Source organism: Helianthus annuus, chromosome 10, assembly GCF_002127325.2.
Source record: "Helianthus annuus cultivar XRQ/B chromosome 10, HanXRQr2.0-SUNRISE, whole genome shotgun sequence".
Classification (NCBI taxonomy): domain Eukaryota; kingdom Viridiplantae; phylum Streptophyta; class Magnoliopsida; order Asterales; family Asteraceae; genus Helianthus; species Helianthus annuus.
The window spans coordinates 29,624,219-29,696,307 of NC_035442.2; the positions used below are offsets into that span (position 1 = coordinate 29,624,219).

A 72,089-nucleotide genomic window follows, 5' to 3' on the forward strand; every position below is an offset into this window, starting at 1 on the left:
TTCAGCTCGATGATCAGGAAGGTAAAGATTCTTTCCCTAAAAACGAGTTAAAAATTGACTTCATTGAGAGAGGGTATGGAGACACAATGATGAAGAGGGATACCTTACAAAAAGGTTTCTTCCCTCCTGCAACAAGATTTTTATTCCATACCCTCCTCATGTGTGTTTCAAATAAAACCACCTCTTTTAACGAAATACCATTGAAGATTCAAAACCTGGGGTATGCTATTCTTCAAGAAGAAAACTTTAATTATTCTCAGGTAATCTTTAATGATTTGGTTAAAAATGTTGAAACAAAATCATTCTTACTGTTTCCAAGATTTCTAAGTTATTATTTTGAGAAAAAATTCAGTAAGGATGATATTGCTGTAATAAACCAAGGTGAATCTCTACAAATGCACAGCTTAACTGCTAAAACTTTTATAAGAATGTCAACACCTTGCAAAACGCAAGCAGAGGTGCCTGAGCAGAATTTAGCAGCAAACACTGCTCCTCAGGTATCTGCTGCTGAGCCCACTGCTCAAGGTGATCAAGGTAGCAAAACAACTGCCTTGAAACCTACACCTAAAATCACCAAAAAGCCACAGAAAAAGAAAACTCAAAAACCCCCCAAACCTACCAAAAAGGCAACTCTGGAGGATGAGATACCAGAGCAACTGCCTGTGACAACACAAAAGTCACAACAAACCACTGCTGCTTCTTCCTCACAGCAGTTGGTAAAAATATCTCACACCATAATTGAAACTCCTCCTGTCTCTTCACAAAAAGAACAGGTTGTACAACAAGGGTCACCACATCATGATGCTCTGGAAGCACTTGTTTCCATCATCCACAGCCCAATGCCGGGGCAAATCCTCTTTCTACACCCAAACTTACATCCCCAATTCCCCCAAACACCAAAATTTTGTTGGATGCAATTGATTTGAACCTTGCACAAACCAGTCCTTCTCAATCACCTGTTCATGAGAATATACCTCAACAAGAGACTGGGCTTGATGTATCAATCTTTGCTAACTCACCAACACAACCTGAGGAGGTTACACCCCTTGAGTTACAAGTAACTCTTGGTGGTAATCCAAGTGAAGCAGCCACTACAAGTGTTGAACCTACATGTTTACACTTGGACAGTGGTTACATTAATAAGACTTCCTTGGAGGCAATTCCTTCCATAACACCTCTGTTATCTGCTAGTGAGTTTGTTTTAACCAATGGTTCCATCAAAATATTATCAAGTGTTGAAGGAAGAAGACCCCAGTACCAAGAAAAAGGGGCATCAGTTGTTGATGTTTGGAGTACACTCCCTACCTCAACCTCTGATAAAACCACTGCTAGTAGGAAATCAGATGATCCCATTAAGTTGGGTGATGGTTTAAAGTACCAGGAATTGACGGACAGAGTTGAAAAACTAGATACCTCTGTTGCAGAAATCAAAGAAATGTTGCATTAGTTGTTGACAGTTCAAATGGTACAATCAACTGCTGTTCCACCTCAAGCACCTGCTCCACCACCAGCAGATGTTACAAATGAAAGCTCTGGAACCTTTTTCAACCTTTTCTCCAACAACAACAACAAGTGGTTGATCAGCAACATGAAAAACATGTCCAAGAGCTGAGAAACACAATGGAGTCTAGGTTCAAGAACACACAAGATGACATCAAGGCTATCAAGGCCCATCTGCTGACAACCACTGGCACTGCTCCTCCAACAGTTCTTTTTATTGATGAACTCCCCCCAGATAATGCCAAAAAGGGGGAGAAAATTCAGGAGTGGAGGAAGAAAGGGATTGATAATGGTCTGTATCTTGAGCCTGAAAAGGATGTTATGCTCAGAAACATTCCCTTACCAGATGGAAGCAAGAAGGTTGAAGTTACCCAGAATGCACTTGATGAAGACAAGGTGGAATGAGGAGAAGAGAGCTTTCATGGAGCTGAATGCGCAGGGTTGTTCTGGTGTAAAGGATGTTCAAAATCCTGTTCCAAAAAGAAATCTTACTAGAAAAGTAAGGAAACCCAAGTCCACACCATCCAATCTTCCAAAGCATACTTCAAAACCACCATCCAAAAGCCACCAACATCAAACCTCCACCCAAACAGTTGCTGAAACTCTTGCTGTATCAACATCTGCTGGTACTTCAGTTGTTACAACATCTGCTCTCACTTCAACACACACCACTTCAACACACGCCACTACCACAGCCTTATCACCACCAAAAACAACATCTCCACCATCATCTCCTGCCAAAAAGCAGAAGACAGCAGATGTCACAACATCTGCTGTAGTGACAACAGTGGTTGAAACACCAGTTGTTTCAACAATTGTTAGTCAGTCACAAACCACTGCCACTCAAACCACCTCCACTGTTCCACTCAAAACATCATCTGCCTCTCCTAAAATAAAAAGGAGAAGGATTATCATATCAGATGATGATTCTCCATCACCACCACCAACAGCTTCAAAATCCCAAGCACTTGTCACAATTCCAAAACCCATTCCTCTCTCTTCAGCTCAAATCCAAAAGCCATTACCTCCTGCAGGTGTTGTATTTCCTTTGGAACTCATAGCAGTTAGGGAAGAAATCAAATCTTTCTATTATGAGGATGATCCTACCAAAAGGAGTTTGCCATCGATTGAAGGATATCCCAGGCCAAATAATATTGAAGAATATTTGAAAATCAAGGCCAAGCAAGAAGAGGATATCTCAATCAAAAATAAACAAGGGAAATCTGATAGAGAATTTCAGCAAAACTATCAGTTTCTACTCACACAGGTCAGATCTATGGAGCAATTTGCCAAAAATGTATGTCAGCAAATCTCTGAAAGGGCAGATGAGTCCTTGAGAAAAGACTAAATTGAAAACATCATGACTTACAAGAAATACAAGGGGGAGAAACACATGTACAAAAACTGGACCATTCCTGAGCTTGAAAAAGAAGTAGCCAGGATTCATGAAATGATCAAAAATAAGGTCAAGCAGACTCCTCCTGAAAAATTCAAACAATTTGAAGCTGACAAAGCCTTAGAGTTGAAGAGAATGAAAGAGGAGCTGGTAGCAGCTAATTATGGGTCAAAGAATTATGTGTCAAAGTGGAGAGAAGCTAGGGTCAGGGCCACCTATAAAAGGTTGGAGGAACTTAGGAAGAAAGATCCAACAGCTCCACAAAAGCCTGACTACTCCAAAGCAGAGGTCTCAAAAAGACCACCAAAGCTGCAAGCCAAAAGAACCACTGCTCCTGCTGGTGCTGCCATCTACAAAAGAAGCAGACAAAACCAGTTGGGTGCTGAAACAGTTCAAGATCTAATTGCTGGTAATGGCCTTGTAAAAGAGGGCATTAGGTTAATGATGAACGAAGATCCTGAATTGGAACAATCTGCAAGTACTGCTCAGCCAGTCATGAATAGGCCAGCATCACCAAATACCTCATCTAAAAAAAATCTCCCAAGAAACCCACCAGGCTCAAAAGTACTAAAGTGGAAAACTGATAAACAGACCCACGTACTGACTGTGTTCAAGTCTAGTGGAGAAGTGAAGAAATTAACAAGGGAACAAGCTCTTGGCCAGAGTATTGAAGATTTGCAGGATCTCCTTGATCTTCCACTTAGCAGGGATGAAGATGATACAGATGCCTTAACCTTTGAATTGCAACTCAAAGGGCAAATAAGGGAACTGCTGTGGGGCAATAAAGATCTTCTAATAATGGAGAGTTTTGGCATTATCTGTTCCAGGGGGAGATTGTTGGGATTGAACCCTGCCAAAGGAACAGATAATAAAAGCCAAAACTGGATCAGAGCAGTGGATCCAGAATAAGCAGATGTTATGCATGCAATTCTCTCCCCTTGAAAGTGGTTTCAACATCTGCTGACCTCCTATCTGCTGATCATGCAAACTGCTGATCTACAACTGCTGATCAAGTCAAAGACTGTTGAAGAACTAAAGCGCTGCTGCTCAATCTACTGCCTTGTTTCAAGCACTGCTGATCATGACAAGTAATGCTGGGTTCACAGCAGTGGAAGGATGCAGCAGCAGTTTTGTTTACTTTATGTAATGAATTGTAACATCAGTAGTTAGCATAGCAGTGTTTGTATAGGTCAGCTGTTAAGAGTTTGTTAGGAGGTTAGATGTCACTTTCATGGTGACGTCAGCTTAGATGCTCAGTGGTTTGCTAGTGCCTATAAATAGAACAGTGCTGTGTACTGTACTGTTCTGTTTAGCTCTTTCATCATCTTCTTCCTGCACGAACAAATACTGAGCTCGGGCTGAGGGGGAGTTTGCAAAGCATACATGCAATTGTAATCAAAGTTTGAAATAAAATTAAGCATTTGATTCTTTGTTGAAAATGTATGTTTGAAAGCATTTCTTCTGTTTGATTGTGAAAAGTTTGCTTCCATTTAATTTCCGCTGCACTACTCTTTCATTGTTCATCTTAATTCAAACACAAATCACAATCAATCCAAACTCAGATCCTAACATCCTCGTTGCTCAAACGATTGAAGAACTTTTCAAACATAATTTCAGTAGCTGCACCAGTGTCTATGTATGCTCGGCTTGTCTTTAGTGTAACTGCAGTTGCTTCCACAACAAGAGGGTTTGAGAGTGGGTCCCTTTTCTATTGGAGGGAAGCAGACACACTGAAACTCCCAAGCTTCCAACCGCTGCCGTTTATGGGGAACCTTTCCATCAAAATCCACCATTTTAACTTCCTTTCTTTTCCCTTTGGCTATCTTGTCCCTTACCCCCTTCACTAAGTGGGCAAGCTCCCCGGACTTGACGGCCTCCTCAATCCTCTTTTTGAGTTGAAAGCAATCGTTAGTATGGTGACCCTTCTCTTCATGAAATTCATAAAACTGGGTGGAATTTTCATTCCGTTTGCTTTTAGGGAGAGGTCTAGGAGGTCGGAAGCTTTGTTTCACTTTCTCTGTAGCAAAAATCTCTTGGGGGGTTTTGGTAAGGGGTGTAAAGTTCATGGCCTTCTCCCTGCTTGGAGGGTTCCGGCCTTCAGACCTTCGTTACTCTGAGCCCCTTTGACGTCTGTCATAGGAATGGAAATTTCCCTTTTTTCTAGCTGGACTGTTGCCTCGCCAGCTAGATCCCCTTTTTCTTTGCTCCTTTATGTCTACAGCCTCCGCTCCTCTGATGTGGGCTTCGGCCCTTTCGAGAGCTTCGTCTAAGGTCTTTGGCAGGGACTTGTTGAAATCCCTTGTAAGGTATTTGGAGGTGATTGCATTCATGAAACCGGCTACTCTCATCTTTTCATCCGCCCCCACATACGTTAGACCTTCCTTTTTATACCTTTCTATGAACTCTCGAAGGCTTTCATCGTTTCTTTGTTTTATCTAGAAAATCACCGTGGCCTCTTTAACGTACCGCCTTTGCTGGGAGAAGTTGGTCAGGAACCCTTTGCTAAGGTCATCGAAGCTTCGAACTAAGGCTGTGCAACGGTTCAGAACCGGACTGAACCGAACCGGAACCATTAATTGCTAAATTTAAGAACCAGAACCGAACCGTATTATAACGGTTCCGGTTCGGTTCCGAACTGGTTAAACGGTTCTCACGGGAACCGGTTGACAATTAAATCCTAAAATTAACAATTCAATAAAAATGAATCAAACCATTTAAAACATTAACTAAGAGTTGCAACATTCAAAGTTTAAACCAGCCAAAATAAAAGTAGCAAAGCAACAGTAAAAAATTTCAAGCCATAAAACAAACTCTAAATAAAACCCAACAGGTGGTTGAAGGTGGTGGTTTCAGATCTAGTTTCCAGCAAGATGGTGGCGATCGTAGGTCGTAGTGGTGGTGGTGGTGGTGGTGGTGGAGGTGGTGGTGGTGTTGGTTGTGATGTGGTAGTTTATAGTTTTGAAAATGGTGGATTTGAGTATACGGGTAAGAGAAATGAATTGTAGATGCTGGGTTTTTTTTTAAGATGGTGAGTTTTGACCAAAATGCCCCTCCTTATGTTTTTCATCTTTGCCACATGTCATCCTCTTATTGCTTCCTATCCTTCCTAGCGGAATTAATCTTCCTATTTGATCTTTTCCCTACGTTGCATATGATTTCGAAAGAAATCAATTAATTTAAATTTTGACATATGTGTTCTAGAAAGGAATCCACGTATGTTACTATGCGTGTCCACTTTTCTTAACCTACAAGACTTTGAAACTCCTATAAATAGAAAAGGGAATTCACTCTTTCAAAATTTGCTAGCCCTCTTTCTGTCGCCTCAAATCTATACTTTTCATTTTTATTTTCATAATAATAATAATAATAATAATAATAATAATAATAATAATAATAATAATAAATCCCTACCCCATTTGAAGTATTGTAGCCCTGATCACTGATACCCTGTCCGACTGACGTAGGGCCCCGTAACGTGTGTCAAGGCTCTGCCTAAATTCGTTGGGGTTCTGTCTCGTGATGTAGGGATAAAGTGGAATTGGATTACTATACTTAATGTGAGTGCACTATATATTTCATTAAATAATCTAGGAGTCATACCAAGATATATCAACCCTCCTAAAATAGTTCCGACACCAATAAAATATTTAGAGTGGCCCTATATGTCCAAAATATACCCCATACGCGAAACCGGGCCTCATATATAATAAATACTATTAAAAATTATTAATTAAAAATTGAAATTTAAGTTGAGGCGGGCCGCGTAGAACCCATCCCAACCTTTACGCGGGCGGTATCAAGGTTAAAACATGATTTCGTTGATTTTTAAGTTTAGGCGGGCCTCGTAAGACCCCCCGATAGTTAACGCGGGCCGCGAGAGGTTCAGAATGGTGGCGCAGCCCGGTGATGACACGTGTCATCATCGTGGCGGGACTAGGCGATGATCCGGACAAGCTACGCATTGACCGGAGGTCAACGCGGGCCGCGTAGGCCCTTCTTTTGTGTTACGCGGGCCGCGAGAAAGACAGGATTCAGCACTATATATAGAATGCATCGGAGTTCATTCGGAATTCGCTCACAATCATTTCTCAATCTCAAATTCTGAATATTAGGCATAATACGCGGGTATTATACCCCCCCCCCTAATTAGCGAAGCTCTGCCTCATTGTAATGCGAGTAAGACCCCCCCGGAAGGAGGCCTTCTTCGCCTTCCACCTAAGCTGCGCAGGAAAGGCCCAAAGCCAATCCCAGGGAACAGTGAAGCTTCATAGGGTCTTTCTGTCCAGGTGCAGGTAGTCCGCATCTTCACAGACATGTCTATTTCACCGAGTCTCTCTCCGAGACAGTGCCCAGATCGTTACGCCTTTCGTGCGGGTCGGAACTTACCCGACAAGGAATTTCGCTACCTTAGGACCGTTATAGTTACGGCCGCCGTTCACCGGGGCTTCGGTCGCCGGCTCCCCTGTCATCAGGTCACCAACTTCCTTGACCTTCCGGCACTGGGCAGGCGTCAGCCCCCATACATGGCCTTACGACTTTGCGGAGACCTGTGTTTTTGGTAAACAGTCGCCCGGGCCTGGTCACTGCGACCCCCTTTGTGATAGGCATAATACGCGGGTATTACTAATGTTAAAATGGGTTATTATACAAACACGTGTGCATTGTTTATTTAATTAGATTATAACCAGGAAGTCACAAAAGAAAGCCCTATAATAGCAATGCAAGTAATCCTCTTTTTGTTAACTGTTTTTACAAAAGCTTAAATACCTTTCCATGTGAATAACAGTTATTGAGTATTTGTAAGAATAGAATTATCATGGGTATGTTGAGGTTTTGTATACAAAATTTTGTTACCACCTGGTCAAGGAGTAACATTTCCACAAGTTGAGTCTGACAGTACCCCGGGTGATAATTGGTATAACTTGGAAGCAAATGTAATTGCGGAGATCGCTCTCAATACTGTACACTGTGACTTTTTACTTAAACTTGATTAAACTAGGATTCACTCACCAGTATTTCCTGCTGATAAAATGTTTTAAACACGTGTTTCAGGTAACTTAGTGTGAAGCCAATAAAAGTCAGCTGGAGAGCACTGAAGGCTTGGAAAAGTGGCTATAAAGTTACCTAAAATAAAATAGATGTTTTTATTAAATAAAATAGGATTTATTCCTATGAAAATGTGTGTACTGCAAACTTGGATTTTATCCCATATGTTTAATATTATGAAAATATGGTAGTTTTACTCTGATAAAATATTTCCTAACTACGGTCATGATGAAAAATTCCGTTGCCAAATTAGACAATACGCGATACCACCGAAACTAGCTCACGGCCGCCCGTTCCTGTGTTTGTATAAGGGATTGGGGGTTGTGACAGAAGGTGGTATGAGAGCTATGCGACTGGTTCAAGCCAAAGAAGTGTTCTGTTGACACTTAAGTTTTAAATTCTGTGTTAGGAAATAACTTATGTGATTATGTGTTTTATATTATTTGCATGTTTGTTAGTTTACAGTATGGGTAAGCAAAAGATTTCAGATATCAATCGTCAATTAGATAGTTCACCAAAAGATAAAGGAACATCATTTCAACCAAATCCCTCAGGATACTCAGCAGATACTGAGGAAGGAATTTTTATTCATAAGGCATAGTCTAAAAAACCATTTACCACTAAGAAGAGAAGTAGAATTATTAGAAAAAGTCAAGTGAAAATAAAGAAGTCACAACCAAAGGAAGTGATAATTAGTAAGGAAATAAATACGTAAACTCAGGAAATAGGCAATAATCTACCATGGGAAGATGAATTAGATTAACAATGGGTAAATCTTCATATGTTAGCCACTACAGCAGTAAATACTAACTTATATTAAGTAGTTGAATCGTCAAACCAGTACCAGCACCCATGCCACCTATGAGCCAGAAACTTTAAAGGAACTTTGCCCATTACATAACAACTTAGTAGAGACGGAAGATAGAATAAACCTTACATAAAAGCATGTTCAGCATAATACTTCTATAACCTAGATAGACTAAAATAAGTTATGGATGCATAATCACTAGTATATTTTGAACCCCAGTTGTAGTTGTAATAAATACATATATATATAAGTCGCAATGTTCATCGTTTTTAAAAAATCTATTTTTATGATTGTACTCAAATGTTTATACTAGAAATTTGTCTGTGATAATTAATACCACCTACTCAAATAATATTATAATATACATCAAACTAAGTAAGTTATTAATAAAGCAATCATGTTTATGATTATCTTTTGGAACCAATCATTTACTTTGTTTTAAAATACATATTGAAATATATGGTATAAAACTTTAAACCTTCGTGATTTTAATAATATTGTTTCAAAATAATTTATATTTAAATAAATAAAACCAAAGCTATTAAATTAACCAAAAGGATTCTAAGAATTAATAAAAATTTAAAAGATTGCTTTAGTAGATCTAGCCAAAGCAAGTTTTGAAACCCAGGTGTACTAATTTACCATTCCATTTTATCCCATATGGTTTGTAACCAGTTGACCATAAGACATCATACTTTCATAATTTTACGAAATAACTGATGTTGGGATTACTTGTAAAGATTTCTATTAAAATACTTAGCGATAAAATAAATGGTTAAATAAATATGATGGATATTAATGATTAAACAAAATTATTTAAATTTTTGTGAGATTTGGGTTGGTTAGACTACATAGAAAGGCCTAACTAAACGTTGAAAGTATTTCTACAAATCTTTAATATTAAGGTATGTCCAGAATAGGTCTTATGCATAAAAATAGTTAATATAAGATTATAAGATTAACTACAAGATTAACCAGTCATATCAGTTATAGGATTGTGTATCCTAAATTATAAAGAAAAGTATTCAAATCAGCTGGCTAATGTATAATAGTTAAATAAAACAATATTAGTAAATGAGTTGAGTTGATAAATTGAATGTTAAACTTATAGTCTCGAAGTTCTCAAACTTTAAAAAGATTATAATAAAGATAAAAGAGATGAGATTGAATTGTAATTTGGTTAAACTTAATACTAAAAGAATAATAATAAAGACGGAGGTTCTCATAAAATAACTGTAGTAATAAAATATCAGTGATGTACCCGTGACAAAAATAAATTTTTATAAAGTCGATTACGTGAATCGATAAAAGATCTATTTAGTTAAATACTTGAAAAATAGATCTCGAATGTATACGAAGTAAAGAATTAATCTTAACATATTTTATAAAATAGACATACTTTGATAGTATGGGATGAAGTACGCTACATAAGGTTTAAAAAAAATGTTATGTGTTTTAAGCTTATACTATATATTGATATTTAATCTTATATATATCCGCTATACTGTTATAACTAAAGTTTTCAATTACAGAAAGTAATTTATATATAGTATATATATCTCTGGGTAACCCATAAATACAATGTCGTGGGTCACATATGCACATATTCTTCTAAATAATGCCTCCCAATCTTAAATGTATATTATAATTGATTTTTATAAAGGAAAAGGTACGAATGTGATAATTGGAATAGATATATAGATGGTTACTTGCAGAGAAATTATTAAGGTAATATAAATAATGAGTCTTGTATAGTTTAATCCATTAAAAATGAAATTGTTCTTATCAGTTCAGAAAATTTATATTTTGAGTAATTTATTTCCCTAAACTTTTAATTCCAAAATATTATATTCGACAGAAATTTATACTACTTTTATAAAAGGATAAAATAAAGTCATGGAAATAAGCTTGATGATTGGTGTCGTCGGATGTATAGTTATTATTTTATATATGTGTGTATATATTCCGTAAGTTTAATATTAACTAGAGATTTGAAATTTTATATACATATATGCATATACCCAATATAATATCTTCTGTAAGATAAACATAAGAAAAAAAATATCATTGGTGATTCATATGAAAACATGAAGTCATTAAAAACCATGAAACCTACTATGTTTTAAAATGCCATCTGTCTCAATAAAATATTCCTTGTGACGGAATCTAATAAAGTTAGCTGTAAGCATACTCTTCACATTTAACCGAACCATAGAGTCAATGGAGACAATAATATTTTGTTAAAACTCCATTTTTAAACAAAAGAAAGCCACAACCATAATAATATCTATGCTTAAATGAAAGAGTTAGGATATTGATATTCACTGGTAACAACCAGGACAGTATTTAGACTTGAATCTAAGAAAAATGCCTTAGTATAAAGCTTTGAGATAAGCCAATTACTTGCATAGATAAAGTGTGATGGTTATTGGGATCCCGAAAGGATGATAACTAGAACAGTGCCTGTATGATAAATAAGCAATAACACTTGGCCACTATTATTTCTTGTTTATTAGTACTACTCGGTTCTAGAATATGATCCATCATGAGAATACTAATTTCCTTATTTCTTGATATAAGTCAAAATAAATGATGCACTTTTAAAATCATGATTGGAGAGAAATTCTATTTATGGGAAATACAATGATAATTACCTCTCCGGCAAGACTGGGTATGGTGTAGTAGACTCTCCAGCTTGTCCGGGTAAGATGGGGGTACCTCTCCGGCAAGACCGGGTGAGATGAGGTATATGTTATGCTAATGAAATTCCCTAAATAGTACCATGACTTGATGTTTGACCTGTTTTTTGGAAATATGAATCTATTAAATACATTGACCTTATGAATGGTGTGTATATTACAGTATGTGAAATATATGATTATATAGATATGTATATCTATAAGGAAATCCAAAGACTATAATGATTGACAATTAGGGATAAATCACGAACTGGTGTGTCAATAATAATTTTAGAAATCTCTTGTATACGTCTATAATTCCGATATCAAACATTATTTCGTTTGATCATCCATCTCGTAGCTCGTGTGACAAAACGAACGATGGGTACCCTATAAGTTGGGACGCCATCGAAAATATAAGAATTTCCCTTGCGATTATTGACGCATTGGGAAACCTGTACTAAAAGTGGTGCTAAGACACAAACATCTAAAAACTTACGCTAATAATTTTACCCTCATTAAAAACTCTTGAAAAGATAAAAATCTCATAAAGAACAGTTATGTGGAATCCCAAAACAAGGACCAGAATATACCTACGAATTAGACTAACTAAAAGTATTCATCCATATTTCAGGGAATCTCGAGGACGAGATTTAAAACAAGGTGGTGAGGATGTAACATTCCCAAAATTTTTATTTATATAAATTATATAAAAACTTTGAAAGGATGCATCATGGGTAAATTGACCAATAAAAATATAAGGTGTTTTGGCAAACGTAGAAACCGTTTAATAACTAAATTATAAAAATACTTTATATTTGAACCTACTCCGTTTTAATGAAACTTAGACCCAAATGTAGACAAAAAATATTCTCATTCTAATGGCATATTCATTATTTTATAAAACGTCATATTTTAGAAGTTATACGCGCCAAATAAGTGAAGCAGTTAAATTAATTATAATAATAATATAATCTAAAACTAAAAATAATTAATATATTATAAATAAAATATTAAAACCAAATCTAATATATTTGTTGTCTACGTATGAATCAAAGATAAGAAAGAAATAAACTAATAAAATATTAATAAAACCTAAACTGTATTGCATATGTTGCATATGATTTCGAAAGAAATCAATTAATTTAAATTTTGACATAAAACTCCTATAAATAGAAAAGAGAATTCACTCTTTCAAAATTTGCTAGCCCTCTTTCTGTCACCTCAAATCTATACTTTTCATTTTTATTTTCATAATAATAATAACAATAATAATAATAATAATAATAATAATAATAATAATAATAATAATAATAAAGCCCTACCCCATTTTAAGTATTGTAGCCCTGATCACATATACCCTGTCCGACTGACGTAGGGCCCTGTAACGTGTGTCAAGGCTCTGCTTAAATTCGTTGGGGTTCTGTCTCGTGATGTAGGGATAAAGTGGAATTGGGTTACTATACTTAATGTGAGTGCACCATATATTTCATTAAATAATCTAGGAGTCATACCAAGATATATCAACCCTCCTAAAATAGTTCCGACACCAATAAAATATTTAGAGTGGCCCTATATGTCCAAAATATACCCCATACGCGAAACCGGGCCTCATATATATTAAATAGTGTTAAAAAATTATTGAAAATTGAAATTTAAGTTGAGGCGGGCCACGTAGAACCCATCCCAACCTTTACGCGGGCGGTATCAAGGTTAAAACATGATTTCGTTGATTTTTAAGTTTAGGCGGGCCGCGTAAGACCCCCTGATAGTTAACGCGGGCCGCGAGAGGTTCAGAATGGTGGCGCAGCCCGGTGATGACACGTGTCATCATCGTGGCGGGTCTAGGCGATGATCCGGACAAGCTACGCAATGACCGGAGGTCAACGCGGGCCGCGTAGGCCTTCTTTTGTGTTACGCGGGCCGCGAGAAAGACAGGATTCAGCACTATATATAGAATGCATCAGAGTTCTTTCGGAATTCGCTCACAATCATTTCTCAATCTCAAATTCTGAATATTAGGCATAATATGCGGGTATTATACCCCCCCCTAATTAGCGAAGCTCTGCCTCGTTGTAAGTATCGTAACCCCTGGATACGTATTAGATACTCTGCCCGATTGATCTAGGGTTCCGTAACGGCTGTCGTGGTTCTGCCCGACGTAGTCGCTGGAATGTCGTCTCGAGGAGGGTATTACTAATGTTAAAATGGGTTATTATACTAACACGTGTGCATTGTTTATTTAATTAGATTATAACCAGGAAGTCACAAAAGAAAGCCCTATAATAGCAATGTGAGTAATCCTCTTTTTGTTAACTGTTTTTACAAAAGCTTAAGTACCTTTCCATGCGAATAACAGTTATTGAGTATTTGTAAGAATACAATTATCATGGGTATGTTGAGGTTTTGTATACAAAATTTTGTAACCACCTGGTCAAGGAGTAACATTTCCACAAGTTGAGTCTGACAGTATCCCGGGTGATAATTGGTATAACTTGGAAACAAATGTAACTGCGAGATCGCCCTCAATACTGTACACTGTGACTTTTTACTTAAACTTGATTAAACTGGGATTCACTCACCAGTATTTCTTGCTGATAAAATGTTTTAAACACGTGTTTCAGGTAACTTAGTGTGAAGCCAATAAAAGCCAGATGGAGAGCACTGAAGGCTTGGAAAAGTGGCTATAAAGTTACCTAAAATAAAATAGATGTTTTTATTAAATAAAATAAGATTTATTCCTATGAAAATGTGTGTACTGCAAACTTGGGTTTTATCCCATATGTTTAATATTATGAAAATATGGTGGTTTTACTCTGATAAAATATTTCCTAACTACGGTCCTAATGACAAATTACGCTGCCAAATTAGACAATACGCGATACCACCGAAACTGGCTCACGGCCGCCCGTTCCTGTGTTTGTATAAGGGATTGGGGGTTTTGACAGAAGGTGGTATCAGAGCAATACCACTGGTTCAAGCCAAAGAAGTGTTCTGTTGACACTTAAGTTTTAAATTATGTGTTAGGAAATAACTTATCTGATTATGTGTTTTATATTATTTGCCTATTTGTTAGTTTACAGTATGGGTAAGCAAAAGATTTCAGAAAAACCATTTACCACTAAGAAGAGAAGTAGAATTATTAGAAAAAGTCAAGTGAAAATAAAGAAGTCACAACCAAAGGAAGTGATAATTAATAAGGATATAAATACATAAACTCAGGAAACAGACAATAATCTACCATGGGAAGATGAATTAGATGAACAATGGGTAAATCTTCATATGTTAGCCACTACAGCAGAAAATACTAACTTATATTAAATAGTTGAATCGTCAAACTAGTACCAGCACCCATGCCACCTATGAGCCAGAAACTTTAAAGGAACTTTGCCCATTAGATAACAACTTAGTAGAGACGAGAGATAGAATAAACCTTACATAAAAGCATGTTCAGCATAATACTCCTATAACCTAGATAGACTAAAATAAGGTATGGATGCATAATCACTAGTATATTTTGAAACCCAGTTGTAGTTGTAATAAATATATATATATATATATATATATATATAAGTTGCAATGTTCGTCGTTTTTAATCAATCTATTTTATGATTGTACTCAAATGTTAATACTAGAAATTTGTCTCTGATAATTAATACCACCTACTCAAATAATATTATAATATACATCAAACTTAGTTATTAATAAAGTAATCATGTTTATGATTATCTTTTGGAACCAATCATTTACTTTGGTTTAAAATACATATTGAAATATATGGTATAAAATTTTAAACCTTCGTGATTTTAATAATATTGTTTCAAAATATTTTATATTTAAATAAATAAAACCAAAGCTATTAAATTAACCAAAAGGATTCTAAGAATTAATAAAAATTTAAAAGATTGCTTTAGTAGATCTAGCCAAAGCAAGTTTTGAAACCCAGGTGTACCAATTTACCATTCCATTTTATCCCTTATGGTTTGTAACCAGTTGACCATAAGACATTATACTTTCATAATTTTACGAAATAACTGATGTTGGGATTACTTGTAAAGATTTCTGTTAAAATACTTAGCGATAAAATAAATGGTTAAATGAATATGATGGATATTCATGATTAAACAAAATTATTTAAATTTTTTTGAGATTTGGGTTGGTTAGACTACGTAGAAAGGCCTAACTAAACGTTGAAAGTATTTCTACAAATCTTTAATGTTAAGGTATGTCCAGAATAGGTCTTATGCATAAAAATAGTTAATATAAGATTATAAGATTAACTACAAGATTAACCAGTCATATCAGTATATGATTGTGTATCCTAAATTATAAAGAAAAGTATTCAAATCAGTTGGCTAATGTTTAATAGTTAAATAATACAATATTAGTAAATGACTTGAGTTGATAAATTGAATGTTAAACTTATAGTCTCGAAGTTTAAAAGATTATAATAAAGATAAAAGAGATGAGATTGAATTGTGATTTGGTTAAACTTAATACTAAAAGAATAACAATAAAGACGGAGGTTCTCATAAAATAACTGTAGTAATAAAATATCAGTGATGTACCCGTGACACAAATAAATTTTTATAAAGTCGATTACGTGAATCTATAAAAGATCTATTTAGTTAAATACTTTTAAAATAGATCTCGAATATATACGAAGTAAAGAATTAATCTTAACATATTTTATAAAATAGACATACTTTGATAGTATGTGATGAAGTACGCTACATAAGGTTTAAAAAAATGTTATGTGTTTTAAGCTTATACTATATATTGATATTTAATCTTATATATATCCGCTATATTGTTATAACTAAAGTTTTCAATTACAGAAAGTAATTTATATATAGTATATATATCTCTGGGTAACCCATAAATACAATATCGTGGGTCACATATGCACATATTCTTCTAAATAATGCCTCTCAATCTTAAATGTATATTATAATTGATTTTTATAAAGGAAAAGGTACGAATGTGATAATTGGAATAGATATATAGATGGTTACTTGCGGAGAAATTATTAAGGTGATATAAATAATGAGTCTTGTATAGTTTAACCCATTAAAAATGAAATTGTTCTTATAAGTTCAGAATATTTATATTTTGAGTAATTTATTTCCCTAAACTTTTAATTCCAAAATATTATATTCGACAGAAATTTATACTACTTTTATAAAAGGATAAAATAAAGTCATGGAAATAAGCTTGATGATTGGTACCGTCGGATATATAGTTATTATTTTATATATGTGTGTATATATTCCGTAAGTTTAATATTAACTAGAGATTTGAAATTTTATATACATATATGCGTATACCCAATATAATATCTTCTGTAAGATAAACATAAGAAAAAAAATATCATTGGTGATTCATATGAAAACATGAAGTCATTAAAAACCATGAAACCTACTATGTTTTTAAATGCCATCTGTCTCAATAAAATATTCCTTGTGACGGAATCTAATAAAGTTAGCTGTAAGCATAGTCTTCACATTTAACCGAACCACAGAGTCAATGGAGACAATAATATTTTGTTAAAACTCCATTTTTAAACAAAAGAAAGCCACAACCATAATAATATCTATGCTTAAATGAAAGAGTTAGGATATTGATATTCACTGGTAACAACCAGGATAGTATTTAGACTTGAATCTAAGAAAAATGCCTTAGTATAAAGCTTTGAGATAAGCCAATTACTTGTATAGATAAAGTGTGATGGTTATTGGGATCCCTTGTGGATGATAACTAGAACAGTGCTGTATGATAAATAAGCAATAACACTTGGCCACTATTATTTCTTGTTTATTAGTACTACTCGGTTCTAGAATATGATCCATCATGAGAATACTAATTTCCTTATTTCTTGATATAAGTCAAAATAAATGATGCACTTTTAAAATCATGATTGGAGAGAAATTCTATTTATGGGAAATACAATGATAATTACCTCTCCGGCAAGACTGGGTATGGTGTAGTAGATTCTCCAGCTTGTCCGGGTAAGATGGGGGTACCTCTCCGGCAAGACCGGGTGAGATGAGGTATATGTTATGCTAATGAAATTCCCTAAATAGTACCATGACTTGATGTTTGACCTGTTTTTTGGAAATATGAATCTATTAAATACATTGACCTTATGAATGGTGTGTATATTACAGTATGTGAAATATATGATTATATAGATATGTATATCTATGAGGAAATCCAAAGACTATAATGATTGAAAATTAGGGATAAATCACAAACCGATGTGTCAATAATAATTTTAGAAATCTCTCGTATACGTCTATAATTCCGATATCAAACATTATTTCGTTTGATCATCCATCTCGTAGCTCGTGTGACAAAACGAACGACGGTACCCTATAAGTTGGGACGCCATCGAAAATATAAGAATTCCCCTTGCGATTATTGACGCATTGGGAAACCTGTACCAAAAGTGGTGCTAAGACACAAACATCTAAAAACTTACGCTAATAATTTTACCCTCATTAAAAACTCTTGAAAAGATAAAAATCTCATAAAGAATAGTTATGTGGAATCCCAAAACAAGGACCAGAATATACCTACGAATTAGACTAACTAAAAGTATTCATCCATATTTCAGGGAATCTCGAAGACGAGATTTAAAACAAGGTGGTGAGGATGTAACATTCCCAAAATTTTTATTTATATAAATTATATAAAAACTTTAAAAGGATGCATCATGGGTAAATTGACCAATAAAAATATAAGGTGTTTTGGCAAACGTAGAAACTGTTTAATAATTAAATTATAAAAATACTTTATATTTGAACCTACTCCGTTTTAATGAAACTTAGACCCAAATGTAGACAAAAAATATTCTCATTCTAATGGCATATTCATTATTTTATAAAACGTCATATTTTAGAAGTTATACGCGCCAAATAAGTGAAGCAGTTTAATTAATTATAATAATAATATAATCTAAAAATAAAAATAATTAATATATTATAAATAAAATATTAAAACCAAATCTAATATATTTGTTGTCTACGTATGAATCAAAGATAAGAAAGAAATAAACTAATAAAATATTAATAAAACCTAAACTTTATTGCATACGTTGCATGGGTGGAGATACAATAGGAAGTTTATTTTGCTAGGAAGGTAGGACGTAATCTTGACCATCAATTTGTTTAATCAATGGTTGAGATTAAATGGGTGAAATTGAACAAGAAAAAAGAGGCGCGTGAGTTAGTTTGAGGCTATTCTAGTCCATTCAAGTCAATAATTTATCTCACCTCCAATTCCCCCATCGTTTTTAAAACGTTAATAACTTTTTCATACGACAATATTTTTTTATAAAAATTACACCATAAAAACGATCGTTTTTTATCTTTAAAACGAGCACACTATTGCTATACTTTTGAAAAAAAAATTCGAAAACCCAGATGCGTAAAACGCAATGGATAGAACAACACACTATAACCCAGGTTATAAAACGCAATCGAGTTTCATATGGTCGTGATTATGTTTTAACATGGTCATGCCTCTATTCTAACATGATCATGTTTATGTTTTAGCATGATTATGTTCTATGCACTCAAATTATGAAGAAAACGTACCTAAAACGCAATGGGTTTCACATGGTCATGTTTCTCTTTTAACATGGCCATGCCTTTGCTTTACCATGGTCATGTTTTTGTTTTAACATGGCCATGCCTTTGTTTTAACATGGTCATGCCTCTGTTCCAACATCCAAAATCAAGGTTCTAAAACACAATAGGTTTTAACATGGTCATGTTTATATTTTAACATGGTCATGTCTTTGTTCCAACATGATCATGCTTCCCTTTTAACATTATCATGTTCTTTGATGTTATTTTACACTCCAGTTCTAAAACGCAATGAAACCCAAAATCAATATTTTGCACTACATATTCTAAAAAGCAATGAAGTTTTAACATGGTCATGTTCATGTTTTAACATGGTCATGCTTTTGTTCCAACATGACCATGCTTCTATTTTGGCATGATCATGTTCTTTGCACCCCCAGATTGTAAAACGCAATGAAACCAAAATTCAATATTTTGCACAATGGAGTTTTTACATGACCATGTTTAAGTTTTAACATGGTCATGCTTTCGTTCCAACATGACCATGCTTCTATTTTAGCATGATCATATTCTTTGCTTGTAAAACGCAATGAAACCAAAAATCAATATTTTGCACTGTAGTTCTAAAAAGCAATGAAGTTTTAACATGGCCATGTTTATGTTTTAACATGGTCATGCTTTTCTTCCAACATGACCATGCTTCTGTTTTGGCATGATCATGTTCTTTGCACCTCATGTTGTAAAACGCAATGAAAACAAAAATCAATATTTTGCATTGTAGGTTCTAAAAAGCAAAAGCAATGGAGTTTTAACATGGCCATGTTTATGCTTTAACATGGCCATGCTTTTGTTCCAACATGACCATGCTTCTATGTTAGCATGATCATGTTATTTGCTTGTAAAACGCAATAAAACTAAAAATCAATATCAAGGAAGTTTTAACATGGCCATGTTTATGTTTTAACATGGCCATGCTTTTGTTCCAACATGACCATGTTTCTACATGTTCTTTACACTCCAAGTTGTAAGACGCAATGAAACCAAAATTAATATTTTGTACTACAGGTTCTAAAAAGCAATGGAGTTTTAACATAGGTTCGAAAAAGCAATGTACTTTTAACATGGGTATGCCTTAGTTCCAACATGATCATGCCTCTGTCCAAGCATCATCATGTTCTTTGCACTACAGGTTCTAAAACGCAATGAGTTTTAACGTGGTCATACCTTTGTTCCAACATGATCATGCTTCTATTTTAGCATGGTCATGTCTCTGTTTTAACATCCAGAAGAACAAAATGAAAAGAACTCTAACTAAAACATAATGATGTGAAAAACGCAATTGAGGTTTGATAACTAAAACGCAATGAAAATAAAATATAACATAACTTACAAAAGAACTCTGATTAACGACGGTGGACGGAAAAAGAACTCTGATACACCGTGGGGAAACTGGTGGCGGTGGAGCGGTGGCGGTGGATGGTGGAATGATGGTGTCAGATCTGAAAAACCCAACAGGTGGTTGAAGGTGGTGGTTTCAGATCTAGTTTCCAGCAAGATGGTGGCGATCGTAGGTCGTAGTGGTGGTGGTGGTGGTGGTGGTGGAGGTGGTGGTGGTGTTGGTTGTGATGTGGTAGTTTATAGTTTTGAAAATGGTGGATTTGAGTATACGGGTAAGAGAAATGAATTGTAGATGCTGGGTTTTTTTTAAGATGGTGAGTTTTGACCAAAATGCCCCTCCTTATGTTTTTCATCTTTGCCACATGTCATCCTCTTATTGCTTCCTATCCTTCCTAGCGGAATTAATCTTCCTATTTGATCTTTTCCCTACGTTGCATATGATTTCGAAAGAAATCAATTAATTTAAATTTTGACATATGTGTTCTAGAAAGGAATCCACGTATGTTACTATGCGTGTCCACTTTTCTTAACCTACAAGACTTTGAAACTCCTATAAATAGAAAAGGGAATTCACTCTTTCAAAATTTACTAGCCCTCTTTCTGTCGCCTCAAATCTATACTTTTCATTTTTATTTTCATAATAATAATAATAATAAAGCCCTACCCCATTTTAAGTATTGTAGCCCTGATCACTGATACCCTGTCCGACTGACGTAGGGCCCCGTAACGTGTGTTAAGGCTCTGCCTAAATTCGTTGTGGTTCTGTCTCGTGATGTAGGGATAAAGTGGAATTGGGTTACTATACTTAATGTGAGTGCACTACATATTTCACTAAATAATCTAGGAGTCATACCAAGATATATCAACCCTCCAAAAATAGTTCCGACACCAATAAAATATTTAGAGTGGCCCTATATGTCCAAAATATACCCCATACACGAAACCGGGCCTCATATATATTAAATAGTATTAAAAATTATTAAAAATTGAAATTTAAGTTGAGGCGGGCCGCGTAGAACCCATCCCAACCTTTACGCGGGCGGTATCAAGGTTAAAACATGTTCTCGTTGATTTTTAAGTTTAGGCGGGCCGCGTAAGACCCCCCCCGATAGTTAACGCGGGCCGCGAGAGGTTCAGAATGGTGGCGCAGCCCGGTGATGACACGTGTCATCATCGTGGAGGGTCTAGGCGATGATCCGGACAAGCTACGCATTGACCGGAGGTCAACGCAGACCGCGTAGGCCCTTCTTTTGTGTTACGCGGGCCGCGAGAAAGACAGGATTCAGCACTATATATAGAATGCATCGGAGTTCATTCGGAATTCGCTCACAATCATTTCTCAATCTTAAATTCTGAATATTAGGCATAACACGCGGGTATTATACCCCCCCCCCTAATTAGCGAAACTCTGCCTCGTTGTAAGTATCGTAACCCCTGGATACGTATTAGATACTCTGCCCGATTGATCTAGGGTTCCGTAACGGCTGTCGTGGTTCTGCCCGACGTAGTCGTTGGAATGTCGTCTCGGGGAGGGTATTACTAATGTTAAAATGGGTTATTATACTAACACGTATGCATTGTTTATTTAATTAGATTATAACCAGGAAGTCACAAAAGAAAGCCCTATAATAGCAATGTGAGTAATCCTCTTTTTGTTAACTGTTTTTACAAAAGCTTAATTACCTTTCCATGCGAATAACAGTTATTGAGTATTTGTAAGAATACAATTATCATGGGTATGTTGAGGTTTTGTATACAAAATTTTGTTACCACCTGGTCAAGGAGTAAAATTTCCACAAGTTGAGTCTGACAGTACCCCGGGTGATAATTGGTATAACTTGGAAACAAATGTAATTGCGAGATCGCCCTCAATACTGTACACTGTGCCTTTTTACTTAAACTTGATTAAACTGGGATTCACTCACCAGTATTTCCTGCTGATAAAATGTTTTAAACACGTGTTTCAGGTAACTTAGTGTGAAGCCAATAAAAGGCAGCTGGAGAGCACTGAAGGCTTGGAAAAGTGGCTATAAAGTTACCTAAAATAAAATAGATGTTTTTATTAAATAAAATAGGATTTATTCCTATGAAAATGTGTGTACTGAAAACTTGGGTTTTATCCCATATGTTTAATATTATGAAAATATGGTGGTTTTACTCTGATAAAATATTTCCTAACTACGGTCCTGATGAAAAATTCCGCTGCCAAATTAGACAATACGCGATATCACCGAAACTAGCTCACGGCCGCCCGTTCCTGTGTTTGTATAAGGGATTGGGGGTTGTGACAGAAGGTGGTATGAGAGCTATGCCACTGGTTCAAGCCAAACAAGTGTTCTGTTGACACTTAAGTTTTAAATTCTGTGTCAGGAAATAACTTATGTGATTATGTGTTTTATATTATTTGCATATTTGTTAGTTTACAGTATGGGTAAGCAAAAGATTTCAGATATCTATCGTCAATTAGATAGTTCACCAAAAGATAAAGGAACATCATTTCAACCAAATCCCTCAGGATACTCAGCAGATACTGAGGAAGGAATTTTTATTCATAAGGCACAGTCTAAAAAACCATTTACCACTAAGAAGAGAAGTAGAATTATTAGAAAAAGTCAAGTGAAAATAAAGAAGTCACAACCAAAGGAAGTGATAATTAGTAAGGAAATAAATACATAAACTCAGGAAACAGGCAATAATCTACCATGGGAAGATGAATTAGATTAACAATGGGTAAATCTTCATATGTTAAGCACTACAGCAGTAAATACTAACTTATATTAAGTAGTTGAATCGTCAAACCAGTACGAGCACCCATGCCACCTATGAGCCAGAAACTTTAAAGGAACTTTGCCCATTAGATAACAACTTAGTAGAGACGGAAGATAGAATAAACCTTACATAAAAGCATGTTCAGCATAATACTTCTATAACCTAGATAGACTAAAATAAGTTATGGATGCATAATCACTAGTATATTTTGAACCCCAGTTGTAGTTGTAATAAATACATATATATATATATAAGTCGCAATGTTCGTCGTTTTTAATCAATCTATTTTTATGATTGTACTCAAATGTTTAGGTAGCGTTTGGTATCCAGGAATGAGAGGTGGAATGGAATGCATCATTGCGAGGGAATGGAGAAAAGAGTGTTTGGTTGGTCGATGGAATGGAATCGTCCATTCCAAAATGCATTCCATTCCCTCAAAATCATTCCATCCGTCCCCCCTGTTTTTTTCCATTCCATTCCTTCTTCATCTTTCACTAACAACACCACAACCCACCATCGTTGCTACCACCACCACCGTCATCCGCTGCTGTCACCCACCTCCGCCGCCACCCGCCACCGCCGCTGCCACCACCTACCGCCGCCACCCACCTCCGTCCCCGCCACCACCGTCGTTGCCACCCACCGTCGCCACTGCCACCTCCGGTCATCGCCACCACCCACCTTCGATCATCGCCGCCACCATTGCCACTGCCACCTCCGATCACCGCCACCCCCCACCGCCACCACCGCTATCAACCGCCACCACCCACTGTTACCACCGCTATCAACCGCCACCACCCACCGCCACCTCCGACCACCGTCGCCGCTGCTACCACCCCCACCCCCACCACCACCATCGCCACTGCCGCCGCTGCTACCACCCCCACCACCACCATCGCCACTGCCGCCACCTACCTCCACCGTCATCCACCACCGCCACCTACCTCAACCGTCATCCACCACCACCACCGTTGTCACCATCCGCCGTCGTCTCCACCCACCACCACCGCCAACCACCGCCACCGCTACAACTGACACCTAGCACCACGCACCATCATCGCCCATCACTGACCACCACTATCTGATTTTATTCCTTCGTTTTTTTTTCGCATACCAAACAACAAAAGGTAATTGTTCATTCCATTCACACATGGTAACCAAACAAGACATGAAATGGTAATGATCAATTCCATTACCTCATCCATTCCATTACCTCGTCCATTCCATTCCCCCATCCATTCCATTACCCCATACCAAACAGACCCTTATACTAGAAATGTGTCTGTGATAATTAATACCACCTACTCAAATAATATTATAATATATATCAAACTAAGTTAGTTATTAATAAAGTAATCATATTTATGATTCTCTTTTGGAAACAATCATTTACTTTGGTTTAAAATACATATTGAAATATATGGTATAAAACTTTAAACCTTCGTGATTTTAATAATATTATTTCAAAATAATTTATATTTAAATAAATAAAACCAAAGCTATTAAATTAACCAAAAGGATTCTAAGAATTAATAAAAATTTAAAAGATTGCTTTAGTAGATCTAGCCAAAGCTAGTTTTGAAACCCAGGTGTACCAATTTACCATTCCATTTTATCCCTTATGGTTTGTAACCAGTCGACCATAAGACATCATACTTTCATAATTTTACGAAATAACTGATGTTGGGATTACTTGTAAAGATTTCTATTAAAATACTTAGCGATAAAATAAATGGTTAAATGAATATGATGGATATTCATGATTAAACAAAATTATTTAAATTTTTTTGTGATTTGGGTTGGTTAGACTACGTAGAAAGGCCTAACTAAACGTTGAAAGTATTTCTACAAATCTTTAATATTAAGGTATGTCCAGAATAGGTCTTATGCATAAAAATAGTTAATATAAGATTATAAGATTAACTACAAGATTAACCAGTCATATCAGTTATAGGATTGTGTATCCTAAATTATAAAGAGAAGTATTCAAATCAGTTGGTTGATGTATAATAGTTAAATAATACAATATTAGTAAATGAGTTGAGTTGAAAAATTGAATGTTAAACTTATAGTCTCGAAGTTCTCAAACTTTAAAAAGATTATAATAAAGAGAAAAGAGATGAGATTGAATTGTGATTTGGTTAAACTTAATACTAAAAGAATAATAATAAACATAGAGGTTCTCATAAAATAACTGTAGTAATAAAATATCAGTGATGTACCCGTGACACAAATAAATTTTTATAAAGTCGATTACGTTAATCCATAAAAGATCTATTTAGTTAAATACTTGAAAAATAGATCTCGAATATATACGAAGTAAAGAATTAATCTTAACATATTTTATAAAATAGACATACTTTGATAGTATGGGATGAAGTACGCTACACAAGGTTTAAAAAAAATGTTATGTGTTTTAAGCTTATACTATATATTGATATTTAATCTTATATATATATCCGTTATATTGTTATAACGAAAGTTTTCAATTACAGAAAGTAATTGATATAAAGTTTTCATTCAGCAAATCGTCAAGTTGGCTCATCGTCTCACCGATCAGGCAGTTGAGCAGAACAGGCTGCCCAAGCGTATTAGCGCTACTACTTCTGATGCTCCCAACGATAACAAGCGCAAGTGGGATGGAATTTCGGGCAAGGGTTCTACTTTAGTTCAGTCCCAGTAGCGAAAGACTGATGACCACCAGAGTCCTGGTCAGCAATCTTCTGGTAGTCAAGGACAGGGTGGATACCGAGGGAACCACCCCAAATGCAACCGGTGCAACAAGCATCATGGCGGGCAGTGCCACAAGGGTCGCTGTCTGAGGTGTAACAAGCTGGGTCATGAAGCCAAGGATTGCAGGAGCCCACGTCCTACAAATCAAAATCGCCAACAACAACAACAACAAGCTCCACAGAACCACCAGCTGCAGCAACAGCAGGGCAATAAAGGATGCTTTCAGTGTGGCGCTGAAGGCCACTTTAAGAGGAATTGCCCTCAGCTAAACCAGAATCAGAACAACCAAAGAAACGGGAACCACAATGGAAACAACAACGGAGGCAACAACGGAGGTAACAATAATGGCAATGGCGCCCAAGGTCGGGTGTTCGTGATTGGTCAGGGTGAAGCAAGGAATGATCCCAACGTGGTGATGGGTAAGTTTCTTCTGGATGATTTCTTTGTTACTGTTTTATTTGATTCGGGTGCCGATACTAGCTACGTGTCCTTAAAAGTTAGTCAGATGCTTAAGCGTACTCCAACACTTTTGAACACCAAGCACATCGTAGAGTTAGCAAATGATAAAAGTTTAGAGGCTACACATGTAGTTAAGGGTTGCAAGCTTGTCCTTGCCGATCAGACCTTTTCTATCGACCTCATTCCTATCGTTCTGGGTAGTTTTGACGTTGTCATTGGGATGGATTGGTTATCTCAACATCAAGCAGCGATTAATTGCAAGGAGAAAATCGTCTGTATCCCTTGTTCTGATAAAGAACCCCTCGTGATTCGTGGCGACAAGAGTGGTGCTGTTGTAGGCATCATCTCTTTCCTTAAGGCCCAGAAGTGTTTGCGAACGGGCCACACCGCTATTCTATCCCTCGTTTCTGATACATCCGCGGAAGAAAGGAAGATAGAGGACATACCTACTGTACGTGATTTTCCTGAGGTATTTCCTGAGGAATTACCTGGTCTTCCGCCTCTTCGCCAAGTTGAGTTTCAAATCGAGCTAGCTCCTGGAGCAGCGCCCATAGCTCGAGCACCTTATCGTCTAGCTCCATTAGAACTCGAAGAACTGTCTACGCAACTACAAGAACTCCTGGAAAAGGGTTTTATACGTCCTAGCTTTTCGCCTTAGGGAGCTCCAGTATTATTCGTAAAGCAGAAAGAAGGTACCTTCAGAATGTGTATTGACTACCGCGAACTCAACAAGGTAACCGTGAAGAATCGTTATCCTCTTCCACGTATTGATGATTTGTTCGACCAGTTGCAAAGGTCGAGTTATTACTCTAAGATTGATTTGAGATCGGGCTACCATCAGTTGAGAGTCCGGGAGGAGGACGTCTCCAAAACAGCGTTCAGAACTCATTACGGCCATTATGAGTTTCTGGTTATGCCTTTCGGATTGACGAATGCACCTGCGGTCTTCATGGATCTCACGAACTGAGTGTGCAAGCCTTACCTGGATAAGTTTTTCAAAGTGTTCATCGATGACATCCTGATCTATTCCAGGAGTCAGGAGGAACACGAGCAACATCTAAGGCTTATTCTGGAACTTCTTCGAAAAGAGCAGTTGTATGCCAAGTTTTCGAAATGTGACTTCTGGCTTCGCGAAGTCCACTTTCTAGGCCATGTGGTAAACAAGGATGGGATTCATGTTGATCCATCCAAGGTTGATTCGATCAAGAACTGGCCTGCACCCCGCACACCAACAGAAATCCGCCAATTCTTGGGTTTGGCGGGATATTACAGAAGGTTTATCAAAGATTTCACCAAGATTGCGCAACCTCTCACTTCACTGACTCAAAAAGGTGTCACCTATCGTTGGGGTGATACACAAGAGTCTGCATTTCAGCACTTGAAAGATAGACTTTGTAGCGCACCTATCCTCTCATTGCCCAAAGGCATAGAAGATTTGGTGGTTTACTGCGACGCTTCCATCCAAGGACTTGGTTGTGTGTTGATGCAACGTGACAAGGTTATTGCCTACGCATCACGCCAACTTAAAGTTCACGAAAGGAACTACACTACGCACGACCTGGAATTGGGAGCAGTTGTTTTCGCACTTAAGATATGGAGATGTAACATCCGTCAAAATGGTTTCCAAAATGCGACCCGTTTAAAAAAAATACGGATCCTAACTTTAAACCTCGGTATTTTTTTCGCGAAATAATAATCATTGAGGGAATTATTCTTTGATTTAATTCATTTATCAATTTATTAATAATTAATTTAACTAAAAATTTCAACTAAAATTTATTAAAGGTAATATAGTTAGTTTGTTAAAAATAATAATAACCTAGTTAATGTTGTTAAGGTTTCAAAGAGAGGTTTAAAGTTATATAACTAACCAAGTTAACCTTTCTAGTTTATCAAGTCTCATGTTTTGACAATACTTATGAACATGTAAAACTAGGGTGATGCGAGATGCCGCGCGTTGCGGCGGCAATCTCTAGGTTGCCTATAGTTGGCCGAATTACGGTTGTATAGGGTCTTAATGCATTTACGGTCTTAAAGTAAGCAAGAGAATTAAAAAGCTACATGCTGGCGTTATACTAAATTCATTAGTCGGCGGTAAAGTTGTTACAAAAGGCCGTCTTTGTGTTGTATTTTCCTTATAGGAGGCATTACCTAACAGCTACAAAGCGGAGCTATACTACATACGTTAGTCGACATTGAAGTTTTTACAAAAGGCAAGCTTGTTGTCTTGTTTTCCCCATATAAGGCAGGCCTTGGATTACTGTACTTTAGGACCTGCGCATAGGCTTTTCACTTTTACAAAAGGTTGTGCCAAAAGTTTGTTGTTCGTTATATGTGTTGGTTATGCTTGATGTTTTGCCTTCCTGTCAGACTCTGTGAAAAAAAAAAACATAATAATTGGAAATGTTAATAGTTAGTTATAGGCATAACAAATGTCAGACGTATAGTTTAATAATCATAACTATTTTAATCTCAAATGATAACTTCTAGTTTAATCTCAAATGATTGTGAAGATAAAAAAAAATAGAGAATTGTGAATTCAAAATCTATATATTACATTTACTTTTCACTGAATATGCAGGGAATTAATTAAAGTGGCTTGGTGATGGAATTAAAGAGAGCAGCAATTAGTGGGCTGAGTTAATGTTCAGTAGTTTTTGGTCCATGTGATTTGGTGGCCCAGTAACTATTCGAGATTTTAAGGCTGGATTAATTTAGTTTGGGAAATTGGTATCTATGTATGGTTTAACTGAATATAAATAACATAGTTAACATTAGATATCAAGATTCTGCAAGATTTCAGCTCGGTATATCTGACATGTTCGTTTCTTGTTGATTGTGTTATAGCTAAATGTTAATTCTTGCTGCTTATGTATGGTCTGTTGGATTTATAGCGATAATTATATGTCTAGTAGTTTACCTGACAACTGACAACTGTGGTAGAGGTCTCTTGGTTGCTGTTTTCTTGGGGTCTGGTGTTGCAGGTTGGATTGTTTTTGGGTTTTCTGCTTTGTTCACGCCAATGCTATTATCATTTCTCATAGCGATGTGCAGTAGCTTTGGTATCCCCTTTGCTGAAGTTATTTTGTCTGGAAACACCTTTGGGTTTCTGTTTCCCAGATTGATAACCATGTCACGACAGCTTACCTTGACAATGTCATTAAGTGCTTCGTTGTAGAAGACTACCTCTGTAGAGTCTGTGTTGTCTGTTATTTTTGCGTTGAGGCAGTACCTGTAGATGTAAGGCAACATGCGAGTATTAGTGTTTTATTCTGTATGACATATTATGTGTTATGTGTGAGGCTTACATGAAAATCGGTTCTTCTTCTTCTATATCATCGTCCAAGCATACGAATCGGTCTTTTTCCGGATATGCTCTTTTGCCACATTTGGGACATTTCACATAGAACCAGGTGCGGAGGTTGTCGATTTCTGTTATTGTTGCAGTGCACGTGTAGTGTCCTTGCTGCTGCATTATGATTAAGAGGGATTCAGTTAACATATTTTTCAGTTGATTATTAAAAGCAAGGTTGGAATAAAACAATAAGTTGAGCATAAAACTATTTCGTCATTCTATATAAACTTAAAGGACATAATTCATAAATAGAGTATATGAGGGGAAAAAAGTAGTTTACCGCTGTCTTGTTGTAAATTTTCTTCTTCAGGTCAGCAATGGTGATGTGGTTTAATGATGCACGTTGTTCTGCAAGTGGCACTAATTCTTGAAATCTGTAACAACATATAAGTGGAAGAGTTGTTAAGTTCTTATTTATAAATAATAATTCAGGCTTAAGGGTTGAATGTCTTATAAACATTGCTTAGTGTTTCTTTGTATACCTGTTCACGTATGTCTGAAGATCTGGAATTGGTGGATTGATATCAATTGTAGTTGATGTTGTGGACTCGAGTTGTAGTTTGTTGAAATAAGTTACTGTGGTAGCAGTTATTGCGAATACTTTGCCAATGATGTCCTCTGTTTGAATCATGTCAGCCTTCTCGTCCCAGAGAGTTACTTCGATTTCATTGCGCCTGCAACAAATGTCTATTTATCGGTAACGTTGTGATACTACTTTTAGGTTTAGGTTGAGACATTACCTTTCATCTTGAATGACGATCTTTCGTAGCTTTTTTCCACTTCTGTACATGATGGGGGAAACCTCCTCTATACGGCCTATGTAGTCTGGTTATTGATAATAAACTTGTTAGTAAGTAACATTGATTGCTTTATTAATTATTTCTTTTTTTTATATTTTTACCTGTAAGCAACTTTGGTGGCTTCATTCTTGGCGCAAGATCATCATAGGTTGCAAAGTTATAATGGTAATTGGGGATGTCTTTGTCAAGTAAAGGTGTAAAAGTAGCCCTTTTCCCAATTTTCAGTGATGCGACATGTGGTACCGATGGCATGTATTGACGTGATGGAGATGAGACGTACTTGTCAACCGTGTAGCAATGTTGTACTTTGATAAGTGAGTCAAAGTATTCCGCTTTCGTAACATCTGCCACTGCTTCAATTGCATCTCCCTGTAATAGACGATGTTAATTTCTGGTTAGTAAAAACGTAAGTTAATTGACATTATAGAAGGTACCATAATTTGGGGTTTAGTAACTTACATGTAGATCAACTAATAGGTAACATAGGTCGAGCATTTTCTCCTTGTTTTTAAAGTATGGGATCCACCTTTTTAAAACTCTAACTTCAAGAGGTTCTGGTGGGTCTTCTGGCTTGACCTGAGACACTCTTTTTGGAGGCATAGTAACTGCGGCTTGGATGCTAATTTACGGGTCAACAAAAAGAAAATAAGTAATTAATGCAATGTAAAAATGGGAGGTTATGGCATTTATTATATTGGACTTTAGACAGTAGTAGACGTTGGTAAAAGGTTGCAAGATGTGAAGATGAGTCACTACTATAAAAACCGGAAAGACAAAAGATATGTCATATCTCATTAATAATTGCACCTATAATGAATGGCTAACTAAAAGAATGATACTTTTTTTAAAAGTGGGGTTGCTTGTGAAGCTTACTGATATCTGTGAAGAGTTCATCCTATTAGATTACCAGTTAGTTGTGGTCTTTTTGGTAAATGTAAATTAATATAAAACATAAGAGTTATTGTACGGACAGAAGAACTATGTAGTGTTCATGCTTTTAAAATAGTGGGTTGGCCATCATAGACTACATAACTTGTACCTGAAAGGGTCGTTGGTAGAATGGCTATTAAGAGAGACAGATGCCTCAAACGACATAATTAACCTTAAGATTGGTTAATGTCTATCTGATGTAGGAAATCAGAGTAGACTATGTTCTTCGTAACATTCAATGGCATATCCCTCATTGGGGTTGTTAGTATTTTTAAAGAGTCTTGGGATGTTGCCCTTGATAATGCCACATATAGTTGACCATGGCTGAATACTGGCTCAGGAAGGTATACTCCGATCTTGTTAAGTGATTGGCCTTGGCTTTTGTTAATTGTCATCGCGTAGCATAGTTTTATCGGAAATTGCTTTCTTTTGAAAGTGAAAGGTAGTTCATTGTCCGTGTGTGTTAGAGATATACGTGGTATGTAGACACGGTGGCCAATTGCAGTACCAGTCATTATTTGTGCCTCAATCACCCTTGGAAGCAATTGTGTAATTATTAATCTTGTGCCATTGCATAAACCAGCTGTTTGATTGATGTTACGTATCAGCATAACTGGTGTATTTACTTTTAGCTCTAACTGATGTGGCGGTAGTTCACTGAAATTCAGCAAGTTCAAATACTCTGTCGGGTAAAGCATTTCAATATCACCATGGCTTCCTAATTTGGGTATTATTGTGTCAGTGCTGAGATAAGTCTTACTATTCCCAGGGTTGCATGCAAGAACCATGTTATTAATCTCTTGTGCAGTTTCATTTTTAGGACAAACAATTGCTTTGTTGTAAAGAATCTTAGTTGTCGGATTTTTCAAAGTGGTGTCATCATAGATGAACTGAATAAGTTGTTGAAGTGCATTATCACTATAAGGTATAACATAGTCTAACGGGATCTCGATGTTTCTAGTGTTTTGGGGATCATCAACGTCTGGTGTTCCCAATTTCCCGTCACCTACAGCAAGCAACCATGATGAGAACGTTGCAATCTTGGCTCTGTGATATGCGTCAAGATTCGTACTTTGCAAGCGCATGTTTTCTGTCAACTTGCACACTTTAAAATGTCTCCATAGATATGATCTTGGAAGAGACGATGATAAAATAACATTTTTTGAAGCCTTTGGTATTACTGGTAAAGTTTGTCGGAAGTCACCCCCAAGTAATATGGACTGACCTCCGAAAGGTTCATTAGGTCTGTTTAGTAAGTCTCTAAGTGTTCTGTCAAGTGACTCAAAGCATCTTCGATCATTCATAGGTGCTTCGTCCCATATTATGAGTGTTGTTTCCGTTAGCAGCTGAGCTAGATGAGTGTTTTTCTTTATGTAACATGTTGACTGATCTGTTAGATCGAGCGGTATCTTAAATCGCGAGTGAGCCGTTCTTCCAGCAGGGAGTAACAAAGACGCAATACCGGATGCAGCCACTGCAAGTACAATTTTACCTTCAGAGCGTAAGGCCGAGATAATAGTAGTCCATAGGAATGTCTTACCTGTTCCACCATAGCCATAAACAAAGGCCATTACTTGCTCCTTTCGCTCTAATGTGGACAAAACATAATCGTGTATGCTCTTTTGTTGTGGATTGAGAACAGACCGTGATGATATATGTTCAATTGCAAGTTGTTGCCTATTGTAATTTCTTTCTTCCATGAGTAGTCTATTTGTCACTGATGCAACAACTGTTGGATTTGGCATTGGCAACCCTAACTCGCACAACGATGAAGACGATCCAGTGCGCAATAATAGTTCAAGCTCATACAAAACATGTTGCATTTTATCATCATCGTTTAATAGACGATGTCTATGCACAACGTCTTCAGCCATTCGATGCCAATGCATGTCCCACAATTGTTTAGGGTTTGACACCTCACAATATAAAAGCATATGTATGAATAGGTGTCGTAAGTCAGAAGCAGTAGCCCAAGCAGCAGCCTCAACGAAAGTATATGACCATTCCCTGTCATCACCTAGTAATCCAAGCCTTTCACATGCAGTACGGTATGTTGAGCATACCTCTCCAGAAACTGTGCGAATGTCCTCGAAGGATCGACAACCTTTCTGGTGTGCCAGCAATAGACGCAGGTAGAACGTTTCACCACATGTTGGGTGTACGTAGATAAGTCTCCCAATCGCTGGTGTCCTGTTTGTTATTCTACGTAGCCACGTCTTACTTGAGGCATCCCATCTATACTCCGATAAAAAGTCGACGTAAGTCAAATGTCGTCCACTCTCATCAATACAATTGTTGTAAAGCCATTCTGTTAAGGTAGTACGCCTTGATAACGGGTTTCTAACAATGTTTTCTAATTGATCATTGTCCCTGAAAGTTACACCTTGCATTCCTTCCAAGTGAACAGCTAAAACTTGTACTGCAGGATTCCTCTGATGAATGTGGAAATCAAGAATTCTCCAAGCTGACTCATGTGGACATATGAATCTTCCGTCAACATAGTTTTTAATCTCGTCGATTTCAAACGTAGTATCACTTTCAGTATCAGCAGAAGAAGGACCTTTACTAATGTTAAAACGAATACGATCAGAGCCCTTTGATATGTACTTAAAGAGGTACTTTATCAGCATGCTCCACCCGCAGTACTCGACATTTATGTGTGCTTGGAAGTGTAACAGTAGATCGCGGTTGTATGGGACAACGTACCTGTTATCAAGAGCAACGCCACCTTTGAGAACAGTATTCCCAGTCATCCATCTTTTATAATGTGCATATCCATTCTCGTCAATCATACTACTCGGTTGATAAGCCTTTGGAAAGTTCTTAGAGCACATACCGAATGACATGCATGACGCGTTGGGTCTAACGGTACCGCATGGTCCATGTATCATGAAGTCGGTAACAATCCTATGCAGTTCTGGGTCGATTATAGGATCTGGAATTTCTGCTGAAATATACCTATCAACATGAGTAGCATCAGTTATCTTATTAGTTTCGGCTACCCATAACAATAAATGACAGTGTGGTAGACCCCTTTTCTGAAATTCAATGGTGTATAAATCTGCGGTGACATTCCCAAATGGCCTGTTATTACGAAGAAAGTTCACAAATGAGGCAACTTTCATATGGAAAACGCGAGCTATGATATCCGGACGATCCTGCGCTTTAAGCACCGGATACATAGTCAAATATCTACGAATTTCAAGCCAGTTGACGTTGCATGTAAAAGTGATGAAGTATTGAGGGTTTCCATGTACTCTACAAATCGCTAACGCATCCTGATAATGCTTGTACATGTATCGTGGACCCCCCGTAAATGATGAAGGTAGAATAGTACGTTTCCCTATATCACGTCCCTCAGAATCACCACGGTGAATAGCATCATGTATGCCTTTCAATACGTCACTTCTTAAAGAACTTTGATTACGTCTGTAATATTCTAGCCTATTCTGCTCTATACACACGTAGGCATCAACCAGATATTGTTGGAATAGACGACCACCTCGTAGCAACAATGTGTAGACGTTAAGACGATCGCGAAGTTGATAACTATAGAACATATTCATAGACAAATTTTTGTCCTCTTTTCCGGAAACACCCGAAAGACGTAGGTTAGGAGACCAACCACTCTCACCGTAAATAAACAACAAAGGATATTGCAAAGCCATGTATAACGGATGAAGATTGCTTATTCGTTGAGGACCAGTAGCCTTATGCCGAATAACAATGTCATATCCATCAGAATTGGGGTCTTGGTCAGTGACAATCGCACCAATGCAGTCAGGACCAGGTCTATCATAAGACAAAGAATTATATGAATTGTACAAACGAATTGAAAACGAAGGCAAGTCAGACGAAAGAGTCAAATCTCTAGCGTTTCTAAAAAGCCTCACCAATTTATTACATCGCTCAAGGGCTGTAAGAATTGTAGAAACAACATCAACACTTAATCGTGAACGTGTAGCGCCGTCAAAGAATCGAAGCCTGTTCACAACTTCGTTATCAGTATCATAGATATACAGCTGTAAAAATCTTGGGGGTTCATTATCTATGGGACACAATGAACCCAACGAATGATAAACCTGGCCCTCAACCTTAAACACATATGGCACAGACCCAGTATTAATAGATTCGTCTACTTTGCCACCAAAAGAAGTCATTGAGAACATAGAGTTATAAGCACGTATATTTGCTAGAAAGTCTGGTCGATCAAACAAATCAACGAAAACCAACAAAGGATGGTTAGGAGGCGATAGCTTCACACGTCCACTTTTACAACATTGGTTATATCGAAGATGACGTGCCGTAGACGTTGCAACTATACGTTCATCAAACCAAAAAAAAAGCACCACAATGCTCACAAACATTAGTACAGTCTCCATTGTCCAAGTATAAGGAACGACCAGAAGAAGAAGAAACGTCAACCGACAAAGAGACCCTAGTACGTTTACGTGATGATGACATCTTAAAATATAACTAAAAATATCATAACAGTAACACCACAATAGTATTAACCTTTAAGATGCATGCATAAACAGACGGGTGACCAGAATAATAAGCATTAGCCTAAGAAAAAAAGCCTAGTATGCTTGACATCTTAGAAGACGACTAAAGTTAGCATAACAGCAAAAACGATAATAGTATTAGTGTCTAACATGTATGCATATACAGACGGAAAGTGAAGAAAAATCTTAGTAAACCACAAAAGAAACAAAGAAAACTTCAAGAAGGCGTAAAACATAAGTTGTTATCACCTACCTTAAAAGTAGAGTAACAAACTTTAGAGAATCTTCAAACGATCCAAGCTACCTAAAAAAAAAAAAAGGTTAAAAAGTTGTCCTAATCCGAGAACCTAGAATTTCAAAAACTGTTTGTACATTGCAACCTATATGCAGCCAAGCATTCCGAAAGAAAACATAATTACAGGTTTCGGAAACATAATTACAGGCAACCTATAAATAGAATTAGATTACTATTAAAAACTCACGTTCATTACACTGATATGGTCGAAATACGTAGTCTATTCTTCATATAATTTATGATAACGATATTCCAAATCAATTGTTACCAATTTATGATAACGATATTCTTTTAACGTTTGGAAAAGAACAACAAAGTTTGGTACTTTAACATATTCCAAAATCATAGAAACCACAAATTTAAGTATAGACATAAATTTTTAATCTTCTGCACATAACTTTGAACGCTTTAAGCAATCTGAGAAGTAAAACTCTCTAAACTATTTAATCTTCTAAACGGCTCCAGATAACTTTGAACGGTTTAAGCAACCTAAAAAGTAAAAATCTCTAAACTATCTAATCTTCTAAAGGGGAAAAAACATGTACTTTACACCGACAAAATTTTTTGCGCATTCAAAAACTATGAGGTACAAATTTTTCAATTTAGGAAGCCCACATTAGAAATCTGGCATTTTTTTGTTTAGAAAACCCAGCTTTGTATTACCCACGCAGCCATTTACGAATTTTCTCTCCGGCCTATCTTCTTTTAAATTAAAAAGATCTAAAAAGGGCCAAAGAAATACAAATTCCAATGGCCCAATATTGATGAATTTTCGGCCGAAACTTTGTGCCCATGGAGTTTGGACCTGAAGGCGAATTGAACTCCTTGTTATCACAACCCTTAACTTATATTTGTGATCTGAGTTTTATAGAATTTGTTTAGGATTTATAATAAAACCATCATTAATATTGCTAAAGACTAACCGTTTTTCACCCGAACAAATAACCAAAAACTTGTTGAAACACAATTTTGACTATGTTTTTGTTACAAAATTTAATGACAAATACAACCCATGCTAGTCATATTGTTAAACAGTCTAATAAAACTATCAACATCTTCCCAAGACCCTATCATTTGAGTGGGTACGTTTTTTGTTTGTAAGCTATTATCAACATCTTCTTGAAGTGGATTTACAGCTTTTAAACAAAATGACTAAACCACCCTTAGGATCGATGTGATTCTTTGAAGTGGATTTACAGCTTTTAAACAGAAGTATTACTTGTTTAACATATATTTTTTGTATTTATAGATTGTATTTAGTATAAATGAAAGAGCCTAACATAAGATGTGACAAAAAGACAACCACTACAATTTCAATTAGTACCAAATAAAAGCATTACATTCCGTAAAAAAAAGTGAATAGAACATGGCCAACAAAGCGAATAGGAGGCCGCCACATAGGATTGGTAGCCCGTCCCACGATCGGCTTCAAACTCCCGTCCCTTGGGCCACGCCCCAACCCACGCCCCAACCCAAGCATTTTCAGCCAACACACGCCCCAACCAAACCCCCAAGCCCCATACCCCATAGTCTAAACAAATAGAAGAAAGAAATAATGATTTTCTATTCAGTTTCATCGAAGCACATGTTTAGCAGTAATGCTTTTGCATAAAGATGAACATTCTTATATCATTTGTCCCATTTTACTCAGTATACATTTTCTTACTTTTTGGTCATTAAAAGATGGTATATTCAGTTGTTTTACTACTGAAATTAGCATAGCCGTGAAAAATGGCAACAAATAGAGATGACAGCAAGCAAACCTTGAAGACAATGTTGAGTCGATTGTCAGCTACGAAAGCAAATTCCAAACCTAGGGTTTTCAGAAGAAATAAGACACAAAAGAGAATAAATTGATAAAAGATGAAACCTAGGGTTTTGAGGAAAATAAAACACAAAAAAGAAGGAATTAAGACAAACCTATGGCAGCAACAATGATCGGTGAGAGTGAGAAGCAGAAGGTTCTGGATGGGCCTAAAAGAAAAAGGGTGAACACACGTGTGGTAAAGAGGTTATAAAAGAGAAAGGTAGGTGGCATATGCCACCGACCTTTCTCTTTAATATGTATATAATATAATATATACAGCGCACATGTTTGAAACCTCCTTCAAAACTGCCGCCCAAAAACACGTCGACCAAAGCCAGTCAACCACAGCGAAGACCCAGCCAACCTTTCCTTTTTGTTGTTCCTGATTTGTCGGAACTGAATACTGATTACGCGAATTCCCGTTTTAAAAACCAATCACGAACCTAGTCCCTTTGTCAAACAAATACATCAACCGACACTTTTGTTTAATTCGGAAACTCCGTAACTTACCGAAACGCATGTGTATATAAATAGCCATCAAGCCTTTGTCTCGACACCACAGCACCCCTCGAACATAGTTTCACTTTCGCCGTGTCGGAAACTCACCGGAGTTACGTGAGGTGGGCACGACAGGAAATCTTGCATCATCGAGCACCGGAGAAACCGGAAGTCACCGGAGTTCGAGGAACTCGCGGGTATCCCGACTCGGTATATTTTCTTATAACCTGTTTGTTCATCAAATCCTTCATCTACATGATGTTCTGTCACAATCACAGTTTCCTTCATCAAATCCAAGCATTTCGCCAGAGATCGGAGTTCACGTACAGTTCGCACCGGAGTAACATACGTCGCCGGGACAACAAACTCGTTGCCGGATGATCGGATCTTGCGGCCTCCTCCTCTCGTTCGGTATATCTCGCCCGCTATTTCTTTTCCCTCGTTTAAACCCTGTTAAAATACTATGATTCTTTGATATTATAACCTGAAAGTTTGAAAAAAAAAAATAGAAAGAAAAAAAAAAAGAAATACTAGTCACCTTCGTTTTCTGTGTTCTTTCTCATTCAATTGTTTAAAGTTTTGATGTTGAGTAAATTCTCATTTTAGTCCCTGAGTTTTGTCCAAATTTGCCATTTTAGTCCAAATAGTTTATTTTTTGCCTCTGGGTTCCTGACTTTTACATTTTGTTGCCATTTTGATCATTTTGTTTAACTCCATTCAAAAAACCCAGTTTGTAACAGGGGTATTTTGGGGATTTCCTTAAAAAAATGTTTTCAGTTGCCATTTTGATCCAATTTCAAAAAATCAAAAAAATTCCAAAAAATCAAAAAAATTCCAAAAAATTCAAAAAAATCTAAAAATCTAAAAAATCATAAAAATTCTAAAAAATTCAAAAAAATCTAAAAATCAAAAAAATTCTAAAAAATCATAAAAATTCTAAAAAATCCAAAAATTATTAAATGTTTCGGCACGAACCGTTTCGACCCGTACCGTTTCGAACCCGAACCGTTTCGACGCGAAGCGTTTCGAACCGTACCGTTTCGACGCGAACCGTTTCGAACTGAACCGTTTCGACCCGTACCGTATCGAATCGAACCGTTTCGACGCGAACCGTTTCGAGCCCGTACCGTATCGAAACGGTTCGCTTCGAAACGGTTCGGTTTGATACGGTACGGGTCGAAACGGTTCGCGTCGAAACGGTACGGGTCGAAACGTTACGGTTCGAAACGGTACGGTTCGAAACGTTACGGGTCGAAACGGTACGGGTCGAAACGGGACGGTTCGAAACGGTACGGGTCGAAACGCTTCGCGTCGAAACGGTTCGGCTCGAAACGGTTCGGGTTCGAAACGGTACGGGTCGAAACGGTTCGTGTCGAAACGGTTCGGCTCGAAACGGTTCGCGTCGAAACGGTTTGGTTCGATACGGTACGGGTCGAAACGGTTCGTGCCGAAAAATTTAATGATTTTTGGATTTTTTAGAATTTTTTTGATTTTTTTGGAATTTTTATGATTTGTTAGAATTTTTTTATTTTTAGATTTTTTTGAATTTTTTAGAATTTTTATGATTTTTTAGATTTTTTTTTTTTTTTTAGATTTTTTTGAATTTTTTGGATTTTTTTTTTTGATTTTTTGGAATTTTTTTGGTTTTTTGGAATTGGATCAAAATGGCAACTGGAAACATTTTTTAAGGAAATCCCCAAAATACCCCTGTTACAAACTGGGTTTTTGGATGGAGTTAGACAAAATGATCAAAATGGCAACAAAATGTAAAAGTCAGGGACCCAGAGGCAAAAAAAAAATTATTTGGACTAAAATAGCAAATTTGGACAAAACTCAGGGACTAAAATGGCAATTTACTCATGTTGATATAAAACTTTCATAACAGTTCGTGCATGGCTATGTTTCATTGTTATGAATAATTTAATGTTAACCTCATATTAGTTTTAATATTAGAGTATATGGTTATCTTTTGAATATTAATATTTGTTTAAACTTATAAAGTCATTAATGAGATAAATTATAATCTTAATCGATTCGCAAACCATAGATACTAGGATATTTGTTTAAACTTATAGTAATCACCTCTCGTGTGATATTTCATATTTAGGATAATCGCTTACGTTCGTTCTCTTGGATTCTCAATCCTAACTCGTACGTTCTTACAAGAAATCGCAACACAACCAATGTGAGTATACATGACCCATTTCCATTTTAACATTTTTGGGTGCAATATGTATTCTATATCAATCACATTATTCACTTTAAACAGCTTTATGCACACTCTATCCAAATTGCACGTGATACATTTGATTCATGTTATACATGTTATGCTATTGTAAACTCTCATGACTATGTGTTCATTAACTTTGCAAGCCTCCCCTAACAATGGTAGCGCTATAGGTTGAGAAACGCCCCTCCCGTTATTCTCGCGGGTATTGTTAGGTTAATCTATGTTAAAACCTCTCGTTATACTTTTGGGATTGGCCCTTTTATTGGGTTAAACTTTGGTTTGGACACATAGAGTAACATCGTTTCGAGTATATACTGTTAATGTGTAATCATGTTATTCACATTGGATATGAGCAACTTCAAACATTTTATTATGCTATGTATCAAACTTGTATACTCGCCAACATATTTTGTTGATTTTATTTTTATACATATTGCAGGTTGATTAGTACAAGACTCAAGAAACAAGCTAGGATAGCTTTAGATACCCATTTTAGCAATTAAACAATGTTTGAATCTATGTTTACTATTTGAAACAATGTATTATTCTTTAGTTTTAATAAAATGATTTAATTCATATTGTCACATTTAGTGTTATGTTGTTTTGAGCAATTTGTTCGTCTCATCCCGATGTTTCCGCCATCGGTTGGGGTGTGACTGGAGACATTACATGTACGGTACCAAGTACACCATTTACACCGATCACAGGAGTCTCGAGCATATCTTCAAGTAAAAGGAGTTAAACATGCGACAACGCCGATGGGTCAAACTTTTGAACGACTACGAATGCACAATCAAGTATCATCCGGGCAAAGCCAATGTTGTGGCCGACGCCCTTAGCCGAAAGGATACTATACCTAAGCGTGTACGTGCGTTACAGCTTACCATCCAATCTAACCTTCCCGCTCAGATTCGTGATGCTCAGGTTGAAGCATTGAAAGCAGAAAACATCAAGGCTGAGTCCTTACGAGGATCGAGACAACGGCTAGAACAAAAGGAAAACGGCAATTACTATGTTAACGGGCGCATCTGGGTCCCACTATATGGAGACTTACGCGAGCTTGTGATGGATGAAGCACATAAGTCTTGTTATTCAGTACATCCAGGTTCGGATAAGAAGTACCATGATCTCAAGACTACATACTGGTGGCCTGGTATGAAAGCCAACATAGCAACCTACGTCAGTAAATGTTTGACTTGTGCTAGAGTCAAGGTCGAATACCAGAAACCATCAGGCCCACTTCAACAACCAGAGATACCTAAATGGAAATGGGAGCAAATTTCCATGGATTTCGTTACTGGCCTGCCTAGATCTCAATGCGGAAATGATACCATTTGGGTGATCGTGGATCGACTGACCAAGTCTGCACACTTTCTAGCCATCAAGGAAACGGATAAGTTTTCTACTCTAGCAGACATCTACTTAATGGAAATAGTATCAAGGCACGGAGTGCCCACCTCCATCATTTCTGATCGTGAAGCGCGTTTTACCTCTGAACTGTGGCAAGCTATGCACAAGTCCTTTGGCTCACGCTTAGACATGAGCACAGCATATCACCCGCAAACGGATGGGCAATCTGAACGCACCATCCAAACCCTTGAAGACATGCTTAGGGCATGTGTAATCGATTTTGGTAACGGCTGGGAAAAGCACCTCCCGCTAGTGGAGTTTTTGTATAACAACAACTACCACACCAGCATCCAGGCCGCTCCGTTTGAGGCATTGTACGGACGTAAATGCCGATCACCTCTCTGTTGGGCAGAAGTTGGTGACAGTCAAATCACTGGCCCAGAACTCGTAGTAGATACAACAGAAAAGATTGCTCAAATACGACAACGAATGGCGGCAGCCCGTGACCGCCAGAAAAGCTATGCTGATAAGCGAAGAAAGCCACTCGAGTTCCAGGTTGGGGATCGAGTGCTACTCAAAGTCTCACCTTGGAAGGGTGTAGTCCGTTTTGGCAAACGAGGCAAGCTCAATCCGCGTTATGTCGGACCATTCGAAATCATTGAGAAAATCGGCAAAGTGGCCTACAGGCTGAACCTACCTGAAGAACTCAGTGGAGTTCACAACGTATTCCACGTGTCAAATCTGAAGAAGTGTCTGTCAGACGAGACCCTCATAGTTCCTCTCAAGGAGCTCACTATCGACGACCAGCTGCGATTCGTCGAAGAACCAGTAGAGATTACGGATCGAGATTAATATTCTCAAGCGCACCAGGATACCTCTCGTCCGAGTTCGTTGGGATTCCCGTCGTGGCCCAGAGTACACCTGGAAACGGGAAGACCAAATGAAACTCAAGTATCCCCAGCTGTTTAAGAAAAGTGCAACCACTACTGAGGCTGAAGCTACTGCAGAATTTCGGGACGAAATTCCAAATCAACGGGGGGATGATGTGACACCCCAGAAAAACCAGGAAACCAACGCAACTTAACTAGCTTCCTCAGTAACCACGTGCTAAATTTCGGGACGAAATTTTCTTAACAGGGGGAGAATGTGACAACCCTCAAAATTCCATGTATTCCGTACAATTTTTAATGAAAATTAAAGTGCTTAATGTCTATGCTGAATCATTTAACTGCTTTCTGATATCTGTGTTATACTTACATGTGCATGGTAACATACGAGTAATGTACAGAAAAGTTACCAAATAGTCTGTTATGATTTCCTAAGTGTTAGAAATTAAAAGTGTTACAAAAATATATATAAAAGACACTTTACGGATTAATTAAGCACTTTAACGGAACAGTATCAAACCGAACAAGCAAACCTTACCCGGAACATAAAAATATTGTCAAACACATTGTTTCTACTTTTCTGAACTAGTTAGGGTCCCCGAACGCCCTAACACACTTTATAATATGTAACACATAATAACACACAAACTATATCATTAGATTTCAACTAGATCCTAACTATATCATCACCACCCAACCCTACCCCCCCCCCCCCTAAATGACGGTCACAAGGGTGGGACACACCCTTGTCTTTCTTTGATTATTTAATTGTAGTTGTTGTTGGATATTGAGACATTTTACATGATGGTTAAGACATGAAATTGGTTTATAAATATACACTCTAGTCATCCATTCTCTTTCATCAACGCTTACAAACTTCAAGCTCTCCTCCTTCCTTCTTCCACCCTCACGGTCGAACACCACCACCCCCATATCTCCACCATCAACTTCCATTCTACCCATTTCTCATACATACAAAGGTGCAAGAGGTCATACAAACAAGCTCGGCGCTCTCGGAAGTTCAAAGACCACTCTAGTTTTCTTTTATCCACCACTTTTACGCCTTGTTTCTCCCCTAGCCTTGTGCTAGTGGTAAGTGTAATCACCATCTTGTTCTTGTTTTTGATGGTTAATAGTTGATTGAATGGTTAAAACATAAGAAACTCTAAAGAACTTACATTAATCTTGAACAAAAGTGATAAAGGGTGGATAAAGAGAAGTTATTTGGGTAAATGATGTAAATCTTGTGTTGTTATGATTATATGATGTTGTTTGGTGTATGATGATTATGTTGCTGATTACTTGCTGATTTACTTGTTAATATTGATGTTTGATGTTGTTGTGATCACTAAACATGTTAACGGAATCAATCGAACATGCGTTAGAAGGTAGGGAACTAAAACAGAAAGCTGGTTGGTGTATACAGCCAACTTCAGTTGGCTGTAACCAGACCGTAACTTAATGAAAAATATATTTTCTGAAGCCTAGATTTATGTATTATGAAATACGGTTCTAATGGCACTGGAATCATAATTTTTGGACTTCGTTTACTATTTTTAAAGACCCGATTTGTAACAGCAGCTAAAGCTGATTTTTTACAGCAGTAAATGGGTGTTATATTTTTAGTCATAACTTGAAACCTGAGTAGAATTAGATCATGAAATTGGTATTGTAGATGGACACTGATGTCGTAGTAATTTTCCCACTGGAATTTCATCAATCCGACTTACAATAAAGTTTTAATGAATTATTCTGTGGACTGCAGTCAGAAAGTAATGAATCTGATTGCAGTCCGGAAAATGAATTTTTATAAAATATTGGTGATGAATTGGATCCCAAGATTGTTACACAATAATATTTGGATCTTTTAGCACCTTCAGTAAGAAGTTGGGAATTTTTTAAATAAGATAACTATTTTATTAAAATGCTCAAAAACAGCCCAGTTTTGGATATTTAAGTTGAAATGACATAAGTAGTAATTTGCGTGTCTAAATGTCGAGTATGTTATCTGTGAATGATCTAACATGTTATGTGTCAATAGAAGTGTTATGTGCAATGTCGTATGTTTATTTGTGAACGGGAATAGATGGGGAGTTTATATGGGCATAAACCGTTAAAGTAATGCATGTTATGCGATAGATACGTGTAGAAACTTTGTGCTCTAATTGAAAACCACTAAATGACTAACTGGTAATCATATTAGGACGTGATTGACCAACCTTGACTGTTAGCTATATTTGATAATCTAACCGAGCAAACCGAGGTGAGTTCACACATTTTCTAAGGCATGGGATTCCTGGTGGTTGGGAATGGGTAAAAGAATTTAAAACGGAATCTACATATCCTCCTTGGGTAGGATATGTACGGCCATCCTCCATAGGTAGGATGCCAATATTAATCCTGCGTATTCTTCTTGGGTAGAACTACGTACGTTCGTCCTCCTTGGGTAGGACAACAACCTTAAAACTTACTAGACAAAACTCTATCACGAAGTCCCTCAATTTATATCGACTTAATCGCCGAGGCCAATGGCGAGCGGGTCATTAGTTAATAGCGCTATTAGGTTTAACAAACCTCACACCGTGCCAGTCGGACGGGCGTGTACTAATGGACTATGGCAACTATCAGTGATGATAGACACTGATATAGGGCACAACTTATTTGCGTTAGTAGTCGATATGGTACGGTCTAGTGGTTCACATGGGGAAGCCCCCACTGATCATGGATATGGTTTGGGTAATAAAGAATGAACTGGTTAATTTTACTTTCAACTATGGGGTAACCCCACGGCAATTACGCCAACGAAAGACAAACCACGTTTTCAGAAACAACTTCAAACTAAACAACCAAACGTGAACTCACTCAACTTTGTTGTTGACTCATTGTTACATACCTTACAGGTCGCTAAATGCTTGGAGCTTGCACGAGGAAGGAGTCGTTGTGGGATACGGACTGTTATGTTCCGTGCTTAGTATTTAAATCCTTATGAACTTATTAAACTTACGCTTTGGACTTTAAACTTATAAACTATGGACTTATGTTTTTGGATTTACGTTTATGCTTCCGCTGTTTAAACTAAACTTAGTTAACTAGCTTTGGTCACCAATTGTATTGTGGTTGATTTTATTTACTTAATTACGTTGTTCAATATGATTGGTGGCTCGATCCTGGTCATGTCACGCCTCCAACCGGTGATACTCCGCATGGTGGATTTTTGGGGTGTGACACGCGGGTCGCGAGAAAGACAGAATTCAGCACTATATATATAGAATGCATCGGAGTTCATTCGGAATTCGCTCACAATCATTTCTCAATCTCAAATTCTGAATATCAGGCATAATACGCGGGTATTATACCCCCCCCCCCCCCTAATTAGTGAAGCTTTGCCTCGTTGTAAGTATCATAACCCCTGGATACGTATTAGATACTCTGCCCGATTGATCTAGGGTTCCGTAACGGCTGTCATGGTTCTGCCCAACGTAGTCGTGGGAATGCCGTCTCGGGGAGGGTATTACTAATGTTAAAATGGGTTATTATACTAACACGTGTCAATTGTTTATTTAATTAGATTATAACCAGGAAGTCACAAAGGAAAGCCCTATAATAGCAATGTGAGTAATCCTCTTTTTGTTAACTATTTTTACAAAAGCTTAAATACCTTTCCATGCGAATAACAGTTATTGAGTATTTGTAAGAATACAATTACATGGGTATGTTGGGGTTTTGTATACAAAATTTTGTTACCACCTGGTCAAGGAGTAACATTTCCACAAGTTGAGTCTGACAGTACCCCGGGTGATAATTGGTATAACTTGGAAACAAATGTAACTGCGAGATCGCCCTCAATACTGTACACTGTGACTTTTTACTTAAACTTGATTAAACTGGGATTCACTCACCAGTATTTCTTGCTGATAAAATGTTTTGAACACGTGTTTCAGGTAACTTAGTGTGAAGCCAATAAAAGCCAGCTGGAGAGCACTGAAGGCTTGGAAAAGTGGCTATAAAGTTACCTAAAATAAAATATATGTTTTTATTAAATAAAATAGGATTTATTCCTACGAAAATGTGTGTACTGCAAACTTGGGTTTTATCCCATATGTTTAATATTATGAAAATATGGTGGCTTTACTCTGATAAAATATTTCCTAACTATGGTCCTGATGAAAAATTTCCGCTGCCAAATTAGACAATACGCGATACCACCGAAACTGGCTTACGGCCGCCCGTTCCTGTGTTTGTATAAGGGATCGGGGGTTGTGACAGAATCCAATCTTGCGTGCAAATTAACGCCTCAACAATGATGGGGGATAATGAACTTCTATATGACTCCACTACCTGTCCCCCCCCCCCCGTACTGAAAGCAGACTCGGAAGCTACAGTTGAAACTGGAATAGCCAAGATAACTGAAAAAAAAAAGTAATAATTTGGATTTATATTTTTAAAAATATATTAACTTTTGAAATAACAACTATTACCTTTCGCCATACGTGCTAGGGTTGGATATCTACTTGAATTATGAGGAATGAATATAAGAGGAAAGAATAAGAATTAGGATGGTCGTATGATGTTGAAAAGCCCAGTAATAAAATAGGGTTTTAAATATTTTTAATCCCAACTGGTTCTAGCGGTTCTTTATCTGGACCCGGGTATGTTTAACCGGAACCGAACCGGGAACCGTTTTTACCCAAATTTAAGAACCGGAACCGGACCGTATATAGAAAAATACGGTTTGGATCTAGCGGTTCCGGTTCGGTTCCCGGTTTTGACGGTTCTGAACCGTATACTGCTCAGCCCTACTTCGAACGCTTCTGGCAGGTAAATCATTGAACCAGATTCTGGCTGACCCAACGAGGGTTTGCATGAACATGAGACAGCATTCAACATTAGACCATTTCTCGATCCTAGCAGCACCAGTAAAAATCTGGAGATGATCCTCTGGATCTTCAGTCCCATCATATGTTTTGATATGGGACGGCATTTTGATCTTTGTTTGCAAATCATAATCAGCGATTTGCTAGGAGAAGCATGACAAATTGCTTGGTTTATATGGCTTGGCCAAATCCTCTTCTACCTTGCACCTATGTTGTTGTTGTTATTGTTGTTCCCTTGGGTGGAATGCTGCCACGGGAAGCTTGCCATCATCTGAGCAATCATCTGAGGCATGAGGTTGAAGCCTTGAAGGCTTCCAGGTACAACGGGGCAGTTTACCCCTAAAGGAGTGCTCATGACGGCACTTCTTGCCAAAGGGAGCACAGACAAAGCTTGTTCCCACGTAGTTGTTACTGAAGGTGGAAGGCTTGCTACTGGAGATTGTAGGAGCTGGTCCAAAGTCAGCTCGTGCCCCAAGGGAGCACCGGTTGCAACTAGTTGGGAAGAAAAGAGGGGAAAAGATGTTTGATCTGACCTCGTGTACAGATATGGGTTAGGATTTGGAGGAGGATTGCTGGGACCAGCCTCATTCCGAGACACGGTTGGTTGTGAACTTGAAAAAGGAAGAGCGGGAGGTCCAGGAGATAGTGATGGTTCTGGCTCGTCACAATCCAGACGGATCCTCACTCATTTGTCTCTTTCCCTACTCAAGTATTGGTTAAGGAGAGACCTTAACTCTAGAAAGTTATTAGCAACCCCTTCGGGAGTAAGGTCACCACGTGAGGGGGTGTTAGAAGCACCAACGTTAGGAGATGGTACTCCGAAACGGGATGGTGTCGACGTTTGGAAAGTGAGAAACTCGGGGTATGTTGTCCCGGTGGGAGTGCTTCCCGGTGTTGAGAAGGACGTTGGTATAGCCAGATGAGTTTGGCTAGTGTTGAGGGTAGAGGTATGTGGGACTTGGTTTACCTCTCCCGAAGATTCACCTTCCGACATGATAATTCTGGAGAGAATGGAGCTACACTACTAGGTCTTTTTGAAGAAAGTAAGCGGCGTAGCCCCACGGTGGGCGCCAACTTGTTGATGCAACAAATACAAGACCGATGATAGTAGCTAGGTTGGTTAGGCAAAAGGCTTGGAGGGTTCCGGTTTGCCTAACGCAGGTCGTGGGGTCCCCCCACGTTTGCAAGACATGGAGAGAGGTTCACTAATTATGTTTGTTGATTGTTCAAGATCTTCGGCTGAAGTATGGTCAGCCTCGAAAGCAAGAACAGTCAAGTTGTGTGTGTTGGATGTGAAGAAAGGAGACTTGTATGGAACAAGTACTCGAGAAGGAAGATCAGAGATCCCAAGGGAATCAGGGCTGATCCGGAATGTTTCAAATGCACTAAATGAAGTGTCATTTATAGAAGAAGTGATTGCCCAAAGAGGAAACCTTGGACTAGTGAACCATGCTTGCAGTGGAGGACTTACCCTTTTAGGGGTTGAAGCGTTTGGACCCGCGGGTAAAAGACTACACTCTGTGCACTCATTCTACTTTTGCGGCTGGGAGAACTGTTCAAGTAATCAGTGAAATGATTTATTACTATACACGTGCTGCCTTAGCTCAGTTCCCGAGCTTTAAACCTTTGAACCTTTTAACCCTTCAAGCTGTCATGTATTCTTGGTCATTTTGTTGAGGTATGAGCTACCCCCGTCATCATAGATCAACAAAGATGAATGAAGAAAGCGAACAAAGAAAGTCACAATCACAAAGATACACCAAAAAACAATTAAAACAAAGTTTCCAAAACCACCACTAATAACACAGTACCTGTTAGGTATCAAACAAAGCAACATGCAACGGAATCACTATCACACACACACATGAAAGCAATAAAATAAGACACGGGGATTTACGTAGTTTGGTCAAGGTGACCTATGCCCACGGATTGCAACTACGGTTTCTATTTTATTAGGTGCTCAAATAATAAAACTACATCATGGGTAAATATAAGACTAGATTAGGGTTATTACTTTGTCAATAAGAAATAAAATAAGGGGTTGTTTGTTTACCTCTTAATGAGGCTCTTAATGGTTCAGACCTCTTACTGGTTCAGCACTTAATGGTTCAGACTGTTTGTTTCATGAGCAGATGTCTGAATAGTTCAGACATTTGTCTCTGAATGGTTAAGAATTTTACAGAGTCTGAATGGTTAAGACCTCTAATCTGAAGTGCTCATACATTTGCCTCTGAACGGTTAAGCATTATACAGGCTCTTAATGGTTCAGACCTCTTACTAGTTCAGCACTTAACCATTCAGATGTTGCCAAACAGCCCCTAAGCCCTCTTTAAATTAAACAGGATCAGCCCCTTTGTCTTCATTCTTGGTCAACAGAAGCCAATGGCCCAAAAAGCCTTCACGCCTAACAACCTCCCACTTGAAGACTTTACACAATCCACAATGGTTGTCCAAGTAAACCCACCACTAGTAACTTCAGGAACCTTCATATTTCCATTCATAACCCTTTGGTTGCAACCACCCTTTTTGTCAATTACCTGAAGGGCCAATTAAAGCTCCCCCGAGCTCCAATCCAGCAGTTAAAACCGGCCCATTCTCTATCTCAATTGGTATGCATGATCCACCACTTCAAAAGATACCTCGAGAATCAATCCAACTTTCCAATTTCAGTGCGTTTCTGGCACCAGAAACATTTATCAATTGGAATACTAGTCTTCAAAACCCAACAACATTTTCTAACTATGCTCAAACATGTTCCGTACTCCTACTATCACCAAACCCCTAACCTAGATTCTTAACTCGTTTAGCTTAAACCACCTAGGCAGCAGGCTTCACCCTTGCCAAATGAACCGTCTTTTGTCGTTTCTGACTCAAGGAACCAGAATTTTTTAGGGATGGTTTATATTCTTCGCAGATACTTCCACCATGTACAATGATCATCTTTTACTTCCATAAGCAATCACAATATTAACATTAATTACCTTCCATATACCACAATCGGATTTTATTTCTAGTCCTTATTCGTCCAGATGGTTGACAAAGATAAGGTTAGCCTTCAACCCTGGAATAACCTTGACTTTCTTCAAATTCCAAATGGTTCACAATGGAGTTATCAAATTAATACCTAAGCCTGTAACATCAAGTGTTTGACCATTAGCAATTCATATCTTCTATAAGTTACCAACCTTTAGATTCACCATCGTCTCCCCATTGTGCATGGCGTGACACGAAGATCCAGAATCTATAAACCAAGAGTCTTGTGACACTCTAGGTTTTCCCGAACAATTATCTTGTATTTGCATCATACGTGTACATATTATATTAAATGAATGTTGGTGATTTATCTTGATGTGCTGTGTGTTAATAATGTGTACATATAAAGTATAGTCGTATATAAGTATATATGTAATGAACCGAAACTGCAGTTCCAAGTCGAGATGTGGGCCGCCAACCCACATAGGTAACCTAGCCCAACACACAAGGGCCCGACTCGAGACCACTTGGTCTCGAGTAAACAGTAAACAGTTGGGCCGGTTGGGCCATACACCCCTAAAGCTACTCGGAACCCATGTAGGATGCACCATCTTGTATAAAAACCCATGCCATCATCCACACTTCCCTTACACTCACTCCCACACTCTCCTCTACACTTTCTCTCACTAAAACCCTAAGTCTCAACATCCTTCTTCTCCATTCTCTCGGACAAAATCGGTGACAACAAGGACCCTCGGTTCAAGCTCGGAATCATCATTCGGAAGCTCACTCATCGACCCTTCATACCCTCACACTTCGAGTCTCTATCGGTTAGGGTTCTTATGTGTACTAGGTGTTATATGTGTACTAGGTGTCATGTGTGCTTGATGGATGAAATAGATGCTTAGTCCCTTTGTACGATCTTGATTGATTTAGTGAGTAAAAATGATGAAATACATGAAGATGGTTGTTGATTTATGATGTAGATGCTTGATCTCTAGATAAAGTTATGGCTAGGAAGAATAGAGTGATTTATTATCATGCTAACTTGACACATGAATAAGTAGAAAAATGTATGAATATGGTGCTATCATGTTTTCGGATGTGTGTAAATGATGATGATTGATAATACATTAAACTAGGTGTATTATGCTAGCATAAATCGGTTTAAAGGAACATGTTTGTTTAGGATGAAAACCCTAAAGATGAACTAGATGAATATGTGTTGAATATGATATGAAGAATTGAAAAACTTGTTGTTTGATCCATTTTGGTTAATTGTTAGACAAAGAAACATGTTTGTGCATTTTCATTGGATAGTACATAGGAGCATGACATGGGAATTCTATTGGATAGTACAACTTGTGCAGACATGCAGGAAACAACAGATGGTGAAGTCGAAACCCTTGGTCTCGACTCGAGACCATGGAGCTACAACTCGAGACCGCAGCGATTGAGACTCGGGAGCTAGACCAAGCAACTCAAAACAAACTTCAGGGACTCGAGACCATCAAGGTCTCAACTCGAGATCACATAGTCTCTGCTCGAGACGGGACTCGAGACCTCTGAGGTTGCGACTCATGCCTGCACCACTCGAGACCAGCCATTTACAACTCGAGATCTCCTGGATGCGACTCGGGACCGCATGTTCTCGAGTCAAGACCGCCTGGTCTCGACTAGGCTGCTTGTCTCCGTTATTGGGCCGAATTGTGCGGACTGTTCATGCTTGCTACTGTTTAACTGGACTATGTGTTACTATTAACTGATCAGGTGATAGGACTGGCCCAATAACCGTATATGTTATGTGTACTGTGTGATAGATACGTGTAGAATATACGTGACTTCTCTGTACCCAAACCTGACCTATACTGGTAACCATGCTAGGATGTGGTGACCAGCGTGCTTGACCAAGTAACCTAATCTGCCGAGCAACCCAAGGTGAGTTCACACATTAAAAGCATGCGTCCCAGGGAGGGACACGGACAAACGGCCAACTTTGGGAAAAATACTTTTGAACTATTATTTCCGGGGGAAATACGAATGGGTACTTTTAAAATTACTGTCTCGGGGGGAGATACGTTTGGATACTATTTATAAATCACAACTAGCCAAGCTAAACGAAACTCTATCACATTAAGTCCCTGCTTACTGTACCGATTAATCGCCGGGGGCGAACGGGTTATTAGTTGATAGTGCTATTAGGTTTGACAACCTCACACCGTGACCGGGGGGATAGGGCGTGAACTAGTAGACCTTGCATCTTGGTCAATGACGATAGACATTGACTCGGGGCACAACCACTTTCCGTCAACAGTTTCGGTATCTACAGTTTAGTGAGCTTACAGATGGGGTAGCTCCCCATAACGTGATTATAAATGCTTTATCTAAACAACTTTCGTTTTCGAAAACTAAAACTTGACACCTCGTGAACTCGCCAACATTATGTTGATACCCTACTGCATGCTTTGCAGGTACCCAGTGACTCAGGAGCTTGCAGCTTGTGGATGTGTAGTGGTCGTCTAACCCGTGTGTTGGGTTATAAACAAACTTGAACTAAGAACCTTGTTTTAAACTATTTTGTCAATGCTTCCGCTACTTACCTAAACTACTACTTAAACTTAAAACTTTTGAACTTTGACTATGATATTTGCTAACCTTTTGGTTGGTGAGTATTACTTATGTTATTAATTAAAATGCTCAGTATAATTGGTGGCTGGATCCTGGTCAGTCACGCCTCCAAGCGGTGGTACTCCGCATGTGGATTTTGGGGGTGTGACAGATTGGTATCAGAGCCATTGGTTATAGTGAACTTGGTTTTAAAAAGGGAAATCTTTTTGAGAAAAACCAGACTATAACCTGTGACTCGTGACGACACTACACTCCAAGTGCAAGACTCAACACATTAGACCTCATAGCTCGGACTAGTGTTTACTTGCTTGCTTGCTTTATGCTTTCTGTTCTGCTATACGTACTAGTGTACCTAGTTAGATAGATACACCTCCCTCTTCTATCTCATTCTCGCTACATTACGACATCACACTCACACTATGTTTTCTGATTATGAAGACAATGAGTGGACGTGGAAGAGGAAACATTAACATAACTCAGGCTCAATTCACTAACCTGCTTAACACGGTGGCTGCAGCTTTCGCAGCTCACCCTGGAGGTAAACTCGTTATTTTAGGATGTTTAGATCCTACCACCGCATCGTCTTTTCACCCCCTAAACCTATTCGCTTCGCTTCTCACAACAGGTCAGCATGCGCCTGCGCAACCACATGTTTGTACTTTCAAAACCTTCATGGATTGCAAGCCTCTCCCTTTCAATGGCACTGAGGGTGCCATAGGTCTCCTACACTGGATTGAGAAAGTCGAAGCTGTCTTTGCTGTCTGTGAGTGTCCCCCTGCGATTTGGGTGAAGTTTGCTACTGGTACGCTTGAAGGAAACGCGCTCTCCTGGTGGAAGGCGCAAATTCAGATGTTTGGTTTGGAAACTGCTAATGCTACCGCGTGGGAAGATTTCAAGGACATGATAAAGGAAGAGTATTGTCACAGGGATGACATCCACAAGCTCGAAAACGAGTACTTTGAGCTCAAGATGGTTGGATCAGAGATCGAGGCATACACCAAACAGTCCAACGACTATGTTGCTCTTTGCCCAAACATGTCTCGACCTGTGTATCGAAGGATCGAATTGTACATCAAGGGTTTGGCCCCAGAACTCCGGAGCCATGTGACCGCAGCCAACCTCAATACCATTCAGCCGGTCGTTCGTCTTGCTCACAAACTCACTGATCAGGCTGTGGAACAGGGCAAGTTGCCCAAAAGGATCAATGCTACTGCTGGAACTTCTAGTGATAACAAGCGTAAGTGGGAAGGAAATCAAAGCAAGGATGCTAACCCCACTCAGGCCCCAACCCAGCAAAGGAAAACCGAAAACAACAAGGGTCCTCAACAACAGGGTGGCTATCGCGGAAACCACCCCAAGTGCAACAAGTGCAACCGACACCACAGCGGGCCTTGTGGGAAAGGTCAGTGTCAGCGATGTAACAAGATGGGGCATGAGGCCAAGGATAGCAGGAGTCCACGCCCCGTAGGGCAGAACCAACAACCGTAGCAGCAACATCATGGGAATGTCAAAGGATGTTTCCAGTGTGGAGCTGAGGGACACATTAAGAGGAATTGCCCTGAGTTGAACCAGAACCGCAACAACAATCAGTGAGCTGGAAACAACGATCAAAACAACAACAATGCCAGGAACGGTGCAAGAGGAAGGGCTTTTGTGATTGGAGCTAGAGAAGCTAGAAATGACCCTAACGTCGTGGCGGGTAAGTACCTACTCGATGATCGTTATGTTTCCATATTATTTGATTCTGGAGCCGATGCTAGTTATGTATCCCTACGTATTAGTAAGAAGCTTAAGCACTCGCCTACGTTACTAAGTTCTAAGCATATCGTCGAGTTAGCTAATGGTAGAAACATCGAGGCCTCACATGTTATCAGCAACTGCAAACTAGTACTGTCTGGTCAGACCTATAGCATCGATCTTTTCCCTATCGTTCTTGGAAGCTTCGACGTCGTCATCGGTATGGATTGGTTATCCAAACATCGCGCTGAAATCCTCTGTCAAGAGAAAATGGTTCGCATCCCCCGCCATTCTGGCAAACCCCTCATCATACAAGGTGACAAAGGCGGAGAAGTCACAGGCATCATCTCATTCTTAAAAGCCCAGAAGTGTTTACGAAAGGGGCACGCCGCTATCTTAGCACTTGTCACCGACACACAGGAAAAGAAAAAGAGGATCGAAGATTTTCCAGTGGTACGCGACTACCCCGAGGTATTTCCTGAAGAACTGCCTGGACTCCCTCCCCACCGTCAGGTTGAATTCCAAATCGAGCTAGCCCCCGGAGCAGCACCTATAGCTCGTGCGCCTTATCGACTAGCCCCCGCAGAACTGAAGGAACTCTCTACGCAACTACATGAACTATTGGATTAAGGATTTATCCGTCCTAGTTCGCCACCCTGGGGAGCACCCGTGCTCTTTGTTAAGAAGAAGGATGGCACATTCCGAATGTGCATCGACTATCGTGAGTTAAACAAGGTTACCATCAAGAATCGCTACCCTCTCCCACGTATTGACGACCTATTCGATCAGTTGCAAGGATCAAGCTACTACTCCAAGATTGACCTGCGATTAGGTTATCATCAGCTAAGAGTCCGCGATGAAGACATCTCCAAGACTGCATTCAGAACTCGTTATGGACATTACGAGTTCCTTGTCATGCCCTTTGGAATGACAAACGTGCCTGCGGTATTCATGGATCTCATGAACCGAGTGTGCAAGCCTTACCTCGACAAATTCGTAATTGTGTTTATCGACGACATCCTGATCTACTCGAAAAGTCAAGAGGAGCATGAACAACATTTGCGTCTTATTCTCGAACTCCTTCGCAATGAACAACTGTACGCCAAGTTCTCGAAATGTGACTTCTGGCTTCGAGAAGTCCATTTCCTTGGGCACGTGGTCAATAAGGACGGCATTCACGTCGACCCAGCTAAGATCGACTCTGTAAAGAACTGGCCTACGCCTAAAACTCCGACTGAAGTTCGCCAATTCTTGGGATTGGCAGGATACTATCGTAGATTTATCAAGGGATTTTCGAAGATTGCTCAGCCCCTCACGACTCTCACCCAAAAGGGCATTGCTTACAAATGGAATGAAGCTCAGGAGTCCGCATTTCAGAAGCTGAAGGATAACCTCTGTAGTGCTCCTATTCTCTCGTTACCTGAAGGTACCGACGACTTTGTGGTCTACTGCGATGCGTCTATTCATGGGCTCGGTTGCGTGTTAATGCAACGCGAGAAAGTTATTGCTTACGCTTCTCGGCAACTTAAGACTCACGAAAGGAACTACACTACGCACGACTTGGAACTGGGAGCAGTGGTTTTTGCACTTAAGATATGGAGACATTACCTGTACGGTACCAAGTGCACCATTTACACCGATCACAGGACTCTCGAGCATATCTTCAAGCAAAAGGAATTAAACATGCGACAAAGTCGATGGGTCGAACTTTTGAATGATTACGAATGCGCAATCAAGTACCATCCGGGCAAGGCCAATGTCGTGGCAGACGCCCTCAGCCGAAAAGACACTACGCCCAAGCGCGTGCGAGCGCTAAAACTTACCATCCAGTCTAACCTCCCTACTCAGATTCGAAATGCTCAGGTTGAAGCACTGAAACCAGAGAACATCAGGGCTGAGTCCCTGCGAGGATCGAGGCAGCGATTAGAACAAAAAGAAGATGGCGCTTACTATGTGACAGGGCGCATTTGGGTTCCACTCTATGGAGATCTACGTGAACTTGTGATGGACGAAGCCCATAAGTCCCGTTACTCAGTACATCCTGGTTCGGATAAGATGTACCACGACTTAAGGACTACATATTGGTGGCCTGGCATGAAAGCCCACATAGCAACATATGTCAGCAAATGTTTGACTTGCGCAAGGGTCAAGACTGAGTATCAGAAACCAGTAGGCCTACTCCAACAACCAGAGATCCCGAAATGGAAATGGGATCAAATCTCCATGGATTTCGTTACTGGCTTACCTAGATCTCAGCGCGGAAACGACACTATCTGGGTGATAGTAGATCGATTAACTAAATCCGCACACTTTTTGGCTATTAAAGAAACAGACAAGTTTTCTACCTTGGCAGACATTTACCTAAAGGAAGTGGTTTCGAGGCACGGGGTGCCAACCTCCATTATTTCCGATCGAGACGCCCGTTTTACTTCTGAGTTGTGGCAAGCTATGTACAAATCCTTTGGCACACGTTTGGACATGAGCACTGCTTATAACCCGCAAACGGATGGGCAGTCTGAACGCACCATACAAACCCTGGAAGACATGCTTAGGGCATGTGTGATCGATTTTGGCAAGAATTGGGAGAAGCACCTACCGCTAGTGGAATTCTCGTATAATAACAGCTACCACACCAGCATTCAGGCAGCACCCTTCGAGGCATTGTACGGTCGTAAATGCCGATCACCTCTTTGCTGGGCGGAAGTTGGTGACAGCCAGATCACAGGCCCAGAATTGGTGGTAGACACAACGGAAAGGATTACCCAGATCAGACAACGCATGGCGGCAGCTCCAGACCGTCAGAAAAGCTACGCTGATAAGCGTAGGAAAGCGCTAGAATCCCAGGTCGGGGACCGGGTTCTACTCAAAGTCTCACCCTGGAAGGGTGTGGTTCGTTTTGGAAAACGGGGCAAGCTGAATCCGCGATATGTTGGACCATTCGAAATTACCGAGAGGATCGGTAAGGTTGCTTATAGGTTGAACCTGCCAGAAGAGCTGAGTGCGGTGCACAACGTCTTCCACGTGTCTAATCTGAAGAAGTGTCTGTCAGATGAAACACTCATAATTCCCTTCAAGGAACTCACTATTGACGAACAGCTACACTTTACTGAGGAACCGATTGAGATCACGGATCGAGAGATCAAAACCCTCAAACGTAGCCAGATACCTCTCGTGCGAGTTCGTTGGAACTCACGACGTGGCCCAGAATTTACCTGGGAGCGGGAAGACCAGATGAAGTGCAAGTATCCCCAGTTGTTCCCAAATGAAACCCCCAGCACTGAAGCTACAACCGAATTTCGGGACGAAATTCCAAACTAACGGGGGGATGATGTGACACCCCGTTGAAACACTCTCACTCACACTAGCTTGACAGTGACTGCCTTAACTTTCGGGACGAAAGTTCTTAAAACTTGGGGATAATGTGACACTCTAGGTTTTCCCGAACAACTATCTTGTATTGGCATCATACGTGTACATATTATATTAAATGAATGTTGGTGATTTATCTTGATGTGTTGTGTGTTAATAATGTGTACATATAAAGTATAGTCGTATATAAGTATATATGTAATGAACCGAAACCGCGGTTCCAAGTCGAGATGTGGGCCGCCAACCCACATAGGTAAAACACACAAGGGCCCGACTCGAGACCACTTGGTCTCGAGTAAACAGTAAACAGTTGGGCCGGTTGGGCCATACACCCCTATAGCTACTCGGAACCCATGTAGGGTGCACCATCTTGTATAAAAACCCATGCCATCATCCACACTTCCCTTACACTCACTCCCACACTCTCCTCTACACTTTCTCTCACTAAAACCCTAAGTCTCAACATCCTTCTTCTCCATTCTCTCGGACCAAATCGGTGACAACAAGGACCCTCGGTTCAAGCTCGGAATCATCATTCGGAAGCTCACTCATCGACCCTTCATACCCTCACACTTCGAGTCTATACCGGTTAGTGTTCTTATGTGTACTAGGTGTTATATGTGTACTAGGTGTCATGTGTTCTTGATGGATGAAATATATGCTTAGTCCCTTTGTATGATCTTGATTGATTTAGTGAGTAAAAATGATGAAATACATGAAGATGGTTGTTGATTTATGATGTAGATGCTTGATCTCTAGATAAAGTTATGGCTAGGAAGAATAGAGTGATTTATTATCATGCTAACTTGACACATGAATAAGTGGAAAAATGTATGAATATGGTGCTATCATGTTTTCGGATGTGTGTAAATGATGATGATTGATAATACATTAAACTAGGTGTATTATGCTAGCATAAATCGGTTTAAAGGAACATGTTTGTTTAGGATGAAAACCCTAAAGATGAACTAGATGAATATGTGTTGAAAATGATATGAAGATTTGAAAAACTTGTTGTTTGATCCATTTTGGTTAATTGTTAGACAAAGAAACATGTTTGTGCTTTTTCATTGGATAGTACATAGGAGCATGTCATGGGAATTCTATTGGATAGTACAACTTGTGCAGACATGCAGGAAACAACAGGTGGTGAAGTCGAAACCCTTGGTCTCGACTCGAGACCATGGAGCTACAACTCGAGACCGCAGCGATTGCGACTCGGGACCTAGATCAAGCAACTCAAAACAAACTTCAGGGACTCGAGACCATCAAGGTCTCGACTCGAGATCACATAGTCTCGGCTCGAGACGGGACTCGAGATCTCTGAGGTTGCGACTCATGCCTGCACCACTCGAGACCAGCCATTTACAACTCGAGATCTCCTGGATGCGACTCGGGACCGCATGTTCTCGAGTCAAGACCGCCTGGTCTCGACTGGGCTGCTTGTCTCCGTTATTGGGCCTAATTGTGTGGACTCTTCATGCTTGCTACTGTTTAACTGGACTATGTGTTACTATTAACTGATCAGGTGATAGGACTGGCCCAATAACCGTATATGTTATGTGTACTGTTTGATAGATACGTGTAGAATATATGTGACTTCTCTGTACCCTAACTTGACCTATACTGGTAACCATGCTAGGACGTGGTGACCAGCGTGCTTGACCAAGTAACCTAATATGTCGAGCAACCCAAGGTGAGTTCACACACTAAAAGCATGCGTCCCAGGGAGGGACACGGACAAACGGCCAACTTTGGGAAAAATACTTTTGAACTATTATTTCCGGGGGAAATACGAATGGGTACTTTTAAAATTACTGTCTTCGGGGGAGATACGTTTGGATACTATTTATAAATCACAACTAGCCAAGCTAAACGAAACTCTATCACATTAAGTCCCTGCTTACAGTACCGATTAATCGCCGGGGGCGAACGGGTTATTAGTTGATAGCGCTATTAGGTTTGACAACCTCACACCGTGACCGGGGGGATCGGGCGTGAACTAGTAGACCGTGCATCTTGGTCAATGACGATAGACATTGACTCGGGGCACAACCACTTTCCGTCAACAGTTTCGGTATCTACAGTTTAGTGAGCTTACAGATGGGGTAGCTCCCCATAACGTGATTATAAATGCTTTATCTAAACAACTTTCGTTTTCGAAAACTAAAACTTGACACCTCGTGAACTCGCCAACATTATGTTGATACCCTACTGCATGCTTTGCAGGTACCCAGTGACTCAGGAGCTTGCAGCTTGTGGATGTGTAGTGGTCGTCTAACCCGTGTGTTGGGTTCTAAACAAACTTGAACTAAGAACCTTGTTTTAAACTATTTTGTCAATGCTTTCGCTACTTACCTAAACTACTACTTAAACTTAATACTTTTGAACTTTGACTATAATATTTGCTAACCTTGTGGTTGGTGAGTATTACTTATGTTATTAATTAAAATGCTCAGTATAATTGGTGGCTGGATCCTGGTCAGTCACGCCTCCAAGCGGTGGTACTCCGCATGTGGATTTTGGGGGTGTGACAAGTCTAATCTACTTTCTATACTGCATATCAGTGCATCTTCATTGTACTCAGTTGTTCACCTTAGCATATTTTTCTTCTTTTTTTTATTTGGACATTGACTCTTAACGTGTCTAACTTCATCACAACTCCAGCATTTCACAATCTTCCAAGCTTTAGACAAGCTTCATTCTAGATTCCCACTGCTTTTGATATTCTCCTACCAACATCAAATAACTCAGAAGATGAACCACCACTCGTTTTTTCCTCAATGAGTATCTTCACCTATCACTGTATCCCAGATCCCTTCAAAATTCATCCCACCGACCACCGTAGAATTGGTAACAGTTGTCACAAACCCGAACAAACTATCAGATAGAGAAGATAGTTGTATCACAGCTTGAATCTTATCATCAAAACTTCATATCCATATATGATTACCCATTACTGAATTTCCCTCCATGCATCATGAACAATCCCCTTATCAAGAACACCTTATTTCCGGTAGTTGGTTTTTCATACATATTTGACAGAGTAATCATCATACCACGAGTCTGGGTTTCTTTCATAATATTAAATGCAGCACACATTGTCAAGGACAATGTAATCACCCCTTTTGACTTTTTGTCGTAGATTTCCAGACCGTTCTGGCATCCTTTTCCATCTTATCCGATTTTTCCTCCAATACCATATCCAAATATTTTTGAATGAGCAATTCTTCTACTTGCATTTTCGACCAATCAAAATTGGACCCATCAAACTTGTCAACCCGAAGCACTCGAACCAGTGACTTCTCCTGCATACCTGAGAATAAACCAATAACTAATAAGGGTCCAAGAAGCAAAATCCTAATCGCAAAACACCCAAAAAACGAGTACCAAAGACCAAACATCCCTGTTGTCTTCCTGAGACGACGACAACTTCAAAGAATTTCAATAACCCTAATCGTGCAACGACAACAACATCTCATACCTCTAGAACAACTTTCTCTCTCTATGATCGAACCGTGTGTAATGATGTGTCACGTACTTATACACGATCTTCCCCGCAGAACATGTGGAAGATCAAACAGTACTTTAGAGCCTGAAGCTCTAATACTACTTGTTAGGTATCGAACAGAGCAACACGCAGCGTAATCACTATCACAGACACAAAAAAGCAGTTAAAGAAGACACGAGCTTTACATGGTCCTGTCAAGGTGACCTACGTCCACATGTTGCGACTAGAGTTTATCTTTTATTAGGTACTCAAAGAATACAATTACATGACGGGTATACATATAACTAGATTAGAGTTAATTATTTAGTCAACAAGAAACAAAAAAGGACCTATGTAAATTAAATGGGACCGACCCCTTTGTATTTATTATTTGTCGACACAAGCCCAAGGCCTAGAAAGCCTTCATGCCTAAGAGCATGTGTAGTGGGGCATTATGTGGGCATTATGCTCAAAAAAAACGCCCCTCACTCCCATTACATAGGGCATTATGGGGCATTATGCTCAAAAAAATTTTGCTTTGGCGTGATATATAAAACGCCCAAAGGGGATTGTGGGAGGGTTGACTGACCAATGAGATTTTTTAGGGGTTTTTTCTTTATTTTATTTAATGCCCAATAATGCCCAATAATGCCCCATCCCCATTACACCCCATTTTAGAAAACGCCCAGTAATGCCCCTTTGCTGACTGGACCGCCACATGGCGTAAAATGCCCTAGGGTGAGGGCATTATATTCCCCTTCCACTACACATGGTCTAACAGTACCCACTCTACCTCCAGCCACACAAGCATCAAAACCATCTAACCCCTCCACTACAAAAGGCAACTACAATACTTCCTGGATACATATTCTATTCGACAATATAAATTATAAATTGTTTTTTCAAAGTTGTTATTAGCTTATTTAGGAAGTAAGATGAAGTCAAGTATAAAGAAAGGGTTATGTATAGATCGTAAGAGCATTTCTTGTTGTTTCTATTATTGCACTAAATACATATCATTATAGCAAATTGTTACATTTACATCATTTATACATGGTAGAAACTAAGTCCAAATACTAAATCACTTGAGATCAAAAAATTTGCAACCACCCTACAAGTTAAGGCTAACATTATGAACATTTGATTAAACAACAAATTCGGGTTTATTATGTACTTAAATCTTTTCTTTTTAGTAAATATTTTATACCCATTTACTCATTTGTTGTACTTTTTATTATTCTCATATTTAATAAAAAGTAGGGATAGGAATATGCATAACCTTCTGCAAATATAAAGAAAATGAATGAAAAATGACTGAAAATATTATACATGATCTCATGCATGCTAGATGGTTGTTTTAATACTTATTTGGTACAACACTAACACTATGGTATACAAATTTTTTTAGAAGCTGTTTGGCAACTTCTGAATGGTTAAGTGCTGAACCAGTAAGAGGTCTGAACCATTAAGTGTTGAACTAGTAAGAGGTCTAAAGCATTAAGAGCAAGTATAATGCTTAACCGTTCAAAGACAAATGTCTGATCAATTCAGATTAGAGGTCTTAACCATTCAGACTTAGGGCTGTTTAGTAGCCTCTGAATGGTCATTAAGAGGATACCTCTTAATAAGAATTTTACCAATGAGAAGGTAGAAGAATGTGACATGTGATGATTTACCATTCAGAGGTTACCTCTTAACCATTCAGGTTCCCTCTTAACCATTCAGACTTGAGGTTACCTCTTATTCATTCAGAGGTTTTAAACCATTAAGAGGTAGCATCTGAATGGTCATTAAGAGGCTACCAAACAGCCCCTTAGTATAATGCTTAACCATTCAGAGGCAAATGTCTGAACCATTCAGACATCTGCTTGCGAAACAAACAGTCTGAACCATTAAGAGTTGAACCAGTAAGAGTAAGAGGTTTGAACCATTAAAAAAGCCCCACTAAAAGCTAACAAACAGCCCCTTAAAGCTACTATCATCAGGGGTGCAACTTTCAAGGGGTCGGGGGGACCCCCGAACTTTTCGCTTAGTAGTGTTATGTATGTACGTTTCGTATAGAATTTTTTTAGGTATATACGTTTTCGACCTCCCGGTTTTATTAAAAAATTACTTATATAGAATTTTTAGGTTCGGTGACTTTCGACCCCTGGTGAAAATTTTTAAGCTTCGACATTGACTATCATGAAACAATACATTATTGTCCATATTTCTTTTACTAGAATCTAATTATCTTTTTAGATTTATCTTTTTGTTACCAACCGAATATCCAAAAACTAATAAAGGATAATAAAAATATATTATATAAGCACTATGTTTTGTTTAAATAATAAATAATCGGATTTGGATGTGGGTTTATGAATATTTTTTTGTTTTCAATGTTCGAAATTTAGAAAATCAAATACATCTTTAGTTTTAACCTATGCACGAAACGGATTTTTGATTTTTTTTAATAAATTTGGATATACATTTAAATATCCGAATCTGATTTGAATATTAATATTCACTGTCCGAAAACCAGAAAGTTTAATCTTGAACACCCCTACATCATAATTCATACCACTGAGACGGAAATCCATGTATAAATGACTTGATTTGAATCATTAAAAAAATAAAAATGAACGTCTATAAAACTAGCAAACTTATATGAGTATATGTGTTAGTCATTACCCGTTGCCCGTTGCCACCGCCTCCACCATTGCAGCCACTCACACCCACATACATTTTGATTTGCAACCGTCTTATAGTCACATATAAAAGAAATGAAAAGAGAGAATTTTTTAGTCACGTTTTAGATGGACATGGACCCATTTGATTGTGATGATGATTGATGAACATGGCATGACATTATGTTTGGCAATACATGTAGAACACCATTTTGTCAGGTTGGTACGGATGGACGGTTGATATTGTTAAAAGCTGTTTTATTATATAATTTGTATTGTAACTGGTGCATTAATAGTTGTACATGTGCATACAACAAATGTAGTGGAGGAATATGAATATATTCATGGTCCCTAGTTGTGTTTGAAAATGAAAGAGCTGGCTGTTGCTAGCTGTAAAGACATGTTCTCCTTTCATGTGGGACTACTACCATCTTCGAATATCTAAACAACATAATAATCCTTGTGTAACCATGTCCATTCCCTCAATATACTATATATGTCAATACACATAGGTATCCTTACAAGCAGTAAAAACTGTCGCCAACACTGAGATTTACATAAAAGGGGGTCATGCCATAGGTACTACTAATTTAAGGCTGTACAAAGCTCAGTCCATGACCATGAACCCCTAAACAAAACCACAATCAAACCCGAACTTGACCTGTAAGTTGGGTGTAAACGATTTGAGCACAAGCTTGAGCTTGGCTCGTTAGTAACTATCGAATTCAGCTCAGCCTTAATTCGTTTATTATTTATATTTATAATCATAGTTATAGTTATAACTTTTCTATATATTATTTAATCATACTATTTATAATTTACATACAATAATATATATATATATATAAAGTGTATTGTAAAAAATGGCTTAACGTACGCTACATACGCGATGTGAAATCGCATGTTATAAAATAGCATGGATGAAATCGCATGTGATAATTTTGATGAAATCGAATGTTGGTTTTTTGTAACAATTTCACATGTGATAATTTTGATGAAATCGCATGTTGGTTTTTTGTAACAATTTCGCATGTGGTAATTTTGATGAAATCGCATGTTAAAAAACCAACATGCGAAATTGTTACAAAAACCCAACATGTGATTTCAATGTGGGATAAAGATCTGACGGCTGAGATGATCGCATACGTAATGTAGGATAAGGGCTCTTATACGTTAATCTAACTCTATATATATTATGTAATTATATATTCATATATTTATTATATAAAATAATGATTATTGTATTTATTATTGGAAGTTAATTCTAAAACTCGTATGAGTTGAAAGTTGCTTCACTTTGGCCCTTTAGCTCTCAACACATACGAGTTTTATGGTTAACTTCCAATATTTCAACCCCCCCCCCCCTCAATATCCCGTATTCGTGTTTGATCAGTCTGGGCCAACATTTATATAATAATATTGTTTTATATAATAAATAGACTTGTTTAGACTCGCAAGCCTACTCAAAGTCGATATGTGAAGCGCAAGCACTTTTATTGTATAAACTCAATTTAAGCTACAACTCGGCTTGGGCTCTTTTGAGTTCAGTTTGATTCGAGTTCTTTAGGAAGTAGCTCAAGTGGCTGCCTAGTTGTAAAAAGTTCTAAAATTGTATCAAACCGATATATTGTACCGATATTTACTATTCTCGTTTCTGATATTTTCAAATTTTAGATTCCAACTTAGGTTTGGAAATACTATATGAACAATGTTTGTGGATGCAACAAGTAATTTTTGATGGATACAAACATACTAAACAAACCATCAATGCACTACACATGAGCAACCTATGCATTATAGACACGCACATTAATCTGTCTTTTTCCCTCATTAATTTAATTAGTATGATATAATAATAAGTGCATTAGGTGTAATTGAAATAAGATCAAGAGTTGCGTGTTGTTTAAATTAGAAAGTGACAGGAAGGAGACGTTGCTGGCAGCCAACACAACTGTTTTTCCAACTTTTTTTTAATGATTATGATTAGCTTAATATTAGAGAACGTTAATGTCTGTTGCCATGTCTTTATCACTTTTCTTCACTCATACGAAAATAAAAAATTTATATGTCAACTCTCACCTATCCTATGTTTATTGCGTATGTGTGCTTGTGTCAAACCAATATACTGCTAACCAATTTACATCCGAGGTTAAACAAAACACTAGCAAAATCTAGATTCGAACATGTAACCTCTGTTAAAAAGACGCTTAGCACAATATGCCAACCCTGTATCGCGTCGTACTCTAATTGTGGTCAACTGACTTTTGAGGGTTTGAAATTACTGTTAAAAAATTTCTTTAACAATGGCACTATTTTAGAACGGCGGCAAAAGTCATCACACACGCACACAAAAAACAAACAAGGCGCTAGCAAGAACAATGGCCGTTTTATTGCGTGCGTGTGCGTATCCAAGCAATACACTCTAGATTCGAACATGAAACCTATGTTTAAAAAGACGCTTAACACTACACCAACCCTGTATCGCGTATTCAACTGATGATAACACCTTAATTACTATTAGGACTTTTGGATTCACAGCAACAAAATGTATTTCAACATCACTAAAAATCGACCAAAAACAAACTAATTGAATCCCTTTTCACTTTTATTATCAGAATGCAGAAATAATGGAATAGAATACAGAACTCCAAAGACAACATAAACCTATAAACCCCAACAAAATCACAACAGTAAATGACTAAATGTAACAAACGAAGCAGATGATAATAAAAACAATGTAAATAAAAAAAATCACTAGAACAAAACATTACCGGCTATAACCATACAAATCATACGGCGCCCATAACGCATCTAACGGGCACGGTTGTCTCAAATCAAGCCGCAACCACGGCTTACCACTACCACTCCAATGCAACAAGCTCACCGGACCCGGGTGCAGGTCCCTGCAGCTCCCCTTCACATTATCCCCACCTAACCCGTGCTGGTTCCACGCATGGTCAATAGGCGCAACGTGCCCAGCAAACACCAACAGAAACGGTGGTAATGACCCGAGCTCATATATCCGCTCCGTTTTCTGCACCTCCATCCATTTCTCTATCCGTTTCGTGTACCCGAACCGCCTCCATTTCTCCACATCAATGACCATCACACCCGTGTTAAAATAACACGGTTTCCGGTTGTTAAAAATACCGGCGTGTTGCCGGTTTGACCAGAAGTTTGCTGTGAAGTATTTTGTGAAATTCGCGTGACAATATTCCGGTGCTCCGATTGTTTTTTCGGATAATTTGGTGTTCCATAGCTTTTCCACATCATCAACAACTACCAGATCTGAATCTAGATAGATCACTCGCCGGACACACGGTTCTAAAACATCCGCTAAGTAATTTCTGGCGTAATTTAGCGGCTGCTCTAACGCGTGTCTAACCGACGTTGAGATTAACGTGCGCACTCTCTCAGGATCGAAATAATACACTTTGAACTTCAATTTCGGAAAAGTTGTACGGACTAGGGTTTCCAGATTTGTTTCAGAGACTAAAAAGTGAAAGAAGATGGTTTCTGGACACGATGAGTGTTGTAATATCGAATGAACGGCTGCGATTGAGCCTCGGAGATATTCGAAATCGAGAGTGATTGCAACGTGAACTAGTGACGGATTGCATACGTCAGCGTTGCCGGTGATCTGGTTGCATCCGGCGGCGTTGTGGAATGTTGCTGCCGTACGGTAGGATGATGACCGGTGAGTGTGAGTGTAAGTGTGAGAATGAGATCTAATAGCTTCAGCTGGATGAAACGATTGGAGTGAAGGAGCGAGAACAATCATCACCATTGTTGCCGACACAAAAGCTGAGAATCTGATTATCCATTGCATCTTATTATAACCTGCTTTAGGGTTTGTTTGAGGTTGCCACAATGAATGAATAAAGTGTACCAATCAATCAATAAACCGATTGATTATTACTCTGGAATTCGTGAGCATTACCAAAGGAATCTGTACTTGAAGCTTTTAGGATTGATCAGAGGAAGATGCTGCCGTGAAAACGAAGCAATCTTCTTCTGATACATGAAAAAGGTGCAATGGTGATGACGTCACTATGCGCCGACTGGTAGAGATGACGGTGTTGTTGAACAGTGTAACGGCGTCGGTGTTGTTATGTCGCCGGCGTTAGGTTTCCGTCCAGCAATCTTCGCCGGAGCAACGAAGATGAGAATGAGGACGGAGAGAGGAGGGAGATTGGGGTTTTTTGTTTTTTTATTTTTAATTTTTTTTAATTTTGGGGTGTGGTTGTGGAGGTTGTGCGGTGACATAGTGTTATTATGTTGTTGGAATCGAGATTTGTATAGTCTTCTCTTCTCTGGGTTATTAAAAAGATATATATTTCGTTTTTCTACCGGCTAAAACTTTGCGGTTATCTCTCTCTTTTTCTATCTTTTTTATTGAGAATAAAAAAATGGTAAATTAATTGGTATGAATTTTTCAATATTTAAAGTTACAAATCTATACTATATAATAAAAGAAATCAATTGGGGGACACATGTCATTCATTGGAGCCTCTCTTAATTAATTATAGATAATTAAGATTAATTAAAAGATAACTATAAAATTAAATTTAATATAAATTTAAACAATTTATATAGAAGATAATATAAAATTTTGAAATATTTATTAGATTTCAAAATAATTATCCTGAAATCTAATGTTTTTATGGAATGGCACGTTTTCATTTTAATATTTCAATAATATTCTGATTCTAATTGTTGGTTTATTTATTATGCAGTGTTAAATTGGAAATAGATGTGCTAATAATTGTAGCTTATAATTGTTATCTTGATAGAGAAGGCAAAAGAAGCTATACCTCAATGGATGCCCTTCATTTATTTTGTTAAGGTGCGTTTTCAATTGCCCGTAAATGTTTTTTATTTGTGATTATTACTGGTGTGTTATAACTTATAAGGAATGTTTCAAATACTGGTATCCGTAATATAAATTAATATAATGTAAATGATTTATTTATTTTATTAAACTAAAGTGGTTAAGGGTAAAAACTATTTCAAAAATGTTTATAAGGGGTAAAAAAAACATTAATCAATGTTTATTGGTTCTATACTTTTATTTTCGTGTTCTACTCTCAGCTCAAATACGGTATTGAAATGTAATTTTATATATTACATAATAAAAAAATTATATCTTTAAGAACCTTCTGTATTGTACGAGTTGAATAAATTTAATTATATATATTAAATAACGAAAAAGTTACATTTTTAAGAACCTCGTGTATTGTATTGGTTGAGCACATGTAATTTTATATACCAATTAATAAAAAGTTATATCTTGTTATATCTTTATAAACCATGTGTATTATACGGATTAAATAAATCTAATTTTATATACCACATAATAAAAAAAGTTATATTTTTAAAAACCCGGTGTATTACACGAGTTGCATAAATGTAACTTTGTATAGTATAGATAAAAATATTATATCTTTAGAAACCTTATTTATTACACGGGTTGAATGCATCTAATAAAAAATTATATCTTTAAAAGAACTAACGGATATACTCGATAAATGATGGATCGGGGGATTGCGGTGATGGTTCTTTACATTTATCTCCATGTAATAAACGAGATTTTTAAATATATATTGTTTTATTAATTTGTATATATAATTTTGTTCAACCCGTTTAATATAAGAGGTTTTTCAAGACATATTTTTTTATTATTTGATGTATAAATTACATTTATTCAACCCGTGTATTACACGGGATACTAACCTAGTATCATGATAATTCTAAATATATTATTTTGTTAAGATTTTCTGGTAACTTTTATATCATGGATGATTATCTTTTTTAAATTCAAATAAGTTTTATGATATGATATTTACACAATGTAATTTTCATTAGTTAGAGAGGTAATATTATCTAAATATAGTTAGAGGTGGTATTATGTAAATGTGGATAGTATATAATCTCTCATTATTGTAAAAACCTAATTAAAATCGATAAAATTATAATTACACACACATGAAGGTGTTTTAGCATGATTTAGCTTGGTATCAGAGCTAACTGTCGTCGATGCCACCACCACATACCATACACCGTCGCCACTCAGCCACCATTACTCAGCACACTAGATTTTGTTTTTCAATCTGGATCAACGCAAATAGATCTCTACATACCAACCCCCTTGGTATTCAATGAGATTTTTAGTCTTTTCACATACCATAACTACATAGTTACAAAGCCTCCTCAACCTACTTACGTTGTTGCCTTTGTTGCCACAACAACACCTGCTCAGATTCCCCAACAACTCCAAACATTAACCAAATGGTATCCTCTCTTGGTTATCAATTTATGCAAGTTGTTTTTTTCGTAACTCAGCCACCTCAAGCCTACTATAGGGTTCACCCTCCAAGTAATCGTGGTTATACAAATCGAGGACATCGGGGTGGCTATCGTGGGTTATATAACAACAACTAAAACAATGGAAACCACAACAATTACATAAGAGGATGTCGTAGACGTGGCGATAACGGTAGTCAGTTCTTGTGGACCTTTACACAAAACATGGTTTACACGCCGACCAATGAAGGTGGCAGTGGTGTTGTACAATGTACATTGTCGTCGGTGTAATCTTTTCGCCGACCTTAGGTTTCCATCCTCCAATCTACGTCAACATCCAAAGAGATTTTCTTTAGGGTCTGCAAAAGAGAGCACCGTTAGCCTCGCCATGGAGGACCCCGGGGGAGTCCGTGATCATGCTCCGGCGTGAGAATAAGTAAACTTGCCGGAGAGGAAATGATATTCCGGCGTGATGGTGTTGCTGGAATATATGGTGTGAACTCTAAGATTCGAGAATTCAATGTAAATAAGAGAATGTTCGAAGTAAATGTCTTTTCTTGTGTGTGGGGAGAGGTTATTAAATGCTTACCTTCGACGATCATAAGGATGGCTTATATAGAGAGACAAACTTATCGGTTGGTGAAGATCTCTGTGAGATCTAACGGTCCTCTGCTTGCCAAAAGAGATCTCTGGCAGCGTCGGATATGTGTCTCCCTTTCGCCGGGGAGATGATCCTTGCAATTAATGAAGTCAGTACTAACCTCGTACATGTTCCGGCTGCAACCTTCTCTCCCCTGTTGCAACTCATTAAATGTTCTGGCATGGACTATGAGGTGATGGTCCTCCTTGTTCCCGCTATTTTCATTGTGCATGAGATCCTTGAGAAATGGGCTTTTTGGGGAGCCCAGATGAACAGCCCAGACGAGGAGCCCAAACAAGGGGCCCTCATCGACAAGTCATCTTTAGTAGATAAGGCCTAAGAATTATTAGGTTTTGGGTTTGATTCTCACAAGAGA

The 72,089-nt window shown here is 38.2% G+C and overlaps 3 protein-coding genes and 1 long non-coding RNA gene across 9 annotated transcripts; 1 reads left to right on the top strand and 3 right to left on the bottom strand.

Moving 5' to 3' along the window:
• Positions 1 to 28,431: 28,431 nt before the first annotated feature.
• Positions 28,432 to 38,383, bottom strand: LOC110884341. Of its 6 annotated transcripts, none has more exons than XM_022132048.2 (11): positions 38,182 to 38,383; positions 38,025 to 38,074; positions 36,220 to 36,270; positions 30,991 to 31,150; positions 30,633 to 30,900; positions 30,472 to 30,556; positions 30,214 to 30,405; positions 30,012 to 30,105; positions 29,685 to 29,842; positions 29,297 to 29,608; positions 28,432 to 28,749 (listed from the first exon to the last, which is right to left on the bottom strand). In XM_022132048.2, the coding sequence occupies exons 4-11, from the start codon at positions 31,129 to 31,131 to the stop codon at positions 28,743 to 28,745; spliced, it is 1,257 nt and encodes a 418-aa protein (XP_021987740.1). In that variant the 5' UTR covers positions 31,132 to 31,150; positions 36,220 to 36,270; positions 38,025 to 38,074; positions 38,182 to 38,383; the 3' UTR covers positions 28,432 to 28,742. The 6 variants fall into 6 exon arrangements, with proteins under 6 accessions (XP_021987740.1, XP_021987739.1, XP_035834430.1 ...); XM_022132047.2 differs by having other exon boundaries at positions 29,685 to 29,845; XM_035978537.1 differs by lacking the exon at positions 36,220 to 36,270 and having other exon boundaries at positions 29,685 to 29,845.
• Positions 31,635 to 35,843, bottom strand: LOC110880904. The gene has a single exon (XM_022129333.1). It carries the CDS (start codon positions 35,841 to 35,843, stop codon positions 31,635 to 31,637), a length of 4,209 nt encoding a protein of 1,402 aa, XP_021985025.1.
• Positions 38,384 to 38,459: 76 nt separating the features above from the next.
• Positions 38,460 to 41,250, top strand: LOC110884342. Its single transcript, XR_002561082.2, has 4 exons — positions 38,460 to 38,776; positions 38,845 to 38,977; positions 40,674 to 40,751; positions 41,236 to 41,250. It is a non-coding gene; the product is annotated as an uncharacterized LOC110884342 (long non-coding RNA).
• A 26,104-nt stretch (positions 41,251 to 67,354) lies between these two features.
• LOC110884343 (probable galacturonosyltransferase-like 7) lies at positions 67,355 to 69,085 on the bottom strand. The gene has a single exon (XM_022132050.2). It carries the CDS (start codon positions 68,597 to 68,599, stop codon positions 67,538 to 67,540), a length of 1,062 nt encoding a protein of 353 aa, XP_021987742.1. The 5' UTR covers positions 68,600 to 69,085; the 3' UTR covers positions 67,355 to 67,537.
• Between the last annotated feature and the right edge of the window lie 3,004 nt (positions 69,086 to 72,089).

Excerpts from the sequence above, each read along its gene's own strand:
- LOC110884341 (XM_035978537.1), bottom strand. The coding sequence starts at position 31,131 with ATGCCTCCAAAAAGAGTGTCTCAGGTCAAGCCAGAAGACCCACCAGAA. Across the intron at positions 30,106-30,213 it reads CTTCAGACATACGTGAACAG|ATTTCAAGAATTAGTGCCAC; the intron begins GTATACAAAGAA and ends ATGTTGTTACAG. Across the intron at positions 29,846-30,011 it reads AAATTTACAACAAGACAGCG|CAGCAAGGACACTACACGTG; the intron begins GTAAACTACTTT and ends ATCATAATGCAG.
- LOC110880904 (XM_022129333.1), bottom strand. The coding sequence starts at position 35,843 with ATGGAGACTGTACTAATGTTTGTGAGCATTGTGGTGCTTTTTTTTTGG.
- LOC110884343 (XM_022132050.2), bottom strand. The coding sequence starts at position 68,599 with ATGCAATGGATAATCAGATTCTCAGCTTTTGTGTCGGCAACAATGGTG.